The sequence below is a fragment of the Nannobrachium achirus genome (genome assembly GCF_963921795.1).
Source record: "Nannobrachium achirus genome assembly, chromosome: 18".
NCBI classification, from domain to species: Eukaryota; Metazoa; Chordata; class Actinopteri; order Myctophiformes; family Myctophidae; genus Nannobrachium; species Nannobrachium achirus.
This window is the reverse complement of record NC_137825.1, coordinates 29,838,747-29,910,835: the sequence shown is the minus strand read 5'-3', so window position 1 is coordinate 29,910,835 and position 72,089 is coordinate 29,838,747. Positions and strand designations below refer to the sequence as shown.

General features: G+C 43.2%; 4 protein-coding genes across 4 annotated transcripts in view; 2 read left to right on the top strand and 2 right to left on the bottom strand.

Annotated features, from left to right (window-relative positions):
- The window catches only part of wnt3 (wingless-type MMTV integration site family, member 3), a gene marked incomplete at both ends in the record, with an annotated part of 44,109 nt that extends 29,289 nt beyond the window's left edge, over positions 1–14,820 (top strand). Inside the window, 3 exons of the mRNA XM_080747843.1 lie at positions 5,481–5,722; positions 11,057–11,322; positions 14,341–14,820. Coding sequence (XP_080603969.1) covers positions 5,481–5,722; positions 11,057–11,322; positions 14,341–14,820 — 988 coding nt within the window. The remainder of the gene's footprint in view (positions 1–5,480; positions 5,723–11,056; positions 11,323–14,340) is intronic.
- Positions 14,821–21,256: 6,436 nt separating this feature from the next.
- Positions 21,257–53,827, bottom strand: LOC308303448 (vesicle-fusing ATPase). The gene is made up of 21 exons (XM_080747826.1): positions 53,739–53,827; positions 50,128–50,213; positions 49,853–49,949; positions 48,477–48,516; positions 45,996–46,162; positions 45,375–45,482; positions 44,528–44,603; positions 43,650–43,805; positions 39,105–39,304; positions 36,898–37,063; positions 36,470–36,544; positions 35,924–36,111; positions 33,875–33,970; positions 33,170–33,326; positions 31,922–32,055; positions 30,136–30,202; positions 28,644–28,723; positions 27,452–27,586; positions 26,820–26,933; positions 24,350–24,405; positions 21,257–22,392 (listed from the first exon to the last, which is right to left on the bottom strand). The coding sequence occupies exons 1-21, from the start codon at positions 53,748–53,750 to the stop codon at positions 22,362–22,364; spliced, it is 2,241 nt and encodes a 746-aa protein (XP_080603952.1). The 5' UTR covers positions 53,751–53,827; the 3' UTR covers positions 21,257–22,361.
- A 2,948-nt stretch (positions 53,828–56,775) lies between these two features.
- Positions 56,776–67,807, bottom strand: psmd11b (proteasome 26S subunit, non-ATPase 11b). The gene is made up of 13 exons (XM_080747872.1): positions 67,697–67,807; positions 66,236–66,337; positions 65,344–65,540; positions 61,825–61,882; positions 61,393–61,587; positions 59,510–59,654; positions 59,308–59,368; positions 59,059–59,121; positions 58,658–58,783; positions 57,911–57,946; positions 57,741–57,792; positions 57,482–57,624; positions 56,776–57,100 (listed from the first exon to the last, which is right to left on the bottom strand). The coding sequence occupies exons 1-12, from the start codon at positions 67,785–67,787 to the stop codon at positions 57,482–57,484; spliced, it is 1,269 nt and encodes a 422-aa protein (XP_080603998.1). The 5' UTR covers positions 67,788–67,807; the 3' UTR covers positions 56,776–57,100.
- A 3,210-nt stretch (positions 67,808–71,017) lies between these two features.
- On the top strand, positions 71,018–71,935 carry cdk5r1b (cyclin dependent kinase 5, regulatory subunit 1b (p35); the record flags this gene model as incomplete). The annotated part of the gene is made up of 1 exon (XM_080747836.1): positions 71,018–71,935. The coding sequence occupies exon 1, from the start codon at positions 71,027–71,029 to the stop codon at positions 71,933–71,935; it is 909 nt and encodes a 302-aa protein (XP_080603962.1). The 5' UTR covers positions 71,018–71,026.
- Between the last annotated feature and the right edge of the window lie 154 nt (positions 71,936–72,089).

Here is a 72,089-nt window from a genome sequence, read left to right as displayed (position 1 = left end):
ACTCTAGATGTGAGGGCTGCGTAGTGGCCCGAATCTCTAGTTTCAGAAATTCACAGTAGTCAATATTAAATGTATCTTTACAATACTTGTGCAGTTATATACTGTAGTTCAGTGGTCCTCAACCTTTTCAGGCCGTGACCCCCAAAATAATCATATTTTAACTGGGGAAGAGTTGAGGCATTACATTTTGTATAACACGGTTCTATTGTGAAAATTGTGACACAATAGAACCTACATGCTCACAAATTGTTGTGAGCATGTAGATCGGCTATTTTCACAATTTCCGCCTCAAATATCTGACAATTTGGCCAATGTTTAATTTGTCATGTTAGAGGCATTCAAAAGTCCTTAAATTGTCACTTTAGAAATGTGCAGATACCCTCTATACACTGAAACTTTGTTAGTTTGTTTACAGTTGAGTGAGAAAACAATGTTGCACATTAAGTTAATCATCTGGGGTCCCCCCAAAATAATTTGGGGGTCCCGACCCACAGGTTGAGAACCACTACTGTAGTTCACAGAGGTTATTATCCTGGATGATTGTGCAAGTGGCTCAGGAGGTAGAGCAGCCGTCTTGGAACTGGAAAGTTCCTGGTTCAATCAGCTCACCCTGGCTTCATGCTGAAGTGTCCTTGAGCATGCAGCACCCTGGCTGAAGAGTAGGGATGGGACGATATGAACATTTCATATCACGATTATTGTGACAAAAGAAATCGCGATTTACGATATTATCGCAATAATCAAAATCCATTATCCTGGGGCGAAACATTTGCCAAAAAATAGCCCATCTACAAGCTCACAATGTGTCGCGATGCGCTTGTGGCCTTGCATGATTGCATCCACTGTCTGTGTGGGATTATGTGGGTGCATGTACTGTAAGGCACATTGTAAACTGCTTTGGATAAAGGAATAGAAATGCAGACCATTTATAGAAAGACAGACTGTTTGGTTTCGTGCAGTCCGTCCGGTCCGCCCCATAGCTGAGATTAATGGGCAGTAGCCTCGCTAGCAGACAGTGTAATTATGCTACTTAGTCACTCAGTCACCACCAGACAGAGTGAAGTCAGCAACACTTGAACTCAGCAGTGGCATTTCTGGAGCGGGACTGGGAGATGAGCTAATATGACCGTCCTCGCATGGGTAAACACACGACAAGGACATGAATGGAGATTTATGACCAATCTCAAATTACTCGCCCCATGCATGGGAACATAAAATTAGGCAAAACAGCATCTTAAACAGGGATTACTTACTTGGATATGCGGTTGAGGATGCATGATGTATCCGATTGTTTTTAATGATTGTGGTTAGTTTGAAAAGAATTGTAAGTCTATACTTAAGAGTTTATGTAAAGGCACTGTCCTCGAGGCAGTGTGCAAGACAAGACCTTTTACCGAAACTCAACATTGTCAGCTGTTGATAAATCCATCTAATCTTCACTATGGAATTCAGCACCGTCTTAGGGCCGATGCATACTCCACTTTTTTCGGTTCGCGGAGTCGAACCTCTGAAGGGCAAGGAGAGAGAGGGGGAGAGAGAGAAAGGGACCCACTGGTCCGAAAATAAATACGAAACGGGTGGCAGTGTGCAAACGTGATTGACATAACGTGAGGTTGATTTCTTTATTTACGTGGTCCGAAATTCGCTTCTAAATTCGTCCGAACGCAACAGTGTGCAACGACCTTTAGGGTTGACAATATCTCCATGGAGATGTGCTGGTAGTGGTGGCGCAAAGCACTCACACTGTACTGTAGCTGTTCAATGCCCTCATCGTCATGATAGCCTTCAGCCACATCTCACCACGCAACTCTCGATACCTGGGAAGCCAGCTGTAACAATGCTCACCTGTGCTCCGAAAGCAAGATCAAACAGTAAAACGTGTCGGGGGCAGGAGGGTGGGGTGATGGTGGTGTAGGTGGGGGCTGATGGGGGCTGTAGAGAAAGCAAAAGTGCACATGAGCTGTGAACTATTTTCTTTTTTTCTTTTTCTGTGGGGGGATTTTTTTGCCTCTGACTTCAATAGCGCTGGCTTTTGTGTCGGGTGGGGCGCAGCACAGCACTCATCTGTCAGAGTCAGTGGCTGCCGTGGTAGGGTTGCGCCCCGCGGGGGGCCTGAGGTCATACTGAGTGGCGCTCTGATCTGATCAGCGCAGCGCGCAGCACCCCCCACTCCCCACCGTTGTCTTCTACATGGCCTCCAGCACTGTGCAGTCCGCAGGCTCAGATCTGCTCAGCTCACCGGCGGAGTGACGGCTCGACACTGGCAAGGCCTGCTCTCACCTTAGAAGTTAGAACAACAGATTGACACTTGCTCCTACAGTACCTTCTCTCTCTCTACCTCACACACACACACACACACACACACACGCACACACACGCACACGCACGCACGCACGCACGCACGCACACGCACACTCACACTCGCACGCATTATCTCATTCCCTCAAACAGTGGAATCTAGAATATGTGGTGAACACTTATACATCTACCCGAGAGCCCTCATCACTGAAGAATGTATGCCTTTACAATAGCATGTCAGTTTGTCTGTACAAGGGACTTAGGCTCTAGAGTAAATAAACATCAAATCGGAACACAGACGACCTTGATACGTGTTGCCTTTTTCTGGAAGGCAGCATGCAGTTCTGTTTGAGCCTGTCATGTCCCTAAGCGTGTTAAAACACGGTCATATAGCAAATATCCCCTCCTCCATCCCCTCTCGCCTTATTTCGGGAGAAAAAGTAGGCAATTAAAATTAATTACCTCAATGAAACTATAATGGTTTCTGGCATCACAGGTCGAACCTGGCTGTCTCATTGTGGTGATTAATCTCTGCTTATAGGCACATCTACGCCAGCCCTCTGGTAAGGAATGCCATCTTTTTTTTCTCTCCATGACCGGCAAACCCCAGCTGCACACGCCGTCATCCTTAAAACACAGACATCAGCTCTAGAGGAAAACCACAAATTGATGACAGGACGATGGGGGCACGTGTTCCGATGTGTTTTAGATGTGTACACAGGGGCTTTTCCCCCCTCACGGGCTAAGCAGACAGGTCCCCATGTGCTGCTATCTCTGAGATGATCAGGATCCGAGCACAGCAGACAAGAGGGAACACTTAGAAAAGTCAGTGCTAATAGGGCATATCCCTGCCCTGGAGTGGGGCTCCTAGCTTGCCTTCCCGTTGGGAGAAAGAATAAAAGCTCACAAACAGCGGCATACAGTATAAACTACACATAAGTCAATAAAACGGTAGAGTCAGCACACTGGCAGGGAGGAACGCACACACACGCACACATACACAATTAATGACTGAGTGAATCATAAGCAATACAAAATAAATTCCAACTGAAAGCATCAAAATACTTGGAGCCAGTCAGTGTGCATGTTTTCTGTACAGACGGTCGGCTCCCTTAGAGCAGGCTGCTTTTCACAGGGCCTCTTTGGCATATCACCACCAGTGCCATTGTGAAACTGAGTTCAGGGAGGGTGGCTTCGTCTGAGTGGTGGCGGAGTGTGTTCTTTCAAAGAACTGCCCTATAGAAGTGTCCTCTTCTAAGTACAGGCAGACGGAATAGTAAGGAGATACATTATTGTGGGCTCACTGAAAGCGGGCACACGTATGTTCTCCCAAATCTTTATCTATCAGAGTAAGTTTATTCTCCTCAAAACTTTGGCAGGAATGTATGTATGTATGTATGTAGGTGTCCCCAACCTACAGCCAATGGGGGACCAGCATTCCTGGTGATGTCAGCAGAGTTTGCTATATAAGAGCGTTCTTGGTAATGTCTTCATTAACAGCCTCTTGGCGTGCTCTGCTTGCGCACAAGTAGGCCATATGTGGCCTGCTTGAGCGTGAGGTGCAAGTTGGCACCTGCTTGTCTGCACTGTAGTGCCATTACCATTTTACGTCAGTAAAATGAAAGAGAGCATTGCCTGGGGCCGTGACACTTTTATACTATTATTTCTTGGCTTGGAGCGAGCCCACACTGTTTCGTAGGAACAGTATTTCTAGTGTTAAATGTAACCTTTATTTAATCGGGCAGGTCGGCTACATCCCTGATGTCATCAATATTAAGCCCATATCTGGGAATACCCATATATGGACATATTGTGTCAGTCTCATGTGGTCTGTCCCTTTTATGCCCATATATGGAGATCCCTGCTGTCATCAATATTAACTAAGCTCATATCTGGGAATGCCCATATATGGACGTATTGTGTCAGTCTCATGTGGTCTCGCCCTTAGGGCGTCTTCCTTGTTGTCAATAAGGACGACTTGTCAAGACGGCAGACGCAGGGCAGTGCTGTGTGACAAAGGAACTAAATGATGGTCTCCTGCTGTCACTCACCACTGCAGTGGTTCTCAACCTGTGGGTCGGGACCCCCAGGGGGGTCCCCAAAGTATTTTGTGGGGTCCCCAGATGATTAACTTAATGTGCAATGTTGTTTTCTCACTCAACAGTAAACAAACCAACATAAAGTTTAAGTGTATAGAGGGTTTCTGCACATTTCTAAAGTGACAATTTAAGGACTGTTTATACCTCTAAAATGACAAATTAAACATTGGCCAAATTGTCAAATATTAGAAGCAGAAATTGTGAAAATAGCCGATCTACATGCTCACAACGTCTCGCGTTGCGAGGCGTTGTGAGAATGTAGATCAGCTATTTTCACAATAGAACCGTGTTATACAAAATATAATGCCTCAACTCTTAGTGCTCGTCAGGGTGAGGGGTCCCCAGTTAAAATATTATTATTTTGGGGTCGCTGACTGAAAAGGTTGAGAACCACTGTACCACTGGCCCTTTCCATTTAGCCTCCAGAATACTTAAATAGCACCAAAAGTATAAGAAGAGACTAAGAGACTATTCATGGTCAGTGATACATTTACAGTATGCCTGTTTCCAGTGGTGGAAAAGGTACTAAAAGTATCAATACCACAACGTAGAAATACTCCATTACAAGTAAAAGCCCGGAATTTTAAATTTACTTGAGTAAAAGTACAAAAGTATTGGTATCAAAATGTACTTAAAGCACCAAAAGCAGAAAGTACTCTTATGCAGAATGTCCCATTTCAAATAGCAGATCTACAGGCACACAGCTTGTAGATTGGCTATTTTAAAAGGGCCTAAATGTATACAGGCTAAAGTGGTTAATGTATATTTTGTGATAATAATCAAAATCTACAATCTACTAACTAGTAACTAATGTTTTCCAAAAGAAAAAAGAAAAGAGTAAAAGTACAATATTTGAGATGTAGTGAGATGTAGTGGAGTTGAGGCTAAAGTATTTTTAAGAGGAAATACTCAAGTAATGTACAAATACCTCACAATTGAACTTAAGTACAGTACTTAAGTAAATAGTTACTTTACACCACTGACCGGAGTTATAAGAAGAGACTATTCAGGGTCTGTCATGCATTTGACAGTAGGTCTGTTTCAGCCTGGCTAAGTGAGCCTCTACTCTACCTTGCGTTGCAGGTCCTTGGCCCTGGGGCAGCAGTACTCGTCCCTGGGCTCCCAGCCCCTCCTGTGCGGCTCCATCCCTGGTCTGGTGCCCAAGCAGCTGCGCTTCTGCCGCAACTACATAGAGATCATGCCCAGTGTGGCCGAGGGCGTCAAGCTGGGCATCCAGGAGTGCCAGCACCAGTTCAGAGGCCGTCGCTGGAACTGCACCACCATCAAGGACAATCTGGCCATTTTTGGCCCTGTGCTGGATAAAGGTAGGTTCTTTATATGTCGTCACTGTTGGGTGGACCTTGTATGTCAAAAAACGTACCTTTCTTTTGTTATTATTTTTAAACTGACCTAAAGTGGCGAAAATAGCCGATCTGTGTGCTATTAGATCGGCTATTTCCGCTACTTTGTGCAACACTCATGTATGATGAAGCAGGGCTTTAATTTAGAAAAAACACATTAGATACGAGGTTTCTGCCTGACAGCTAGTGACGATATGTTGAGAAGATTAGCACAGATATAATGTGACAGATAGCTCTAGACAGACAAGACAGCCCTTTCCTTGGGCTTTTGCTGACTACCAGCGCAATTACAATAATATACACCTTTCCTGGCCACAGTGAGAAAAGAGTGCCGGTGCAAGCACTGACATATTATTCAGCTTTTACCAATCTTTACCTTTAACATCACATTTGTCTTTGGAGTCACAATCTTTTTGGGGGGGTTTCTAAAAAGAAGACAAACACTACAAGGAAAGAAGGTCAGTGCTGTAAATCTATCAAAAGTACAGCTGATACAGAGGTGTGTCAATCAGACACTGCGATGCTGGAGGATATTTGTTAACCATCTCAATGTCAACTGTGTCTTCTTCCCTATATGTATACCTAATACAAAAATACACAGAATACGATACACAGCGGCAACAGTAGCCGGGAGTGCACAGCTCGAGGCCCTGTGCAATCCCTTAGCATAAAGATGGGAGTTTGCGAGGGTTGCGAGTGTCTGATTGGAAATGAATTAGCCTCTGTGTGTCAGAGGGGAATGGGATCCGGGCAGAAATGGGCAGTGTGAGCCTCCTTGGCTCCTCAGTCAAATAAAAGGGAGAGGGGAGGCCAAATGAGATTACAGGCAATAGAAAAGGGCCGGGGGCTCCACTCATCCCCTACTGTGCATGAAGACCAGTGCGCGCCTCACATCGCCCGGCTCCCACGGACGCTCCATTCACACGCCCTTTTGACTCTGTCATGAAAACAGGCTGAAAGGGGATCTCTCCCCAACCTAGCACCAGGTCTGAACGTTGGGATAAGGAAGGCGAGAAGGAAGTAGGGATGGGACGATAATCGTTATCGTTTATCGTGATAAAAACACTCACAATAATCGTATTGTGGAGATTTACAGGATGAAAGGGGATCTCTCATCGTGAAATTGTCCTCCGTCTGGAAATAACGTACTTGATACAGTCTTTTTTCATTCTCTACCGAATCTCTCTGCCAAAGAACAGCCGATCTACAAGCTTGTAGATCGGCTATTCTTTGGCAAATGTTCCGCCCCAGCATAATGGATGTTGGGGATGTTTCGATTAATCGTGAATCGCAATTTCTTTGGTCACAATAATCGTGACATGACATTTTCATATCGTCCCAACCCTAGAAGGAGGAACAGAAAGGAAGAAAATACTGGACGGAGGGAAGAAAGTAAGGAAGAACTAACTGCTAGGGAGGGAGGCGCGCTGCGTGCGGACGGAGCTCAGATAAGGAGAGGGAGCCAGCTCCAGCCGCAGGCTCCCTCACCAGTGCGTCAGCTTTACCAGGGCATTGTTGGAGATGGTGGTGGCTGCCTGGGGAAGGCGGGGGGTTGAGGTCTGGTGGAGGTGGTGGTGGCAGTGGAGGATGGGGCTTGAGCTCAGGGTGTTGGCGGAGGGCTGACTGGTAGAGGAGGAGGATGAGGGGGTTTAGGGAGTTTAGGGAATGCCAGCTCCGGGCAGAGCGGGGCTGTGGGGGCGCGAGTCGCTGGATCCTTTGTGTGGGTAATACAGTGTGACACAAGGGAAACAAAGGCGGATTGATGGGCCCAGCAGGTAGCAGGAGCAGCGCTAGCCTTGGCTAACAGCCAGAGCTCCAGGGGCCCTCTGCTCACAGGCCCCTGTTGTGGACAGCCGAGTGGGGCTTGCCAGCACGAGCTGGGACGCCCCAACATTAGGTGTGTGCTGGGCCCTGGGTACTTTAACTGTTGAAGAATAGCAGATATACAAGCTCACAGCGTGGCACCGAGAAATGATGTGTATTTGGCCACAGACCCCATCTCAAAATATTTAGTTCCAGGGACCCCCCAAGAAGCAAAATGTTCGCTTAAAAAATATTTGCACACATTTTCATGACTTTTCAAAAATAGCAGATCTACAAGCTCGCAGCGCGGCTCGGTGCTGTGCTGTGAGCTTGTAGATCTGCTATTTTTCAATAGCTAAAGTATAAAATAACTAAGGCCCTCCACCTTGGGCCCTAGTAACTCAGTCCCACTTCCCCCCCCCCCCCCTCCCTCCCTTGTGACACCCCTGGGTGTGTGTGTGTGTGTGTGTGTGTGTGTGTGTGTGTGTGTGTGTGTGTGTGTGTGTGTGTGTGTGTGTGCAAATATGCATTCACTGGAGATTTGAGGTCTGTTTTGATACCATGGATGGACCACAGTTAATACACACTGATAGTAGGCTTCATCTAAAAAGCATGTGAATATATTTATATAATATGAAAACAGTTACAGAACAGCACACACGATTTATCACTAGCTGTGCTCCAAAGACTGTATTACATTTGATGATCCTAGAAGCACATCAGATCAGTCATCTGACCTTTCACTCCATGAACTATGTGTCTATGACCCTATTCAGATGAGCCAAACAATGAATCAGAGACTCCCGTTGCATGAGCGTCAGAAATCCAGACACTACATGCCCACTGTTACGTAGTCTTATTTTTTGGAGCTGTGTGGAACACAAGCTCCCTATACGTGGCCTTGTGTGTGGGTCTGTCTGTCTGTCTGTCTGTCTCCGTCCGTGTCTGTATGTAGCCTAAACTTCGGCGCGTAACTAGTGCCGCACCATTTACGCCACTCGCGCAATATATACATCAAAATGTGCGGCTCGGCCGGGAATGGTGTTCTATTACCTTTCGTTCCGATCCGCCTTACCATGCCGACGTAATCGGCAAAAAACGACGCTTAATTGTCCCCATTGACTTATAATGGGACAATGCAAGAAATCACTTTCAAGTATTTTTCTCTCGTAAACCATAGGAGCTACAGTTTCAAACCTTGGAGAGGAGATTCATAATGATTTTAAGAATGAATAGAAAAATAATTACATCACTCGGCCTCATGGTGGCGCTATAACGGCCCACTTTACGTTTTGCCCCGTAACTCTTGAACCGTAGATCGGAAAATTAAAATTCTTTTTTCCCTGGATTCCTTGGGTCAAGACGCATCTCCCCATATAGGCCACGCCCACACACACACACACACACACCTCCACTTCGAACAGAGGTTCGATTTTTTGTCTTACAGGCGCTTGACCTCTAGTCCAGGGGTCTTCAACAGGGGGTCCGGGACCCCTAGGGGGTCCTCAAAGTTACTACAGGGGGTCCTCCAAAAACGTTTTCTCCTTTTTTATATTAACGATTTGAACCCTAGAGCCCATATTCTGAGAACTTTATCCAAAAATAGCAGATCTACAAGCTCACAACGCCTCACGCTGCGAGGTGTTGTGATCTACACAGCTTGTAGATCGCTATTTTCGGCAAAGAGCTTTGGTGTAGAGGGGAAAAAGAGCAGACTAAGTACAGAGTGAAAGGTCAAGTTTTTTTAAGTAATGACGGTTCAAGTGGTTAAATATCTGAAAATTGACACAAATCCAAAACACACTGATGATGGTGCTGTTAAACAATGAAACTATATAGAATCTATGAACAGGTTGTGGAGCGACTGGGGTAGGGTGACCATATTTTCAGCCACTCAAACCGGGACGCAAAACACTGTTGCCTAAAACTGGGACCCTAAAAGCAATGCGCACGTTACCGCGCACGCGCGTGCCCATTCTCTAACGTTCGTGCACGCGAGGTTAGGTGAGCATGTTTTCATGAAAAGAACATGATAAATGTTTATGCAACCACTGAAAACAGCTACGATTATTTTAATTCTGGTGAAAACCGGGACAATTTTGCAGTGAATGTTGAAAACCGGGACATATTAGTGTTTTAGAGATATTTGTCGGGACACCGGGACACGCAGCTTGAAAACGGGACTGTCCCGGGTAAAACGGGACGTCTGGTCACCCTAGACTGGGGGTCCCTGCTTCATCTCTCTCTCAACTAAGGGGTCCTTGGCCTGAAAACGTTGAATACCCCTGCTCTAGTCATTTACTCTTAAAATTAGGGCAACTAGGGAGCACAGCTTGGGAGCACTACTCCACCACATGTTCTGAAACAGTAGTGGGACCCCTCCCTACAGGGATGTGTGTGTGTGTGTGTGTGTGTGTGTGTGTGTGTGTGTGTGTGTGTGTGTGTGTGTGTGTGTGTGTGTGTGTGTGTGTGTGTATTGGCATGCGTGCGTGTTCTGCATGTGTATAACAGAGGTGCTGAAGTGAAATGGGTGAGCCACGGTAAGTGTGCTGCGATTGTGAAACAATGGTGTCTGGTTACATAATAAGCTGTTGCATTCAAAGGTGGCGTAACTCTATCCCCCGAGCACATCAAACCCCCCACCACCCTCCCACCCCCCACACACACACACACAAACCACTCTCACACTCAAAACAGGCCGACGTATACTGCTAGGTTTCACCAGAAGGCCTTGGGCTCTGAACGGCGAGATGGAGGGAGGAGGAGGGTAACATTCCTGAAACACAATCCAGATGCAAAGCAGCACACCTCGAGGATGACAGGAGGTCACCGAGATCCCACCGAGCGCTAGGCCTCGCTGACACGGCCACAATGGACTCATGTCACTGCAGGGATTCTCCTATAGCAGTGTTTCTCAAACTTTCACATTTCAAGGTCTCCCCTCAACTCTGACGGGGTACAAAACGGGACCAAATGAACCCGTTGGGGTTCATTTGGTTCCATTTGTACACTGTCAGAGTTACAGACTTGTATGGGTCAATTTAGACCCCCATAAAGGAACCCACAGAGTTCCTGGAATCCACTTTGAGAACCACTGTCCTATAGCACTGTGTCACCTCACGGCTGACCACGATATGGGAAATGCACTGAGCAAGATTGATATAGTACTGTGACTAGAGTGGCAGGTGTTTCGATTGTTGGTTAGGTCATTTTGATCAGAACTCATTTCAATTGAATTTTAAGAGCAGGTTTGTTTAGGTGTCACTTAGAATCACACCTACAGTACAGTTACAGTGGCAAACTGTGTCATTAGCACTAATCTCTGCATCTATCCATAATGTTTAGGCACTGTATGTTTTTGCTAGAAGATGAAAAATTGTGTGAAAGGGTTTTTGCCCGAGGGCATCTCTTTCAATGTTGGCAGCAGTTTGCTTGTTTGTTTAACAAAAGACTGACATCTCTTTATCTGTCTCTCTCCTTCTCCTCTTTCTGTAGCAACCAGAGAGTCTGCATTCGTCCATGCCATAGCGTCGGCAGGGGTGGCATTTGCGGTGACACGTTCCTGCGCCGAGGGCACGTCAACCATGTGTGGCTGTGACTCCCACCATAAGGGCCCGCCCGGGGAGGGCTGGAAGTGGGGTGGCTGCAGCGAGGATGCCGAGTTCGGCGTGCTGGTATCCAGGGAGTTTGCCGATGCCAGAGAGAACCGCCCAGACGCTCGTTCAGCAATGAACCGGCACAACAATGAGGCAGGGCGCACGGTAAATACCATGGGCCATACGTGCGAGGCACTGTAGCTCCGTTGGATATAATCTTTCACAGAAGTTATCAGTGTACAGGTCTTTTAACCTATCATGGCATGGCCAGACTAATATCACTGTGTAGATATTAGTCTGGAACATCGGTGTGGAATAGGGGTCTTCAAAAGGGGGTCCGGGACCCCTAGGGGTAATCAGAGTTACTAGAGGGGGTCCGCCACATCTTTGTGTGATAGAAACCTTTTGTTCTATTTTCTTTATATTAACCATTTGAACCCTAGCATCAATATTCTGAGAACTTTAGCCAAAAATAGCAGATCTACAAGCTCACAACGCCTCGCAGTTGTAGATCGTCTATTTTCGGCTAAGAGGTTTCGTGTACAGGGGGAAAAAAGCAGACTAATTACAGAGTGAAAGGTCAAGCTTATTAAGTATTGACGGTTCAAGGGGTTAAATATCTGAAAACAAATTTACATGAACCCAAAATACACTGATGATTGTGCTGTGATTGTGCTGTCAAACAATGAAACTATATGAAATCTCTGAAAAGGTTGTGGGGGTCCTTGCTCCATCTCTCTCAGTCTCAACTAAGGGGTCCCTGGCCTGAAAACGTTGAAGAACCCTGGTGTGGAAGATTAATTTCCAAGGGCAGGTTACAAACGTCACAGCAAAGAAAATCCCACTTTGAATTGTGGGCTCTAACTGGTCACTCACAACTCTCACACTGAAATGTGACCAATCTGCCAAGGGCAATTATTACTTGCGCCAGCAGAGTGTGCAAGTACTGCATTCGGTTGTGTATCTGACACGTATCTGTTTGTGTTTACGCCCGTAGCCAATCAGGGACTAGCATTCCTGGTGACATCACCATCAACAGCCAATGTGGGACCAGCATTCTTGGTGATGTCATCATCAACAAGTGCAACCTGATATAAATAATAAGGAGCGCTCTAATGGTGCAGAAGTAGGCCATACGTGGCCACAAGTGCACAAAGGCACAAGTTGGCACCTCGACAGAGTGCAGTCTAGTTTTTTAGCTGTGGTTTACTTTTAACCGTGGACCCTAGTGCCAGTATTCTGGGCTGAACAAGCTCACAATGCATTGCGAGCTTGTAAATCGTCTATTTTTGGCAAAGAGATACAGAGGGAAAAAAGGAGCGTACCTACAGTAGTATACTAGTATAGAGCCCTGGGGTCTCCGGTCAACAAAGTACTGTATAAGGGTTTAAGCGGCAACACATCACATCGAGAAGAACACCCACATGGTTGACTGTGCGAGGTCGTCACGCGTTCCTCCGCGAATTTTGTGGTTCACAGCACTGTAATGCCTCACATTATTCAGTCAAGCTCAGCACATTATTACACAACAAATTAATGTAGGAAACACCCTATGCACACCCAGCCCTGCGGCCTAAGCAAAGGTTGAAAGCATGGGCGATGTACAGTGAACAATGACCCGACTGTTTTGGCAAAGGAATGGAATTATCCGGTAAACATTACTCCTTGACATTACCGATTGTGCTGTGTGACAGACAAGGATTTCGCCGTTTGACTTGCGCCCACATTTCTGTGAGTTTCCACCTGAAAAGTAGCACTTCACTTTGAATGACTGCGTAATTACTGATCTAAGCAACAGCCGCCCCCCACCACCCACCTTTCTCCCCCCCCCCCACACCTTCCCTTTCATGCCTTGCATCCCAATGAAAAATTCCCTGACAGACAAATAACCCGAGTGAGTTGAGGGGTGAAAAAAGAAGGGAATCAGTGCGGTCTTAAACCATCACTGGCTGCTGTCACCGCAGGGAGAAAATACCCAGTGTGGCGCAGCTTGCTGGGGGGCGACTGGGGGGATCACACGGCAACAACACAGGAGCAGCTGAGGAGACCACAGGAGCTGCACAACCAACAACCCACGTCACCCACAACACCCCTCTTCTCCTCTCTGACCTCCTCTCTTCTCCGTCTCTAGCATGATCTCAGCCACACCACCTGGCTCTCTCACGCTCCACTGTCTAAATCCCCTGGGGCTCCTGGGAGATCTGACCTGCCGACTGACTATGACGAGCTCCTGGAAGTGATGTCACAGTCAGACACCCCTCTCCACCAACTCTCTACCTCATCAACTCTGCCCCACCCCACCCTTGACATACTCTCTCTCATCTCATCGGTGGCACAAACACCTGCCTTCTGCCACGGCAGCTCGTTGGGATTTCCGCAGCTAAATGTAACAGGCAAATTCAAGCAGAACCAATTCCAAGAAAGGTAGACATTGCAGTGGAAGAGGATTCGTGGCGTGAGCCTGTGAAGTTCAGAGGCAATTAACAGCAGCAACCACAGGGCCTCTGCTTCTCTGCAGTGTTACTTGTGAACGGCAACCAGTGGGCGCATTTTTCTCCTAGGCCTGGCCGGGTGGTGGTGCGTTGTTCTTCTTGGCCTAGTCGGGTGGGTGTTTAGTGGTTTTGTTCGTCCACATTACCGAATTTCCTGTAAATCGCCAACCATGAAATTCAAACAGACCCTCACTCGGCACAGATTTGCTCGACTTCCCCTGTGGTGTTGAGCAGAATGGAGAACCAGATCAAAGGCAGAACACGGCTAAACGACTGGGTTTATACCGCCAGCCAGATCTCCATTTGTCCCATACACGACACATATAGGAAACTGTCTATAGGAACGTTCTCAAAGAAGTGCAAATCCACACTCGCTCGAATTTTTTGTATTTTTGGTAGGCCTATTAGACCAAGGTTTTCTGTAGATGATGTGGGCAGAGACCAGGAATACTTTCTCTCATCCACAACCAAAGCAATCAGTGCGAGATAAGAAAAGATTTGCATTTTGGAAATGTGTAAATCTGACTTACAACTGCAGATGTCATATGACTAGGGCTGGGTACCGAGTGACAAGGTTTTTTGGTATAACAGGTAAACTGGTGAGTTTATGGTACTGCAGGCACGGATGCCAAGCAGGGAATTCTTATCTCACTTGTAGTATTTCTAATCTGCCCCCATGTGCTTCTTTCAGACCATTCTGGACCACATGCACTTGCGGTGCAAATGCCACGGCCTGTCGGGCAGCTGCGAGGTGAAGACGTGCTGGTGGGCGCAGCCCGACTTCCGCATGCTGGGCGACTACCTGAAGGACAAGTACGACAGCGCCTCCGAGATGGTGGTGGAGAAGCACCGCGAGTCGCGCGGCTGGGTGGAGACGCTGCGAGCCAAGTACGCCTTCTTCAAGCACCCGACGGAGCGCGACCTGGTGTACTACGAGGGCTCGCCCAACTTCTGCGAGCCCAACCCGGAGACGGGCTCGTTTGGGACGCGCGACCGCGTCTGCAACGTGTCGTCCCACGGCATCGAGGGCTGCGACCTGCTGTGCTGCGGCCGCGGCCACAACACCCGGACTGAGAAGCGCAAGGAGAAGTGCCACTGCATCTTCCACTGGTGCTGCTACGTCAGCTGCCAGGAGTGTGTGCGCGTCTACGACGTCCACACGTGCAAGTGAGGACCGCGTGGCCGGGGTCAGACTAGACAGAAAGACGGACAGATAGACAAACTGCTGGACTAAAAGTGCTGCCCCCCCCCTGCCCCGCACCATAGATATACCTCCCCATCACAGATATATATACACACACTCCCACTCTGCGGTACACCTAGAGTACGCATACATACATGAGCAGACATCAGTGGGTAATAGCACTTCTGTCCTGGAACTATTTTCTTGCGTGGGTATTTGAATGAAAGTCCACCTTCCGCAGAATCTGCCTTCAGAACCATGTGTGACGACAAAGTGACAACCAGCAGGGTCTGTTCCCGTTAGAACAAGAAGCTTGAGTTGTTCCCCGATTCATCTTTCCATGCAGCATCGGGCCGTGAAACCCTCCCTCCCCCTCCCTCTCTTTATTTATTTCCCCCTTCTCCATGCCAAACGTGCAACGGTTGTGGGCACCTAACACTTTTTTTTTTTACCTTGTGAGAGTTATGCAGTAAATAAAGAAAAAATAGATGACTTTCAGACTTTTCATTTTGCTTTCGAGCGGACGTTCCTTTTTAACTAACAGTTCAACTTCCGTCGGGTCAGAGCTCGTCCCCGGAAGAAGAAGAAAAAAACAAAACACAGAACATACTGAAGAACATGTGTCGGCAGGCAGCCCCGGGAAGCCAACACTTCTAACTACTGAACTGAACTCAAAGCACGGGCCAGTGCTGGAAGCGTCATGACCCTGTCTTTGTACACTACTGAATTGAAGACCTCCCTTATGACACCCCTAAAGTCTGACTCATAGTTGGTTGTGCGCCAGTGTTGAGCACAACAGGACGCACAACCAAGTGTAAATCAGGTTTTACCCCCATTCCCCAAACCTTTGGTTTTACCACCCCGCCTCCTCACTTAACTGTACTGAATGAATAGCAACCAGTCAACTTTGAGATGCCTGGAAGATATATTTATCTATATGCTAGAGCCTGATTTTATTGCCCCTGCATTTCTGAAATATTAACGTTGGGCCGAGACTGGAGGTATGCAGGAGGGGACGTGTGCGAGAGCAAGCATGCTCATTCCCCCTTTGACTGACAACCCTGCAACTGTACGTATTTATGCACTATTTAGCAACACAGCATCGCAGGTGGTAAATATCTGGGTATTGTTTATGGGAGGAAAATTCTCCAAAACCTTAGCAGATCTGGTGATGAATGTGGAGATGTCTTTTGTGCGTGTGTGTGTGTGTGTGTGTGTGTGTGTGTGTGTGTGTGTGTGTGTGTGTGTGTGTGTGTGTGTGATCGACCCCATAATCTTAAAGTGCTCATTTTTCTTTTTATTAAGAGTATTTCAATTAAGAAATGGATCAGTGAAAAGTATATTCACGAACAAATGTTGAGGTTCAAACGATACATTCAAGATTTACATTTTAAGGACAGATGCGTCAAATTACTGTACCGTTTATTGGGAGATTATTATTAACATGTGGTGCAGTTAATTGAATCTTCTTAGGGATGGGACGATAATCATTATTATCGTTTATCGTGATAGATTGTGAAATTGTCCTCCGTCATACGCTGGGATCAGTTAACCTTTGATCCACCCTCTACAATTGGTAAAACACAACTGTACAATACACATACACAATACTTTTTTTCATTCTACCAAATTTCTTATTTTAATATAGTTTTTATTGGGGGTAAGTAGCAAAGTACAACACAGGTCAAAAAGTCAGTTTCCCCTTTTACATAGGAAACACAAGAAAAAACAGACAAAAAGACAAAGACAGACCAAAACAAAAAGACAAAAAAAACAGCCAAAGAGAGAACAATAAAAGTAAAAGTAGTTATTCTACCAAATTTCTTGACAAAAAATAGCCAATCTACAAGCTCGTAGATCGGCTATTTTTTAGCAAATGTTCTGCCCCAGAATATGAATGCAGGGGTTCAAGTGGTTGATAAAAGTGGCATTTTAAGAGTATTAGGCATATTTTGATTATCGCGATAATATCGTAAACCGCGATTATTTTGGTCACAACAATCGTGACATATCGTGACCATATCGTCCCATCCCTATCTGAGACACCTGTCTGAAGCAGATCTTCCCGATATCAGTAATACTGGAGGGACATGTGACGACGTGTGGAGACTACAGGGACCAGGGGGTGTTCCAAATCACGTCTTTTTAACGTGGCTTTTTAAGAAACCTGATTTATGAACTTGGGAGTCCCCTCGGTATAACCAAAACACTTGCTTCAATCTTTTGGTTTCTGAGCTATTAAGAGGCAAAGTTGTTTTACAGTACAGTTTATTGAAGGACTTAGATATGACCTTTTTATTATATAACATGGACCGTAGCCCAGTTGCTAACAAATCGTGTTAGCAACTGGGCTGCAGTCCAGATTATAGCAGCAGTCGCTTATTAGAAGCAGACGTTACTTGGCATTTAATGCCAGTAATGTCTGCTTCTAATAAGTGACAGTGGTACAAGTGCTTTCTGGTTGGCCCTAAAGTACTCCCAGTTCGTGGTAAGACCAGATTATGTTTCTTAAAAACTCGAACAAACCCTTTAATTAGGTTTCTGAGAACCTTGGTGAGAAACAAAAGAGAAGGCAAGTTGGGAAACCTATTGGTGGAGAGCCACGATTTATGTGTGCAAGATGTGAATGGTGTGTGCTTCTGATGGCTGCCAGTGACACACAGTGACAGTGTGTGTGGTCGAGGGAGGAAGGGGGGGGGGGGGGGGGGGAACGATGGATTGATGGATGGATAGATGGCAGGCTGGCTCTTCACAATGGTGGAACAAACAGCGAGAGGTTTCCACACAACATGTTCTGACAGTCCCGACTCCTTCCTATTAATTATATTCAACAACAAAACTACAAGTTACCCACACTAGTGTATAGGCTCTCCTCCTCTGTGACATAGCTTAGCAACTCCGTCACCTACACCGTACTAAAAAGCCCTCCCTACCTTGGGCCTTCCTTTCCTTTCTCTACCTACCCACCCCACCCCCTGCTATATCCAAAGTTTTGTACAAAGGTTTCAAAGTGAATAATTCCCTTTTTATTTTATAATCTGAAATGTTATGTTTTTATAAATATTATTTATTATACAATGTATATATCTGTATGACTGAACTAAGATTATATATTTGAAGAACAATGTTTGAGTGTCTCATGCTTTTGCTTTGTTTAAACACAGGTACTTTATTTGAAATCACTGCAGGCTTGTTTTTGTTGTTTGGTTTTTTGGAGGGGGCATCAGTTAAGCAGATCTATGAGACCTGCACTTGGCAGACTCATGTATACCTTAGATGTTGCACATAACACTTATGAGCTCCTTTCTTTAAATTGAAGTTATGGTGTTCCAAACTGTGATAGAAAAGTGCTCCTTGCATAATAAATAGAAATCATGCCATACAACCTCATCAAAATGTCTCCATCATCCCTAGACGCAGACGAGGTCACATCCAAATGAGCTCTATATTTAAACCTAATTAAGCCTACCTCATTGTACGATGAACAGAGAAAATAGCCGATCTACAAGCTCACAATTCCAAAAAATAGGGATGCCAGGGGTTAATGTGGTTAACATTTGACAACATATTACTCTTAATAGGACAGATGCTACAGTCAAAGTGAAGTGCTTTAGTACTGAAGTAATCATCCATTTTAAGATCTTTACTTGTACAGCAGCTATATTTTAGAAGACATAATTGTCTGCATCTTGGAAATATTAAGCAGCGCCCATGAGGTTAGCATTTTCGTTCAAGATGATTACGGTGCATTATAGTTACCTCATTCATGTATGACACACATGGATATTCCCACTTCAATATCAGCTGGTGAGCACAACCATCAACAGATGTTGTTGTGACCAATGCCTAGCATCCATACAGCACATCAGTTATTTTCAAACTAGTGCCCTAGGCACGTCAATGGGCAAATTCTCAAGGCACACGTTTTACTATTTAGAGCAAAAATAACTGTTATGCAAGCTCGCAAGTTGAGGTTGTGGATTTGTCATCTTTGCCATTTTGGAAAATGTGTGTTAAAAAAAATGAAAAAAGTTTACCTGCTGAACGTTGATATTGGTTAAAATATATTTGGTTTATAGCGGTTCATAGACAAGATTGTGTGCACATCTCAAGCCTATATTCAGGCCAGGTGCTGGACATCAAGGTATCAGATAATGGAAGGAGAAGAACGCCCGCACACTGTTTATATGCTCCAAAAAACTTACTTTTATCATAGGCAACTGCAACGTTTCGACTTTACGTCTTCATCAGGCAAAAGTTTATAGTGGTTAACACTTTTATTTAGGGTATTGATTGGGAAATGATAATCCCATGGGAAATGATAATCCCAAGGCACACCGTCTTGGGAACACCCACAGTGCATACAGTACCAGATAGACAACAGTCTTTCAAATGTCAGGGATCATAAGTAAGGTGGGTAGCTTTAGAGTCAAATCAATTCAGATCCCTGTACTGTATAAAACCAGCTGAGAATGACACTGGCCTAGTGTATAGCTCATACATTAATTAGTGTATAGCTCATACATTAGTGTATAGCTCATACATTAGTGTATAGCTCATACATTAGGCCTGTTTTAGATTGTTCTCTCACGGTGTACAGAGATTGCTCAACACAGGAACTATAGAGAGGATTTGCCATGAAACCACAAAGTAAAAGGGATATGCTTACATTGAAAGATAAACCCATACCAAATCCCCTATAAGCTCATATTTACTAGGAGTAGGGTTTAGATACAGTACAGGGAATTATTTATTTACATGTTACCTATACAGTATTTTTATGGCATAGCTCTTTAAGTCTATGAGTCGGTCTATAAGTCTGTGTGTGAGTCTGGGCTAATCTTGCTAACAGCTGGGCCGATCAGCATCACATTTCTTGTGCACGCTATCAGTAGGCCAAGGAAGTACCTCCACACATCCCCATATTGTGCATAATAACATAATTAACAGAAAAGTGACGTTTTTGTAAACATTTTGACTGATGTTATCTGGGTTGTAAGGCTGGATATATTGGACAATAATAATGTTGACATCACAATATGTAATATAAATAGTAAGATGGAATTCATTCCCAGGGGATTCCTCGCAACTCGCATCAGTGCAACCACACGTGCAATTTCCCAGAATTGCACCTTTCTAGTTTATTAGTAGATTCAAATTTCCCATTGACTTTAATGTGTGAATTCATTTTGCTAAGAGATATCTTGAATAGTTTAATTTATATGAATGTATTAGTGATGTCAAATTTCCCATTGTCTTAATGGGAAGAAAATGACAACCAAAGGTTTGGCACACTACTCCTCCAACAGTTTTTGGGGGCACAAACTAAAGCCATATATCAAATCGACCGGCTTTATTGGGAATGGTGTGCTTCCATTTAGCTAAGAGATATGTTTAAATGTTTATTAGTGTGGTTGCCCTAGCAGGGCAACCACACTATAGTACTTGTCCGACTTTATTCCATCCATCCATCTTTCTTTCCCCCCCCCCCCCTAGATAAACGTTTTTTTGCCGCGCTACTCCTCCCAGTTTTGGTGGCATGCACCACCAACCAACAAGTGCAACCTGATACATATCAGGTCACATAACCACTAATCTCTCAAGAACGGAACAAAACAGAGAGGGCGCTGTATTTCCATTTTCTTGGACGGTGGTTAGCTAGATCGCATAACCACATACCCACATACAGACAGCACGCATCACCCTAATTGCGCGTTCTGCTGGTCGCATTTGTCGTTTTCTTTGGAATTTGACGCAAATTACCAGACATATTTGGCTATGAGTGCACAAAGCGCAAGTTGGCACCTCGACAGTCCATTATGGAAGTGAATGGCAGTCAATTTTGGCCGAAACCTTTACCAAACATGGCGTGGCCATATGAAGTCTGAGATCGAAATGGAAGCCACGACAATAGACTACGTCTTGTTACAACTACATCTGTGCTCAAGGCATTTAAAATAGACATAGAACCACTTATTAAGCAACATGACCACTTTAATTAATTGTGCCAACAAGGGTATTAAGTGAGTAAGCAAAGGCGCAAGTTGGCACCTCGACAGAGTGCAGTCTAGTTTTTAAAATGAAATTAGGCAGAGATATTAGGCAGAGTATTATACATTTATAATTGTGTTAAAGGGACTTTTTTCCTATCGATTACTCACCCCATGGAGACTCTAATTATGTTCGTTTTTGTCGCATTCCTAAGCCAATAATTTGAGGAGACTCTTCGTGTCGCCATAGGGAACAAAGCAGGCTCTTTGTGTCTCCATAGGGAACCACTGCTGGTCATCAAGTTATTGGCTTAGGAATGCGACAAAAACTAAATGATATCCCTGGGGTGAGTAAACGTCACTCGCAAAAAAGTATATATTAAGTAAAACAAATGTAAAACTATTAATTTTCCATCATTCTTCAAAATACAAAGTACAATGTTTTCTTCTTTATTATTATAATAATCTTTTACAGTACAGTTTTCAACAGCATGCCAAGGCACAAAAGTCAACTCCAGTCCAGATATCCTTCACAGAAACCAACAGTAACATGGTGTGAGGTGGATTCCCTTCTGAAAAAAGAAAATGAGTGAACACTTATTAAATTAAATATACCACAATTTGCATTCTCATTAGTATCATTAATTTAGCAATTAAGAAAGTCTCACAGGCACAGCACACCTAGGTAATAAGACCAACCGTGCGTGGATGTGCAAGAGTCTTGGAATGATTATTGAGACCAAGTGCGCACTAATATCATCAAATATAACAGCATGCGTGCATGTTGTACGCCACTCTATTCTGCTTTTATACATAAAAGAAAACATGGGGGAGTGCTCAGAGCAGCACATGTACATTACAAAAAAAATAAAAAATACAATATACAATGAGACTAGAAACAGTGCTTAGTTCTCTCAATATACTGTATAATACAAATATTTAAAAAAAAGTACACCTGTGGAGTATTCATGTAACTTTGACAGTGTAAGAAAATAACCTGTACTGGTCCGTTGTTACACTCTCAGAGTTAAACTAACACTCCTGATGTTAGTGTGTCCAGTCCACATAGTGTTGTAGAAGTAGTAGAATTGGTCACAGACACATGCGGTACAGAGAGCAGACTCAGGGGTGGGTAGGGTACATAAGAGAGATGGAATCTCTCTTTCTCACAGGCATCCGCACCTTGGCAACGGAGGTGAGAAGACAAGTCAAGGTGAGAAGAGACGGGAATGCGATGGAGAAGCATTCCCGCAAAGCGCATCCAATAGCTGCCCCGTTTTTAGGACAATGCCACATGCTAGTTCTATAGCGCCACACTCTCTGAGACCGTTTTCTCTGTGAGGTGTGTTGTTATTTTTATGGGATTGCAATGGTTGCCCATCATGTCTAATAATGACCATCTTCTAATTGTAAGTCCTTTGGTGGCTGAATTGTCCGATCCTGGATGCATGGTTGCAGCCCGGGTATGTTCTAGTTGTATTTATGGAGGTGGGTAGCAAGCAAGCTGCCTCTGCTTTGCAATGCGGCTCCATCTTGGGTCTAGATCCCCAAAAGCTTATCAGAACCCAGCCTGAGGGAAACAATGAGAAGAAATATATACTGTAGGCCTACTGTGTATAATGTACATCATCATCCAAAACTTGTAATCTATATCCAATTGGATCAGATTTGGACTTTGGATAGTTCAATACAAACAGGATTGGGATCACTTTGATATGCAATTGGATCAGGAAATCAAATCCAAGCTTTAATCTAGATCGAATCTTCAAAACAAAGTTCTTTAGACATCAACCCAAGCCATTAGGCAAGGGGCTACACTCTCACGCCAGATAACTCTTCCACGATCTTCAATTGCTATAGTCCATAACTCTGCCTCATTTCTGCTAAGCAGAAAAACTATAGAGGGTATGCTATGCACGTGACATCATCATACCCGAAAGTTATGCGGTCAAAAAACTACTTTCTGGCCTCGACAACCCATACATCCAAACAGAAAAGTCCTATTTGGTTCCATTGAACAAAGTTAAACAACGTTGCCACTCACTTTGCCACTCGCTTTGCCATTAACTTTATGAATGCGAATACCCTCTATATAGGCATTGCGTCATTTGGTTTGAAGGCTTCCATAGGACTTATTTATAGTCCTTGTATATTTACTCTTCCAATGGACTGTTTGTGAGCTGTCCAGATAGACTAGGCGAGGGCTGATGCAGCCATGCCCGAGGTTGCATAATGTGGGCAGCTTGTAGATCTGATATTTCTGGTGCAAGACACAATGCAAAACCAAGTATAGGCCTAAATCAAGTATAACTGCTCCCCAGGTGTACACTGTAACTGGCAGCCACTGCTCCTAATAGTTAGGAAGGGTAAATGTAGAGGTCAAATTCCATATGTGGAAATGTACTATATCAAGCAAATATCACAACAAATTATTATTCACACAAATCACACATTAGAACATTATTTCTCAAACCTTTTAAAAGTCTTTAATATAAAACGATTGTATATGGCAGCACCCACTTTGAGAAACCCTGTATTAGAATATCACTTGAGACTTCTGATATTCCCTGTACCTAAGTAATTATCTGATATTAAATGTACTTAATTTAAAGTCCAAGTAAATATTGTTTGGATGACCATTTGCCGGTGAGGATGAATTCCCTCATTGCAGACAAAGACAACATTCCAGCCCATACGAATGCCCATGGCAAGGCATTAGGGGATCTGATGTAATTGCACATTTAACTCATAGACTGCCCCCTCACGATTTTCCCAAGTTATTCCTGTTGTTAGACGCCGCCACGCCTGAGTTTCCCGAGTTGGGGCTGTTTTTGCATAACATTTTATCTACTAGGCATGATCGCGAAATTGCATGTTTGATCCCCATACCAACCCCATCTTTCAGACATGGCAGCCATGTTTGTTTACATTTGAAGAAAACATAATGGCTACTATCTCATGAATGCCTGAACAGATTTCCAAGCGGATTCTTTTGTTTGAAAGCTGTGAACGGTGTGCACACACGTGGTGCATAATCTGTGTATGGGCGTGCATGATCCGTGTACTATGGATTACATGGCAGTATATGGAGACTTTGGTAGTTCAGCCTGAAAATGTCAATTTTTAATCACTTGTTCATAATAGTGGGTACGGCACTGGGTACTCTGAGAATGGGTACAACAACTACAAAGGGGTTTGCAGGTGGGGCATGCATTCCCAACTTGCTCCGAGTGGGCCTGTGGAGGGGTTGTTTACCACAGTTATAAACGGTACAGCGAGTACTCTGACAACAGGTACGGATATTGCATAACTGGGTGGGGAATGCATCCTCAACTTGCATCGTTCTCGACTTGCGTGGTCCCCGAGTAGTGGGATTAATTTAAATAAATATGAGTATGTAATTATTGTTGTTATCTGCACAGCTCTACATTGAGGCCAAGCGCTTCACACTCACAAGGTGAGTGGAGTTAATGATGCATGGGGGTACGAGCTCCATCAATAACCAGATATGGAAGGTAGGTACTTACGCTCCTTCATCTCTCAACAAGCTCAGGAACTTGCTAACTCTATATTCAGCATCCATCTGAAAGACAAAAAAAGGCACAGCAGTTGTTTTTAACAATATAAAAATGGATGTTCACAGGACAGAAGCAGCTAGAGGAAGTAGAAACATCTCAGTAATTTGACGTTGTGGCGTTCCGGGTTCTTGGAGTTCACACTTCAGTCTGAAGACACGGGGAGTGGGGGGGGGGGGGGGGGGGGGGGGGTAGGGGGTGTGCTTAAGGAGGAGGAGAAGGGAAGTGAAATTAATGGCAGCCTATGCAATAACTTATGTCGGGAATCGCCTGTGGCCGCTGGAGTTAAGACATGAGAGCAGTCAAGAACCGTTGGAATGAGAGGAAAAAAGATAAAACAAGGAGTGTGAAGAGAGAGAGGGAGATGTGTGTGTGTGTGTGTGTGTGTGTGTGTGTGTGTGTGTGTGTGTGTGTGTGTGTGTGTGTGTGTGTGTAGTCAGAGCTGAGCGGCTGGCGTGCAGCATGTCTCGGCAGACACTTGGTTCATACTTCTTGAGGCTGACGACAGGGGGGTGGGGGTGGGGGGGCATGGGTGATGAACATGGCTGCATTAGCGCATACCACAGCAATTACATATCACGCAGCCTCAACAAACAGGCCGTACACATCGTCAACACGCCACAGACACACAGCGCTGCGTGATTAACACCAGCCAGCCACCACCAGACGCATGGCGCTCGGCTCCTTTTGCTGTGGCTGCATTTGTGCCGTCCCTGTCATCAGTGAGTATTTCAACGTTCACAGTCACAGCGACGGGAAGCACGGAAGCATCTTTGTACCCTCGTATGTACAGTAGATGTTTGACCACGGCCCATCTGACCCAAACCGTGAAAGTTGAAACCTTTTAACCGGTCAAAGGGGAATACCTTCTCATGAGCTACCAAAGCTGAAGCCAAAACTTGCAAATAATATGTGAATGATAAATCGCCGACCACAGAATCACTAAACATATTTTTGGATCCGAGCACGACCAAAACCCCAGCGATTAAGTGAGCAATAACAGCCCAATCCGGTCAACTGGATGTTGTTGTGTTTGGCCATGAATGTCAGGTTCTAGATGCTATGCTATGCTGTCTACACTACGGTATACAGATCAATACATAAAGCATCTCTGCAAACATGCTGGAGAGCAGTAGCAGTCACACAGCTTTGATCCTGATTCTATCGTAGCAACAGCTTTGCTTTACCTTTTGACACCAACCATATCTGTCTACCATTATACCGTAGCAATCTTGAGGCAATTAAAATATATTGAGCTGGACTATAGTGTGTAGAAACATTAACGGTCCATGGGAAGGCTGTTCTCATGAGTAACTTCCCTGCTATTTACAGCTCTGGGGGTGGGGGAGCCGTGGCGATAATGGTTTCTCTGAGCTATGAATGTATTGGACCATGATCCACTCCACAAATCATGGCCAAAGCCACACTGTTTTTCATTCCAGCTAATTGATGACAGTTTGTTGTGACTGAGTTAGAATCTGTTGACTGGCGAGAATGCTGGACCAGATGTCTAGAAAGAGGAAGGGCAGGCTGGCTGCTTGGCTGACTGTCAGACCTCAGATACTATAGTAGCTCAAATACATTTCATGGGTGTGTACGGTTCTTTGTGAATGCAGGTTGTTTGGCTGCAGCACAATACAAAAAGCAAACAAAAAACTAAACAATCAATTACACATGTTTAGCAAAAATAATATATTGAGATATATTTCTGCTGGGATATTGTAAACTAAAACAAACCTCTCTGAAATGAATTCCATTTGACCTCAACTACTGTTTGTATATTGCAACCACTGGATATTGTCAGAAAATTAAGAGTTTGTTGAAAACACAGTGAAGTTTTTGCGCATACACAAGAGATCTGCGCTGATTGGTCACTTCTATCGTCACCTAAACCAACGTCATCTCACAAACAAGATGACTTTGTTTTCCTACTGCCAGGTTTTCCAGATGTTCTGAATAAGACCATGAATGTTGTGAACATTTCTTTACCTCAGCGTTGTTGTTTGAATCACATACGTAGGAAAACATTTAGATTAATTTCTTTCTACACAGAAAGCAGGAAAGCTGGGAGGGAGACAGTATATAAGAAGACTGCTACAGCATTCAATCCTAGGTCATGTAAAGGCCACATATGGCTGCAGAGATAAGGGTCTTAACCCCTTACACCATGAACAAGCACTTGAATAGATTATTGTCCTTAGGCCTCACTTTGCTGCCAACTACTGGGTGCACAGCCTATCTACAACACCCAACAAGTTGGCTCGGCTGTCACTACAGTACACAGCCAATTCCGGAATGTTAATTCAACTCTGACAATGAACGAGTCCATATTTATACTCTCATAGTTGAATTAACACTCCATAGTTTACTGTGTAACACCATGTGGGTGTGTGTCTTTCGCTCTCTTTTTTCTTTTTTTTACCTGTACAGCCATTTCGATGAGCATGAGAAGTTTTTTAATTCCAATCCACAGCCTCTGGCCCTTGACAGCCTTGGCAATGCAGGCCCTCTCCTTCTCCTGGAAGCTGCCCAGCAGCTGTAGGGAGCAGAGACACACAAGAGACAGGAACATGTTTAGCAAAATGTTAGTGAGAGCCAAATAATGCCTGGTTTATGCATGGTGTGTGGCTGCATAATCTACTGTGAGTGAGTGAGTGTGAGAGAGAGAGAGAGAGAGAGAGAGAGAGAGAGAGAGAGAGATAGAGAGAGAGAGAGAGAAGGGCTTTTCAGACAGGGAGTGACACAACGCCTGTGTTCTCACTTGGATCTGCGCGGTACAGACACACAATCACTCCGCGAGTAAACGACAGGCGATCTACGGCGCTGCTTCAGCTGCGTCGAGTCATTGTCCTGCGCGTCACGTAGAAAAAGCTGACAACAATCCAGCTGGTGTGGCGGCCGGGCGTATGCGTGAAACTAGCGCGAATGCGCCAGTTTATCAGGAGTGTGCCCGCTTGTCGACCCGCCCATCAGATTGCCCGCACCTACCTACCTATCTCAGTGTCCATGTGTACTGTATGTGACTGTAGTGTGTGTGTGCATGGGTCACCTCACCTCCAGGGCTTCTACCAGCTGCTCTCCACTGTTGATGTTGGGTATGTGGATGGTGGTGCTGAAGGCATCCAGCATCTCCATCTCCTGCAGGACGTCTTTACGACTGGTGGTACCAATGATAAGCAGCTTACGACCCTGGAGGAAACACACACACACACGTTCAATATGTGATGACTCAATGTTGCTGTGTTTTACCTGTGGCTGTGACTGGTCAAGTTGGAAAGTTGGAAACACGTGTCATTCAATACGGTTCCCACCATTCACCAATGTACCATAAAGTGCTTTCATTTAATGAACTCAGACTTCAGAATAAAACAGAAAGACAGCAACAGAGCGTGAGAGAGAGAGCGAGAAAGAGAGTTGAAACAGTCAACAATGTGGAAGAAGGAAAATAAGAATTATCTTGACATTGAATTTTAAGAGACACTGGGTGAGTTCTTGGAGCAACGGCTGCAGTCCTTAGAGGAGAAAGTTGCCAGAAGAGAAGAGAAGAGAAGAGGCAGAGGAGAGGCAGAGAGGAGTGAGGGGGATTATGGCGTCCGGTTGCCCCCCCATGGCGCGGGGGGTTGTGCTGCTGCATGCAGATGAGGTGCCACACAGGCGGTGGTGCTGCCAGGTCCCGGCTCTCTCACAGAGCCCATTCTCCTGCTGGTCCCCCTGGCCTCCCCCGGCCCCGGGCACCCTGCTGGGTCCAGCGCTTTACAACCTCAGAGGAGCACTGCAGCCAGGCATTCAACACCCCCCCCACCCCACAGTACAACAACAGGACCCCGCGCCACTTCTCATGCACGTACAGCCATATAGTGGGCTATGCTCTCATTCACAAAACACTGGTGACAACAGAACAGGGTTAAAAACAGACTCTCATACATACATACACACACAGAAACACACACACGCACGCACACACACGCATAGGAGAAATGGGTCTCTCCACCACCACCATTCAAGTCGGAGCACAACGGGGCTACACCAAAACACTGGCTAATAAGCGTACACTCACATACACAGTCACACACACACATGCCAGCCAGCAGCCTAAGAGCCCCTTACAGCTCCTGGGAATAGGCTTTGCTCCGGAGATCAGGGAGGTCTGCTGCCCTCTTTCTGCCTCCGCTGGAACAGCAACGTCACAGTGATTACAGCAGACATGAGGGAGATATAATTTAAAAGGATCGTTTGCTGGATTTACCTTTGGAGGAGGTTTCTTCAGCAGAACCAGCAGGGCTTGCAGGACCAGGTTGGAGAAACGAGGGCCGATCGGCACGTAGTCTGAAAAATACAAAGATGTTGAACATTTGAGGATTTTTTGGTTGATTGAATACGACATTGACATACGGAAGTACAGTAAAAAAAAAAAAAAAAAATAGTCAACAAGACATACAATACATTCAATACATCAGAAACAACACCAGTAGCATCAAAACTATATATTTACAGAAAAAAGGGGTGCGGGCAGGGTGCTCCTTCTGTGGGGCTCGTTAAATTTGAGGACAGCCATGTTTTAGGTCACTGTTAAGTGTGGAAAGAGAATCGAGACGTTTGATAGCTGTTTCGGTGGCAGTATTGTAGAATGCATTTTTTATTGACTGTATAGCTTCAGATTAACAAATTGTCTGAAAAGAAGACATTTAACTGTAAAATCAATTTAATAATTGAATAATACAGTTTCCCCTTCTGTAATTCTAAATCTGTGATCAGCACTGCTTGCTTCCTTGTTGACATAGGCATTGACACGTATTAAGTGCACATTTTCTCGTTTCTATGCTTTACCAGCATGTGTGTTTTTAACTGACATTGATATGAAGCATCCGTAGAGCAAAATAATAAGACGTTAGTTTCTAAATAAAGATGGAGCCCTCTCCTCGGTCATATTTCCACAGCAGCGTAGCGCTATTGCTAGTTGCATATAGGGGAAACAGTGACACCAGGGGTTCGAGAAACTTTGTGCTTCTTAACTCATCTGGTGCCGATCCCGAACTAGTTCGGCTTTATTTCAATCCAATACAATCTTTTTTTTATTAATTCACTTACCCCGAGCTGCTTGTAGAGTCGTGGGTGGTCCTGGCTCGCTAGCCGCTAGCCAGCTAGCCATTCTACTCTGTCCGGCGATATATTCCATTAAAAATGGTTTAAAATACATTTTTGAGCTCCCCAATGTTCACCCGATGTTCGGCGCCGCTTCCGATGAGTACACGAGTGTGCCGATCCCGAAGTAGTTCGGCTTTATTTAATTAAATGAATAAAATGATAAGAGGCCTTCTGAAGCCTGGCTTGATTTTTGTAGCTACTAGCCGAAAGCTAACAACGTCCCGGCCGGCCGTAATTTGCGAACGCAATCGCCAATCTCCGCCTAATCCAATGAAAGGCCGCATCTTTAAAGGCTTATATCTATTTTTTGTGTTTTAGGAAAGCGGCGCGAGGTTTATTTACAGCGAAATCGCCCAAAAATGATCTTTTAGATGACAAAATGGGAATAGCCATTCTGTTAGCATCTTCATCCGGGACATTTCCATGCCGTGCAGGAACGTGAGCACGTCAGGTCCTGGAAGCTGAAGTCCTGGAAGCTAAAGCGCTCGCCTATGAGAGATGCGCTGGCATTCCTTGGCCCCTAGAGGGCGCTGGCGCTCAAAGAGTTAAGAGTAGTGTGTTTACTGAATGAAAAAAAAAAACAAGGGCCTTACCCAGCAATCGCTCAATGTCATCCACCACAACGCAGCTCAGCTGGGACTTGTAAGCATCTTCAAATATCTGTCACGGACAGAGGAGACATAAATACAGAAAAAACATTGGGGAATGTGCATGTGTGGTAAGCATCCATCTGCATGATCATAAACTACTAAAACCATTGTTCTGTGATTAAACTGGGTGTCACCTAAATAGCAGTTTGGGAATTTGGTCTTTATACAGGCTTCCTGCAAATTACGTACATGAGTTTTTTCTTAGACATTTTTCTTGACCAAACTGAAATATTCTAGCTGTTCAATAGAACGTAGGCCGAGCAACTGTCAATCTGCAGCTGAATACTTTGCTGTCCCTTCAATAAATGTCACAATATGTGAAATAACAATCAGGATGAAACAATTCTTCCATAAGCACTATGCAACATCACACTTGTTCTTCAAGGCAATGAAAAAATGAATAGACCCGTTTGCTAAGCTACGCCAACCTATGTTAGATAAACTGACAGCCATCGATGCCATTAATATTTCAACAAATCAAATACAGGCAAACGTTTATCAGTCCCAAGAAAGTGGCATCTACCTCATCTCATATCAATCATTACCATCTGACAGGAGTGCTTGTGTACTGCACTGTAATTAAAGGACAACTTTGTTTTTTTACAACAAGGGTTCATATTTTAGATTGTAATTAGAGAAAAGAAAAAGTGAGTGTGAAAATGTTTTCATTTGCTTCGTTCTATTGTTTTATCGCGTTTACCGTGCTAAAATGTGGGGCATGCGTACGCATGGGGGCATGCGTACAAGTGGCTAAATATGTCTTTTTTAGACACAATAAGCCAGCAGTTTCTTTATTGCTATTTACAGTAACACTTCTAGGCCCCATAAGTCACATCCAACCATGAAAGGTTGCGTTGTATCTTGGGAATGGGCTTGTACGCATGTCCCCAACCACTGAAATAAGAATCTCTAAAACAATAGAAAGAAGTAAATGAAATCAATTTAACACTCATCATTTATATTCTTTAATTACATCTAAAATATGAACCCTTGTTGTAAAAAAACTAAAGTTGTCCTTTAACTCATACCCTGCCAAAAATTTTACTATGGACCTCCCTGCCAGACGTCTTCTGGACGTCTTTTTTTTAAAAATAATAAAAAATAAAAAAATTGGACCTCCAACAGTGTACTAGCCATGATCGCGATCGCGAAATTGCATGTTTAACCCCCATACAACCCCATCTTTCAAACATGGCAGCCATGTTTGTTTACATTTGAAGAAAACATAAGGGCTGCCTTCTCCTGAATGCCTGAACGGATTTCCAAGCAGATTTTTTGTTTGAACGCTGTGAAAAGCAAGCACATGCATAGTGCATGATCTGTGCACGAATGTGTGCACCAGCGTGCACACTATTTTTTTAACCCTTTGTTGGCGAACCGGCAATATAAGAGGTCCCACTTTAAATATGGCACTGAAGAAGTTAAGACAAATAGGAGCAGCTAATAAATAGACAAACAAATTAATAACGAATGGTACGTTGCTCCATGATTCTGCTGTGTTGAACTCGAACTGACCGACCCCAACTCTCCTTTTTGAAATCACACACTGCATCACAAATATACATCTGTGACTAAACATGCTTAAGAATATAATAAAGAGTTAATTAATTTGAGTCCAACATCATAAGGGTTCATTCTACACTCTCAGTTCAATTAAGAGAGGATTTTACTATGTGAGTAAGTAAATATGACGATATAAGTATATAACCATCAGGCACCAGGGCATCACCTTTTTGATGGCCTGACATTTGGCAATCTCTGAGTGTCCTATCATCTTGTCTGGAGAGCAGATCTTGATGAAAGGGAACTGTGAGTCTTCAGAGATCTTGGCGGCCAGGGCTGTTTTCCCACTATTAGGAGGACCTAGTAGAAACACAAGGTAAACATGTACAGTAATTCTATGATAAGGTTTATGGCATATAAAGAGATGGTGGAAAAGCAGCTGTACAGGTTTCTATTTACAACCCATGTAGTTTTGAGCTATTTTAGGTGTCCAGTATATATTGTACATTTCATTTGGATGTATTAAGACTGTCAAAGCTGATATTAAGGAGATAAAGCACATTCATTTTAACCACTATTTTTTTTGACACACGATTAACGCAGTGTGGTGTTCTCTGGTGTAGCCGTTAACCGTGGTCCACTCCAAACGCTGAGGTAAAAGTGTTGTTGTAGTTTAAACATAGGGTGCCATCGAAAAAACTCATAGCTGTCCCTTACAGTACATATTCATTCAGAGTCGGGCAGCGCTGTTTGTGCATCGTCTCCCTCATCCAACAGTAACAAACATCTCCCAAGTAAAGTCTGACTTAGACTTTGTCGTATGACGTGTTGCATTCCAAAAATAGCTGATCTGCAAGCTCACAACACGTCACATCCATGACACGTTGTGAGCTTGCAGATAGTGTATTGCCATCACAATAAAAGTGTCAGTGTCGATCCCAGCTCTAGTGTGTGTGTGTGAGAGAGGGACACAAATTTTAAACACATTGATTTGTGTTTAATCATTACTGCAATGTTACAGTTGGTAAATCAATATGCCAAATCTGTTATTTGTTGGGCTTTTGTTACTTGAAGAAGATTCTGGACAGTATTTGTCATTGTTCTAATAATAATGACCATGTACTGTATTTGCATAAAGCAGGCATAATTTGTCTACTCCCATGTTGATAAGAGTATTTAAAAATATCTGTTTACAGTAGATTTATAACGGATAGAAAATATGCGATTGATTTGCGATTAATCATGATTAACTATGGACTGACAGCCCTAGTATGTATTTATGTATCAGTTTAGACTCCCATCGGGGACAGGCTTCAGACGTGCCTCCTCAGGAGACTTGGAGTGTGAGTGTGTGCGTGTGCGTGTGCGTGTGCGTGTGCGTGTGTGTGTGTGTGTGTGTGTGTGTGTGTGTGTGTGTGTGTGTGTGTGTGTGTGTGCGTGCGTGCGTGTGTCTGTGTGCGTGTGTGTTCCCTACCCTCCAGCAGCACTGAGACCAGTGGTGTGCGGTCGCTGTTCTTGGTCTGCTGCACCAGCAGCACTCCGTCGTCCAGCACTGCAGACACTGGGTCTCCCCATCGGATGATTCCATTCATGATGTAACTGACATAATCCTCCTGGTTGGTACCGAATGCCTGGAGCCACATACGTTACATAGCTCAGTGATTCCTCACCTTTTTCATTTCTAGGACCACCAATTAGATATATTTGATATAATTGTTTTCTTAATCACTCGGATTCCCAATCTGCACGGTAAAGTCCTCAGTGTTTATTTGAGAGTGTATATTTGTACGGTTGGCAACCGTACAATTGGAACCAAATCAATGGAACCTTTACGGTTTCCATTACGTACACCCTCAGAGTTTCTGACCCAAAAGGGTACATTTGAACATTTTGGTCCTCAAACCTGGCGTTGAGAAACAGTGCAGTAGATAAAGGCCCAATAGGCATTGAACGTTTTTATATACAAAAGAAAAAAAGGAGAAAAAAAAGAAAAACGAAAAGACATTCAACCCTAGTATGGAATAAATTTAAGGGTTGGTATCATTGGTACCATACCAAGTTTTTGTTTATATTTTAATTGGTATTTTTAAAGGCATGTCATGTGATCTACTTGCGTAGCCTTGGTGATCTACTGGTAGATCGCGATCTACCTTTTGGGCACCTCTGCTGTAGTACTTACAGGTTTGATGTCGTTGTTCAGTGAAGTCAGGAAGTCGTTTCTATCCACTTGCAGCTTCTCTGCCTTCTCCATGTCCACCTCCACTGTGGTAGTTGCCTACAAAACACAAACACACACATATAGAATGAGCAACTGAAGACATAGCTGTAGACTGGGCCCGATCAACTGGCAGCTCATAGGACAGGCCCAAAAGCAACCTCAAGAGTGGCCCAGCAAGCTTGAGGCTATTTCATTTTTTTTAAAGATGAATATACTGTAAACGCATGAAAGACACATGGAATACCAAACATGGATAATCTGACATGGATAAAGATAGTTGTACCTGAGGTCATGACGGCTAGCCTACAGTTAGCGTTAATAATCTTATGTTCTTTAATAAGAAAACTACTCGACTAAAAACATTCCGAGAGTGAGTGAGACCCATTTCAATCCAGAAATCCTTTATTGGATTTTAGATTTTTGATGGCTGGCAGTGTTTCTATCATTCATAAAATGATCGTATTCATTGTGCAGAATGTTGATAGCAACAGAGGCAGATACAACCTTTTCCCCACACTAAAATCGGATGTGACGTTTGTGAGCGTTCCTGTCCATCAGTGGATCTGTCCTTAATGTCGTTTTTTACACATGAACTCAAAGCAACTCTCATTGCTCACTGACATCACTGACAAGTATTGACGGTGGTTAAATATCTGAAAACACAAATTGACATGAATCCAAAATACACTGATGATCGTGCTGTCAAACGATTAAACAACTGTATATGGAATCTATGAAGAGGGACCCCCAGTCCCTGCTTCATCTCTCTCTCAACTAACGTTGAAGACCGCTGCTGTACGTCATAAACACGTCACATGAAGTCTGAGATCCACATGAAAGCCACACTGTTATTAGACATCTTGTTTTATTTCTATACCTAAAATACAGGCTGTTGAAATGACTGGCCCAGCTACATTTTCTGGTTTTAAAATGTGGCCCAACTGAATGAGTAATGACCCGTCAGTAGATGAACTCTTTGAACTCCTCTTCCATTCAACAGAATGTCAATGTGACAGAAAGGACCAGAGGAGAGAGAAGGAACGCTCTGTAAAGCCTGTGTCGGTCACATGTCAACACCCTCTAATATGGGCTCTTCGCTTGCGTGTTGTAGGGTCTGTGCGCGCACATGTGTGTGTGTGTGTGTGTGTGTGTGTGTGTGTGTGTGTGTGGTCAGAACACTTAAGAAATGACCACCTCCCCACTGCCTATGTGGATTCTAACCTACACACCTGATAAATCACTTATATGGAGACACACACACACACACACACACACACACACACACACACACACACACACACACACACACACACACACACACACACACACACACACACACACACACACACACACACACACACACACACACACACACACACACACACACACACACACACACACACACACACACGCACCTGTGCTCTCTATAGACACATGCACACCCCGGAGGCAAAAACATATTTTCTCTTCTTGTTTTACCGAATGGGTTCCCAGATTGGTTAAAATGCACTCTATACAGTTTTGTGTATAACAGGTGGGGGAGCCTCAACCTCCGGGACCAGATATACTACAGGGGGTCCTCCAAATCGTTGTGTGATAGGAACTCTTTTTTTCCCCCCTTTCTTATATTAACCACTTGAACCCTAGCGTCCATATTCTGAGAACTTTAGCCAAAAATAGCAGATCTACAAGCTCACAACGCCTCGCGCTTGGAGGCGTTGTGAGCTTGTAGATCGGCTATTTTTGGCAAAGAGCTTTGGAGAGGGAATAGAGCAGTCTAAGTACAGTGAAAGGTCAAGTTAATTAACTATTGACCGTTAAATATCAAGTTAAATAACTATTGACCGTTAAATATCTGAAAACACAAAACTATATCTATGAACAGATTGTGGGGGTCCCTGCTTCATCTCTCTCTCTTTCAACTAAGGGGTCCTTGGCCTGAAAACATTGAAGACCCCTGGCCTACACACAGTAAAGTCAAAATGTGAACCTTTCATTTGACAGTCTGACCTTGATGTGTCTGTTCATGGCCGTGGACTGGGCAGCCCTGACCAGACCCTCCAGCTCAGCGCCGCTGAAGTTCTTGGTCTCCGTGGCCAGCTCCTGGATGTTCACGTCGCTCGCCAGCAGGTTGTGCGAGCGCATCTTGGTTGTATGGATGTTGAGGATCTGGAGGCGTCCCTTCTCATCTGGCAGGCCTGGGAGGAAGTGTTAAAGGAAAACGCTTTACAATGTTTGTGTGGTGGTGTTTTTTTTGCGCAAGATGCCCTAGAAGGGATTCTAGGGAGGGGAGAGGAAATTATGATTTCAAACTGACATAAGACACACGACCATCACAATAACACGAAGCATTTTTATCGGTGTGTCTTTGAATTGTATCAATCTGACTGCAATACAATGTATTTAAGCAATCCCTTTCACTCTGCCTAGAGGAGCCACATTTCGCATTTGAAAATATCGATCGTAATGATATTGGTCTACAGTAGGTATTTTATAATATGACACAATGTGAGCATACTGCTGGTAAGGAACCTGCAATGTCCCTCAACTTCATACCTATCTCCATCTTCACCTCCAGCCGACCAGGTCTCAGTAGTGCATCGTCTATCAGGTCAGGTCTGTTGGTCATTCCTGGTGGACACAAGGAGAATGATCAGGAAGGAAACTTCAGAAGGAAGGAAACGTCAGATAAATCATCAGGTATGATAGCTGCTTTCCCCAAACTCAGATACTACAAAATGTTCTACATTAATTTCCAAATGGTTAAATTGAACACTATATATACATTAAAACACACACACACACACACACACACACACACACACACACACACACACACACACACACACACACACACACACACACACACACACACACACACACACACACACACACACACACACACACACACACACACACACACACACACACACACACACACACACACACACACACACAGTATACAGTACTGTATGTATAATTACCAATGACCAGGATGTTGTTGAGCTGCTCCACTCCATCTATCTTGGAGAGCAGCTGGTTGACCACAGTGTCATGGACCCCCGTACTGCCGGCCATGCTGCCACGCTGCTTGCAGATGGCATCAATCTCATCAAAGATGATGATGTGAAGGCCGCTGTTGGCGCCCAGCTACGACACACAGAGAGGAGTGGAAGAAAAGTCAACAATTAAGACTTACGTTTTCTTTTGTAACCATGGTTCTCTGATGATATGAGTGAGGTGTCTCACTGTGGGAAACGCTCCCTGTATTCTCCTCAGAAGCACTATGTCACCTGTCCTGACACAGGATGCATCAGCTGCAACTGCTCACTCCCTTATTATATAAGGCAGTGGTCTCCTCATTCAATAAAAGCACTCCTATTATAGATCATCATAGATACCTATTTCCTCCCGTGAGAGAAATTCTGTATTTTCAATGTGCTGATTCGCTGCCCACAAGGAGCACTGAGCAATTAGGGGTTAAGGGTCTTGCTCAAGGATACACATCGACATTGCTATCCTGGCCTGGAATCGAACCTGGGACAACCAGGGGCTCTGGTTCCCCAGGTGGACTCCCTAACCATTCAGCTATGCCGCCCTCTTCTGCAGTTCACGCCACTGACTAAAGTAAGTGGCGTTTCCCTATTAGAAGAAGTCCCTGTCAATGTCATTATTGTAAAAAATTATCAACATTTAACAGTATAGCTCACAAGCTCAGAACTTGTCGAACCAGGAGCTATTTGCTCTAGTGCTCTAGAACAGTGTGCCACCCTCAACAGGGGTGTAAAGAAAGATGGAAAGATCGAGAGAGAGTGGTGGGAAGTTATCTGTCCATCTATGGCCCTGTCTGTCTGTAGAGCTAGCATTTAAAACAGAGGTGAACCTGGCCTCATTACTTGCTGGACGTGCGGACAAGGAGGGGAGGTGAGACAGTGGTGGTCGGGTTTGGAGGGTGGGACGCTTGCGACGAGTTTGCACATTTTGTCTTAAACCGAAAATAGCTGATCTACAAACTCACAAAGCATCACAGTGCGAGACACCAGAGTGCACCCATGTATGAATCAGGCGTCACTCTTCACCACCTAATGAGAGGCCAGGCTATCTTTGACCTATGCTCGGATCCCCCCCCCCCCCACACACACAGGCAACTGCGCATTTTGTTATGTGTGCCGGTATGTCTGTGTGCATGCACGTTTATATGCTTGCGTGCACACACACACAGACTTACACCTGTGCATGCACATTAGCATGCACGACGACACAAAAACCAGAACTTTACCTCAAGTTATTATAACCACGTCTGGCTAAAGGGCAGATCTCTCCACTCCTGCCGAAATTAGCCTTGTCTGTTTGGATAGAGGCGATGCTTATCAGGGATACACACAGGCGGAGTGGGAGCATATTGACCAGTGCTAGGAACGGGCTGTGAACAAACTCCTACCTTGCTTTGACTTTTCATCTGATATGTTCATAATTGCCAAAGTTCAATAAAGTCACAGGACTGTACCTACTGCCTAATGTATCTGGAAAGAAAAAAACACTGTAGAACATATCGCTCGTCACTCACTCAATAACTGTGTGTGGTGCATAAGGATTTTCCCTGTAATTTGTATGTACTGTAGTTGTGGTAGAATAGGAATTTCTCGTCTTTTTCTTGTTCCATTTTGGTTTCATCTGGCTCTGATTTGGCTTCTTGAACAGGTGGCAGCACTTACACAAATCTCATTCTATTTGACGATGACAATAGTAGACGTTTTATACAATTACATAAAAATGGCGCCTAAGTAGTGCTTTTTAATTTTACATATTCTCAGCGGTGGTGGTCGTATTGCTGTGGGGGACATAATCATTGTTGAATGAAATGTGAGAGAGAGTGTGTGTGTGTGTGTGTGTGTGTGTGTGTGTGTGTGTGTGTGTGTGTGTGTGTGTGTGTGTGTGTGTGTGTGTGGTCGGCAGTGGTCCCGCACAGAAGTGTTCTTGTAAAAAAAACTGTCCACCCGCTGAGATCAATGCAAAAAAGTTGTCTTTCATTTAAGACATCTGTTTCCAACAGTCCTTAAGTGCAAAAGGTTTAAAAACCAGCAAACGCTAAAGTCCTCGACTATCATCAATGCTGCTTGTGTGTTTGTGTGTGTGTTTGTGCGTGCGTGCGTGCGTGCGTGCGTGCGTGCGTGCATGTGTCAGGTCTCACCCTCTTCTGTTCATCCTCTGCATCTGCAAACAGTTTTCTGACGTTGGCCTCGGACTCTCCCACGTATTTGTTTAGGATCTCAGGCCCGTTGACGATCTTGGGCTCGCGGGCGTTGAGCATCTTGCCTATCTGGCGTGCCATCAGCGTCTTACCACAGCCTGGGGGTCCATACAACAGGATCCCCTTGACGTGCTTACAGCCTGGAGATGACATTCACAGCCAAGGCTATAAAACTGAACAGGAACCTCTCTTTATTAACTCATCGACTGCTCTATCACGAGTTCCCGAGTTATTCCCGTTGTTTGCCGCCGCCACACCAGAGTTTCCAGAGATTTTGGCCGTTCATTTTTTCTAAAATATCTACTAGGCATGATCGCGTTCGCGAAATTGCATGTTTCACCCCCATAGCAAACCCATTTTTTTGTTTGAAAGCTGTGAACGCTGTGCACACACGCGGTGCATGATCAATGCATGGGCATACATTATTATTATTATTGTTATTATGGGTGAATTAGGCAGTTTGGCACTTTGGCAGCCATTTTTAGGGCAGAGTAAGTGTCAAGACTTTTCTAAATGGAAGCCAACAAGAACCCAATGTTACCACACAGGATCCACAGGAGAACGGAGCTCTTTGTGTACGTAAAAAGCCTAACTAGAAAAGGATTGAATTAAAAAGTAACATAGGGTAATACGTTTAGGATCAAATATTCTCCTCAGGGGGGGCCAACTGTGTTGTGCTGTGTGTGTGGTGTGCTTTGTAATTCAGGGTTCCCACGGTCATGAAATTCCTGGAAATATTTTTAAATTAGAAAAATATTTTTCCAGTACTGGAAAAGTTTTGGAATTTATCAAGGGTCCTGGAGGGTCCTGGAAAAAATAGCTATGCATTGTCTTTGGTTATTGATTTTGTTAATACCTCTGAAATGACAAATTAAACATGGGCCAAATTGTCAAATATTAGAGGCAGAAATTGTGAAAATAGCCGATCTACATCTACATGCTCACAACGCCTCTCATTGCGAGGCGTTGTGAGCATGTAAATCTGCTATTTTCACAATAGAACCGTGTTATACAAAATTCCTCAACTCTTAGTGCTCGTCAGGTGCCAGGTCCCCAGTTAAAACATTATTATTTCGAGGGTCACGGCCTGAAAAGGTTGCGAACCACTGGCATACACTACCTGTCTTTGGGCATTGCGCGTAGGAGTAAGCGACCTGTTATTGAGCTGAATTATTGTTATATAGTCCTGGAAATTGGGTTAAAAATTCTGGAAAGGTTTTGGAAATGAATTGGTAAAAATGTGTGGGAACCCTGGTAATTGAACAAGCTCATATCACCTCAGAGACAGAGGACGGGATCACCTGACACCACCTGAACCCTTTCTTCGTTCATTCATTCCTTCCTCGTAAACATGACAAACTCTCCAAATGGGGAGTAAACTGGTTCCAACAGCCCTCATTAGCAGCGAGCCATCACTTCCCCAACAAATTCCTGCTCCATAAAGAGCACGTCTGGAGAATGACAAGAGTGCTCACACAGTGCTTCAGTCCAGCAGGTCTGGACAGCATGGCTCCTTTAATGGCTTATTGCACCTGTTTAATGACATTTAGCCTAGACTAATTGCGAGAGGCCTCAGATAACCATCTGAGCTGCCATTTGGGGCAGCAGAAGGGGGAGGCAGCCAGGATGACAGGTGGGGGAGTGAGAGAGACGGCGAGGTGGGGGTGGGGGGGTCTACGCAGGTAGAGTGGTGGGTGGAGGTGGGTTAGAGGATAGAAGGATCGGCCTTGTGCTTGCTTCACCTTTATAGGAGCAAAGGGCAGACAAGGTGAGAGTGCAAAGCACCCGTCACTCTCTCTCTCTCACACACTGACACACACACACACACACACACACACACACACACACACACACACACACACACACACACACACACACACACACACACACACACACACACACACACACACACACACACACACACACACACACACACACACACACACACACACACACACACACACACTCTTGATCTCTCACTCTCTCCAAACCGTTCACACAAAAGCTCACTCAAATAGCAATCAACCTTTATTTTACTGTAGAGCTGAAAACGCAGTGAGGACAATAAGGAGGGATACATGTGAAAAGATAATAGAAATAATAAAAAAGCAGCTAAGATTTTCACACACCTCTGTCCTGTGTAAGATTTTGTCTGTCAACACTGCACTCTCTCGTCTCGTCACTGGCCAGTTACAACCTTTAGCTGGCTCCTCTATCAGGAATCACCATCTCATTACAGAGTAGCCAGCTGGACACTGCCAGGGGCCAGCTCTCTCTCTCACACTCACACACACACACACACACACACACACACACACACACACACACACACACACACACACACAAAAGGCCAGCTCACACACTCACACTGCACAGCCACACACACACATCAAATGCCACTTCATACCGTCACTGCTGGATGCTACAGGCTGCAAGGTGCGTAAATGGAGTAAAGAGATGTTTATACCAGGTTTTGCTGATGCATAAGTGACTTTGGGAAGGTTCACGCACACACAGGTGCACGTGCACACACGCACGCACACACACACACACACACACACACACACACACACACACACACACACACACACACACACGGTGAAAGGTGCGTGTATGGTGCGTTTAATTGATTCATTGATGGCTGTAGGGATGGTTCAACCCATAGCAGAAGGAGGAGGAGGGGGGACGACCGTGTCATAAGTCATCTGCTGACAGCTGATGAACACAAAGACCTCAGGGAGGACACTGTATCTGTTCACAGTCAGCAGTGGTGTAAAGTAACATTTACTGAAGTACTGTACTTAAGTACAATTTTGAGGTATTTGTACTTAACTAAAGTATTTCCAATTTCCAATACTTTTACTTCTACTCCGCTACATCTCAGATCCAAACGTTGTACTTTTAACTGCACTAGATTTATTTGAAAACTTTAGTAGTTACGAGTTTAATTTTTAGATTTTGATTATTATTACAAAATATACATTAGCCACTTCAGCCCTATATAACTTCGGCCATTGGAAAATAGCCGATCTACAAGCTCACAATGCATGGATTCATGGTCTTGCGCAGCTTTCAACGCTCAGGCGTTTGAAAGTAGGGATGTCCCGATACCACTTTTTTGCTGACCGAGTACAAGTACGAGTACTTCATTTTGAGTGCTCGCCGATACCGAGTACCGATACGAGTACAATTAATAATACAAAATGTCTTTAAATTACGTTTTTTTTTTTTTTTTTTTTTTTATCAGATGTTCCTCACTTCTGGCTGTATATAACACATTAAATTGCATTGCTTTCCCAGAACATGGCACAACTGCCACACATTTCACTTTTTTTTTTCAGGTTTAGCCCATGGAAATTCCTGTACTGTGCATGATCTTCTAGATCTGCTATGCTCAAACATTTTGTATTTTTACTTTTGATACTTTAAGAGAGAGAGAGAAAGGCGAAGTGGCGGAACACACAGGGTACTCGGGCGCTTTGTGAGCAGTATCGGACGAGTACCGATACCGCAAAATAGGCCGGTATCGGGGCGAGTACCGATACCACGAGTACCGATACCGCATCCCTAGTTTGAAGCACAGTTTTTTTCCTCTGTCCAATTGGGTGAGTAGAAGGCAGACCGTCCCAAGACTCAGGAAGTAACAAGTGGTTGTAGCTACGTGTGTCATTGGTTATTGGGAGGAGGAAAGAAAACAGTAAAAATCTGTCGGCTGAGCACAAAAAGAGTTTTATCAGCCGCCAGCGATACTTTGGTGTGACCATGCCCTAACAGAGTATCTACATTACAATATTGATACTTTTACTTAAGTAAAACATTTGAGTACCTTTTCCACCACTGACTGTCAGTAGTTTACCCTTGGGTTCCGCTGAATCAAACAATGTCGGCTTTCTCAAATGGTATTATTCAAAGTTGTGTGTGTCGTAATATTGATTTAGGGTTTCGGGCACCAGATGAGCACTCCATCGACTCCTGTTTATTTCATCTGGTTCCAGAAGGTCTGATTGACTGATTGGTTTTGGCAGCTCATACTAATCCCCTCTAACGCTCACTTGTCAACCCGCTCCAGTCCAAAACTAGGTGCGTGCTGAAACACAAGCTTACAGGAATACGAGGCAGCCTGCTTCAGCTGTGGCCTGTGGGAGTCTTGTTGGGGGTGACATGTGTCTACAAAACTGCCATTTAGAATAACAGCAACCGTCAAAGTGCCCAAGAGCAAGGCACTTGACATCCCATCAGCTCCAATGGTCAGTGCCCGGCAGTTGAAGCCTGAACTAACCAGCTTTCAGGTGTGTGTACTGGATTGAAGCAGGACATTGCTGCATTCAAGCTCTGTCAACTTCTCCTGTATAAATAAATGAACTGTGTTTGAATCCCGCTCTGGTCCCATTTCATAGTGTCACCTGGCCTCCTCCCCACATTGCCGTATCTATTCACTGTACTCTTTGTATAAAGCATGGCATGGCCTTAAAACAGACAGCTCACCCATCTGCTCCACAATATCCGGAGGGAACACTCTGGAGGCAAAGGCTCGGCGGAAGATATCAGAGAATTCCTTGTCGAGGCCTCCGATTCCCATTCGCTCAAAGTTCCAGTCTGGGTTGATGATGGACTGACGAGATTCCCTGGTCTTAGCCTTCCCTGGACACACACACACACACACACAGAGACACACACACACACACAAAAACAATAGAAAATACAAATAAAAAGAGTCGGATGTCGATGTCAAGTCAATGTCAAACGGAACGATGAAATACATGCTTTATTTTCTGTTTTTCTGTTCTGCATTTTAGGCATTCAGTTTTTCTCTTTTATAAGAAAAGATATTGTGCAATTACATACGAAATGGTTTCATGATTAAAACAAAACATGTTACAAAACATCCATGTCAAGTGGACAGTATATACTTATGTACTGTAGTGTATACAGCTATACTATGACATGAAGATAAGTGAAGCCTAAGCTAAATGTAGTTGCATGCTGCCCCCTTGTGGTTATATTATGAAAAACCCAGTCAGCAGAAGGAATTGTGGAAGTTGATGAACTTTAGCATTGCTATTGCCTTGCACTGTGAAAACACTGTCCTTGCTGCATTAAGCGGTTGCCAGGCCTAATGGTTTTACAAATGCTCTCCATCCCAGATTTTCATCATTCCGTGGAGGAGGCTCATCCTGTCAGAGCTGTCACGATTACAAATTTAAGTTGACGATTATTTCATCATTATTCGCTGCTGTCCTTCCGACTCTGTGTTCTAATCTCAGAAAAGTATTTTTGCACATGAATAACTATAACAGAGGTAATTTCATCTCCTGACGTGTGAATATCCAATCGTGAAGTGGTGTGTTCGCCTGGACACTCACCAACCAGGTTTAGAGATGAGCTCTCAGCCTTCTCGAAAACCACCTGGCTGTTGCCCAGCAACAAACCAATTTCAATCTGAAACAGACAACAAACATGGATGAGAACTGGAAATTATAGTTTATAACAAGTAAGACAATAGTAAATAATGATCAAATGAAAACTAGGAGGCTTAACCACAATAAACAATGAAAAGTAATCCTTCACTATCAAAGTTCGCATTCTGGCATTTTCTGTTGCATCCGATTATAATTGCATATAAAGATGGTTCTCCTTCTTTCACCTTTGGTTAATGTACTGTAGCCTTGGCCAGGAAGAGTTGATGTCTTCAGGCAGTAACCATCGACCATCAGGTTTTTCGACCCTGGCCCTAGGGCTACACCCTACAATGGCAGGTCGGCAGTGGTGGCCAAATCAATGCCCATCTCCTCCTCCTGGCCAAGGCTAAACTCCTCACTCCTGCTCTATAACCAACAAGAGGCTCCTCTGGGGAGGCAAGTCCCTCCTGAGGTCTTGAGGTGCAACAGGTGCGTAAATTATACTGAATTCAATAATAGCAAGGTACTGTTATGTCATTTCAGCCCATTTCCTTGAGGACTGCTAATTACTTCCGTACTATAAATAGGCCTGACTGTGTGTGTGTGTGTGTGTGTGTGTGTGCGTGCGTGCGTGCGTGCGTGCGTGCGTGCGTGCGTGCGTGTGCACACATCATGGGAGGATCTGGTCTCCTGGTACCTTATGTGTACAAGGTATGTGTGTATCATGGGAGGAGGAGCGAAGTCTCCAAGCACCTTGTGGTCACAAGGTGTATGTGTACGTCATGGGAGGAGTGGAGTAGTCTCCTGGTACCTTGTTTTTCTTGCTAGAGGCATTCATTTCCTTGAGGATGTTGGGGTCAAGTGCCTCGATGTCCTTTATCAGCAAGCCAAACAGCTTATCACAGAAACTAAACACGAACTAAAATAAACAGAACAAGTATAAACAACAAAAGCATAAAGAGATAAAGAGTAGCAGGGATTACAGTAATCCATTTAAGTGCCACACAATGCACACAATCTGTAAATCTGGGATCATCCGAATTGAAGCATTTTTAACATAGTATAACAAACAGCAGAATAATAAATGCATTTGCCTCAGATACACTTAGACATGCAATGAATATAAATTGGTGTTTGGATAACTTTAGAAATGCAACTACAAAAGGGTACAATAACATCCATCCTCTGAGAGAATTCACAAGTTAATAACCGTAGAACCGTAGACATTTACATTTCTAACATGAACAAATCTCTCCCAGATGAGACAAAAACATTGTTCTGAATCCTTGACATCAAAGAGATACATATCTTTGAGCTTATTTACTGAATGTGAATGGAAGGCAGGCTGTATGGACTCTAGTAGGATGAAGGTTTGATCTTGAAAAGCCATCAAGATGTTTAAGTGGTAGACTTAGTTCCCACTACCCAGTACCTGCTGGCCAGTGCTGAAGGCCTGGTTATTGAAGTGCTGTATGAATTCAGCTGCCATCTTGTCGGAGTCATAGGGGTTGCTGTCTATGCTCTTCTTCTGCAGGAAGTCGACCTCCACTGTCATGGTGCCCACGCACTGTCTGGACTTGTCAAACTTGTAGTTTGTCACTGCAAAGTGGAATATCGACAATGAATAGCGAATTTGTTCTAGTTATAGGCTAAAGCCTCTATCATGGTCCAAAGTGAAGAGCTATCACCTCACTGTGGTGTAGTTTTCTAGCTATCACCTAAAAATGTATAACAAAGCCTAGGTGATAGCTAGAAAACTAAACAGCGGTGAGGTGATAGCTCTTCACCTTGGACTATGATAGAGGCTTAAGGCAACAGCAATCCTCCTCTACTTGGTTCATTTCTGGACTTTAACTGGCTCCACGCCACCAGAAAAACAGCCACAACAAAACAGAGTATACTGAACTAGTTATCCATTGAAATGCGTGTCCAGTACCATGTTTCTCAGTTTACCATGCTTCAGGAACCTCTGAAAAAACTAAAGTTTCAACATTTACTTTTACCGTGGCAAATGAATTTGCACCCATATTCTACACCACAGTGTTAAGCATCTGCTCGCCTGGTTAAAAATTATATATACATACTGTATATACAACTTGAACAAAAGGTTTGAGTGCAGGTGCATCACATACAATCTCTCTCTATAAAATGGCTTGCCAATCTCCTCATTATCTATAACAGTGGTTCTCAACCTTTTCAGGCCGCGACCCCCAAAAGAATCATATTTGAACAGGGTACCCCCACCACCCTGACGAGCACTAAGGTTCTATTGTGAAAATAGCAGATCAACATGCTCACAACGCCTCGCAACGTGAGCCGTTGTGAGCATGTAGATCAGCTATTTTCACAATTTCTGCCTCTTATATTTGACAATTTGGCCAATGTTTAATTTGTCATTTTAGAGGTATTAAAAAGTTTATTTACTGTTGAGTGAGAAAACAATGGTGCACATTAAGTTAATCATCTGGGGACCCCCCAAAATAATCTGGGGACCCCCCTGGGGGTCCTGACCCACAAGTTGAGAACCACTGATCTATAACATCTCTGGTGCATTTATTGTATGTTTTAATAAAAACATGTTGCACACCTTGACCTGATCTCATTAGTACATTTGGCATGGCATTCCAAAGAACTGGTTGTCACCTCAGTCTATAATTACTGATCACTTCCACGGTCTGCTACTCCAGGTGTTGAAATTATTTCAAATAACACTGCTAACTAAAATGTATCTCTAATTGTGTTATGTATAAACAAGTGGAGTTGGCGGTGGGGCTTTTCATGCCAAGAGACAGAAGCTGGCTGCAGAGTTTGATTAGAGGAGCTCCTCTAAAAGCCTGTCTGTCTTTGTACACTGTGCTCCGTGTTCAGAAACCAATGATTCAGACTCAACGTCTATTATGGAAATGAGCCATTAGTGTCTCACGGCAGTCTGGCTTTGTTTTATGTTCTGACACTCATATGCAATGCTGAGAACAGCACAAATGATAACTGAAACAGCGATCTGTTAATCGGCATGCACATTCAGCTGGATATTCAAATTAGAAGCATATTTCAGTCTTCATGAACGATGATTTACATTACCATGAAGACATATTCCAGATCACGTGTACATTTTTATCCCTTTTTGCCTTGACATTATATAGTAGGGTGGTGGTGGTGGTGATGAGGTGCTAAGTGTATATGAATGAAAAGGTTTTCTCTTCCCCTGGCCAATCTTTAAGAAACATCCATAATTATACCTTTTGACCCACTGCTGGTTCAAGTGTGTACACTCCACCCCCGCAACATGTAAGTAATGGCTAACACCCCCACACGAGTGGGTCATTAATAACCTGCAGGATCGCCAAACCTGTAGTCAACACTGCAGAGAGAGAGAGATAACATCTAGCAACAGATATGAACAAGCCATCTGGACACCTGGTCGGTGGGGTACGACTAATTCACCGCTAATGTTTCCTCCGTAAGTGAGATAAACCCTGTGGCTTTTGAAGTAGCATGCCTGCATGACTTCTTCTACAAGTGATGAAGTCTGGGCTGTGTTATGTTTGCAGGCTAATACTGTGTTGTACATGGCATTAGCCTGGGAAACCAGACGAATTAGCTAGAGCTAAAAAAAAAAGAAAGATACCTCTAAATGACACAGGTGAAGATGGGAGCAACAGAGAATAGAGGTGTCATTCTTCATTGAACTCAACTTCGATTTTAACTGAGGAATCACCTCAGTTTGGTTGGCAGTAAAATGAGTATGAAAGTGTCCTATCAATAAGGATTTTTTTCAGTGGATAAGTGATAGGAAGAAGGTTCTGACTTCGGATGGATTAATTTGGAGCATGTAGGCACCTTTACATCACCCTGCCTACCACTGAAAACAGTAGCTTGAGGGACAACAGATTCACGGCTCCACGTCTCTTACCTTCAACCTCCTGACCAATGGACAGGCCGGCCCATTTTCTCTGGAACACAAAACAACAAGCAATTAAATTCAACCACACAGGCTTCTGTTTCTCTTTGTAATGAGTTCTAACTATGAATAGATATGGGCAACAGGGATACTAATGCTATTTTTTGCCATCTGGTTACCCAGCAACAAGGTACTGGCAGGAACACAGCTAATGTATTTTATAAAATGACATCAACCAAAAGAGTTTTTCCACAAACACAGTAGTGTAACGTTCCTCTGTAGCATGGTCTTATTTCACAACATATCTGATATGGCATGTTGAACACTTTACTGTTGGGCTATATTAATAATAATACAATATTGTGATATATCTGACTAAATATAAATAATATGATTTTTACATAAAATGATCATGTAATGTAGATATGACAGCAAAACAGGTTGTCAAATACATAATTAATTTCTTGATCATTATAAGTCCTTTTTTGACCATTTCACACTCAGCTAGAACAATCTGCAGTATTAGGTAAAAGAAAATGAAAGATTATCGCAGTAATGTAATGCATCCTTTAAGGACACGAAAAGACAACATTTAAGCTCTATCATGATATATTTAAAAAGAAATCCCAGACAATATCTAGTCTCATATCACAATATCAATATTATATCAACATATCGCAGAGCTCGACATGTTTGAGAGTACTTATAAATGTGGCACCACTTGTGCCTGGTAATTCAAATAATCAACCATTATTTAATGATACCAAAGTTACCTTGTACCTAAAAGTGTGTACAAGCTGTTGTAAAATAAGACCTTTGTGAGGAGGTTACTGTAGTACCTGTGTGGCGCCGAGGCTGTCAAGTTTAATAGACGGAGGAGCAACGGGCAGAGAGGAAAAAGGCCAAAGAGGAAAAAGCAGTGACAGACAGATTGACACAGTGAGAGAAATGTGCATGCAGATTGCAGACTGGCTCTCACAGAAAACACAATCCAGGCAGTACAGAAAGCGTCAAATAGAAAGTTCAAATATTCTTATCAAGGTTATAAACAGATGAACAACATATGTGCTAAAATCAGATGGGCTGTATACACAACAATGTGGTGTTTTTAACTAAACCGTTCACAGTTAAAAACAAGGAACACCACCTAGGAATACTTTAACAAATCTATTGAGTCAGTTAGGGATCAGGAACAAACTCAGAACACAAATAACATAACACAGCCAAATCCTGAATGTCAATTTAACCCCTACAGGTCCTAGTTAAATTAAAACAGGATTTTGCTAGTAGTATTAGTACTCGCCTTTTGCGCCTCAATATTGTCAAACACGTTTCTTTGTATAGGATACAAACAGATGCTATGAGATAAGTGGTGTGTGACAGGGTACCTGGGGCAGGCTGAAGGCGATGGTTCCTGGGACGACACTGGTGTGCGTCTTCACCGTGAACACATACTTGTGGGTCATGTTGCGCACCGTCACATGTCTGCATTGATGGAGTTTCGATTAAAAAACACAAACACAGGCATGCACACACACACGTACACAAACCCATGCTGAGCTGCACCTTTGAGCATGTGACAAAACTACTGAAGTGGTCAATTACGAAACAAATAAAATTTATCTGACAGAGAACACACACACTTTTTTAGAATGGCACTTACTGGTCAAACTGTGGATCCTTCTCACTCACAACGGCACAGTTGGTTAGTGACAGCTCGTCTGTGGGGCATCGCGCCGCTTGCATAGTCTGGAACGAAATGGCAGTGAGAAAACAGTTAACCCTGACCTTGATTGATTCCCACTGGGGGCCGCCTGGTGCATGTATGTGGTTTGTATGTTCTCCCCATGTTCATCAAAACATTTGTGTTAGGAACATACTGTACTCCTGCCAGGGTCCTTGACCAAGACAATAGTCTGGCATTAGAGTAGGAGTTGGTCCTCAGGCTGACTAAGCTTGTCTTTAAACAAGAATTAGTTGGGTAAATAGGAAATTCAGTGGGAGAGACCTTGAGAATAACATTGAGCTTCATTTTGAGCCACTCTGACGAATTTGCTGATTTAATTAGATAAAATGCTTAATTAAATACTGATGATCCAATGCAAAGATGATTAGTTGTCTTTTAGTGTGCACAACCAGTTACTTTGAGTTCTGCGATTAGCCTACTTTATGGTGGAACGCACACATTGTGATCAGTACTAATAATAATACAGGTCACTGCAAGAGCCAATGTTTCTGCCCTATCCAACATTAAGTACACTTTTCAGAGTGTACAAGCCAAACAGGTCAACTGCAAAGCCTTTGACTTTTGAGCTTAATATGTTTGGAAATAAAATAATTTCTAGCTGCAATAGCTTTTGCTATCGGTGCCACCGGTGGGGGATGGGGAGGAACTAGAAAAAAAGGGGTAGAGGTCAGACAGAAATCAAAAGAAGTGGGGCAGTTAGGGAGACGACATGAAAGAGGAGAAAGTCATCAAGAATCAATGTTCACCCAAATCCACACTGCACACTTCCAAATGAATGTTTTGAAGGATTAGACCCATTGATTAAACATTGCTGGGAGTTTAAGACAAATTGAACAGAGTTGTGAAGGGGGAAAACAAAGGCACAAATAACTAATACTGTACTTGCCAGATGCAATTTGTCAAAAGGTTACTCAAAATGTGTTGTGCATACTCGGAATGATTCAAGTTGGGGATGCATGCACCACCCAATACTGCAATAGCAATACCCATTGTACTTGTACATTCTCAAAGTACCCAGTGAGGTCAAAGTTCAGCCAATCAGTGATGCCGATGGGTCGGGCTGACCAATCAGGGAAGCAGATGTCTACACCGTACGCGATAATGGAATCCGTAGGAGACGGGGCTGAATAAATTAGAAGGCGCGGCTTGTGATTGGCTGGAGCGGAGGTTGGGAGCGCTCGGCTGTGTTCACTTGGACCGCACAGGTGAATGTTAACCTGGTGAAATGCTAACCTGCCGACGCTGGTGAGTAGCTAACCTGCCGGCACAGGTGAATGTTAACCTCTATGCCTAAACCTAACCTCAGTAACCCTGATGCTGGTGAGTAGCTAACCTGCCGACACTGGTGAACTGAAAACAAGCGCTCCTTCCCCCACCGTCTCCTACGGATAATAGCACACCGTACACCCAAACACCAAGATGCGGTGAGTCCTCCACAGACCCGCGGACAGACAGATAGATATTTTTTTAATTTTTTTGTCATGCATGGGTAAGGGTCCGCACACACACAAGAGAACACTTGCTTGCAAGCAAGCATGCACGAACACAGATCCACAGATCCAGCAGTATCACCTGGCTAGTGGCTACTATTTCCTATAAATTGTCACAGATGACAGTACAGAGCTGAACAGAGGGAAGTGAGAGGTAACTGTGGTGATTCAGTAAGCAGCTCTACGCATGCAGTCTGCAGGGACACCATTATCCCTCTCTGTGGGCGGCACTGGGAATTACTGAATTTCTCAAGGTTGCAAGTCTCTCTTACTGCTTAGCTATACTGAGAATTATTCTCTTGCGTTTGGGGGCTAGTGGCGCCACAGATAAAATACAGTCTATAAGCCTTACAGGGCTGTGTCTTATAACCTCATTCATTCATGTCAATCATGTGATGGGTTCAGAGTTCCCTTTGCCTCTGTGTGCAATTCAATTGCATCCTCCCTCTCCACTTAACCATGGCCCTGTGAGGTTTGATCCTGCTGTAAAATCACATCGCTGAATGAAGATCTTCACTGGGCTGAATAATTGATTATTGCCAAATTGCCAGTTTAACTAATTGTTAAGAATGAGTACAAATAAATAAATAAAATATATTAAATATAATATAAGGTAATTTTCTCCATTGACTTTAATTAAAAATTAAACTTTTCCCAAATATGGAGATGACTGACATCATAGATGTCTGACGTCATAGACCACATGAGACTGACACCGTACAGTGTATGTCCATACATGGGCATTCCAAGATATGGGCTTAATATTGATGACATCAGGGATCTCCATATATGGGCATAAAAGGGACAAGGCCGGCATGGTTAGCAGTGCTCAAATATGGACAAGGACTGACTGACAGATACAGTAGTTAGTTAGTTATTTCTAAGAGGGATAGAAAAGGTCTAATAATTCTAATAAAGCAAACAAAAAGAATGTCACTTGTTAGGCAATATGGGACAAATATCAAAGCAATACCAATGGGTTATTACATATTGACAGTACCTATCCAGGGCATTCCAACTGATCTCTGCTGTTGTGTCTCACCGATACCGGTTGTTCCGGTTAAGGTCAGACACTGAGAGGCAGTTTTTATAGTAAATGGAAATGAGAAATATGGCCTGTAACAATATGGCAAAAATAAACAAAATGTTTGGCAATAACATAACGCCATCAGGAGTTACACACTCATTCCCTGTTTAAAGCATAATGGTGTAATGGTGAATGCTGTTTCAAGTGGTTTACATAACATTCTTTGAATTCTCCCCAACATAATCAGCTCAAATGTGGTCCAAACGTAGTCCACAAATAGTGTACCATAGAATCATAGTAGGCTAATCATGATGGCATGGTACAATATGATGACAATATTGCTTCTGGTTTGGTCAAGCATATTTAATTAACCTTCATTTGGGGGAATTTCTTTTTTTCCACACAAGCTTTTTTTCTGTGGATCATTCTTGTATTAATAATACAGTTACATTCTTATCTATTCCTTGCTAGTCAAAAAGAGGTCTTATTTGGGACTACACGTTCATACAAGTTCATTCACATAAGTAAATGTAATGAACTACTTTACACCACTGGAAACCAACAACTAGGCATTATGGTAATAACATTTCAGTCATAAGACAGCCCATCCGTCTTCCGGGTTTATATGACGTAGGACTGCCACACAAGCTGTGTGTGTGCTAGTATCTGTGAAAGAGAGACTGTGTATATGTATATAACATGTATATAACGACAAAATGTGACATAGCTCTGCCTCTGTTTACACAATGCTGTACCCCCTCGGCCCTCCCCCTCCAACTGTATACATGTTGCCCATTTTCATCTGTTTTTTGACACTTGCTTTGGCAATGTAAACATATGTTTCCTCTTGTCAATAAAGCTCACTTTGAATTGACAGTGGGTAAAAACTACCAGTTCCTTCAAACGTTGCGTTACGTTACGTTGTGTTCTGTTCTGTGTCCACACTAAGAGTGGCTGTGCAGTTATTAAAGTGCTCATAGGAAAACGTATTTCGGTTAAGATAAACTCACCCGGCCGGCCATCTTGGTAGGTTCACACACTGGATATATTCAAGAACAATAATAGCATAAACGTTGCGCTACAGGCTACATTCGCCAACACACACTACTGCTACTGCTGTGCTGAGTGCAGGAGTCAGGAATCTGATGGTAGTGCGTACACACGGTGGAGGGCGGGATCGACGTAAATGACATAATCACGTACGCACTGCGTGGAAAAAGACCAGAAGGAGAAAGCCGACTGGGCACTTTTTGAGTAGAAGGAAGAGTGAGAGTGGCAGGATATCCTGGTAGTGGGAGGAGCCGGTGACTGCACTGCTAGTGTGGGACCCTATGGTGGGATTCACTGGAACCCCAATGCAAACAAGCCTATAACAGCTTTCTTGTGGTCTTTATCCTTTTCAGTTGACCTTGTATCAGTGAACTGTACTGTCCCGTTAGGCTGTAACTTACTGTACCTTTTCATTTGCAAACTTCTAATAAAGTATTCAATCAATCAATCAACAGCATTTCCAGCAGTAGTGTGGACTCAACACCAGACCAGACCAGTCCAGTCAAAGTTTAGATACTCCAGGTCAATTATTATAGGCTATATTAGTAGGCCTAGTAGTAGTCAATACTAGTCATATTTTGACTTGCATCCTGGAGTACTTGTGGTACATACTTTTAAAAATGCAAAATTATTGAAAAGTACAATTTAGGATTCACAATTGAAGTGTAACAAATATCAATAACAGTTAACATTTTAAAATATAGCAGATCTACAAGCTCACAACGCATTACAAATGCCATATGTTGTGAACTTGTAGGTCTGCTATTTTCACCATAGGCTATTTGAAATAGGCCTAGGGCTTAAAGGTCAACTCATAAATGTACCTTTCCCCTTCCTAGAAAATTTGTGGAGTGAAAAGTACAATATGTCTTTGAAATGTAGTGGCGTGAAAGTCATAATCGTACCTAAATCCTATCTGCAGTCTGTCTCTGCCAGAACCCAGTATTGGGATACCCTAATTATAATATTGCTGCATTGAATTACATTATATACTCACTGTATAGGCTAATTTGATGTTTGATAATGTTTTTTTCCGTCACATTATATATGGAATCACGTCAAACCGATTTAATGACAAATATGGCAGTAGGCATTTACTTTCAATACAATATGCAAGATCATTTTCAATGAGCATTCCAACGACAAGAAACTTGGAAAAAACCTTTTATTTGAACTCATCTGAACATCAGATAGCTTTACTCGTTAACTGTTGGTCATCAAGAACCATTGTACATTTGATACTGGTGTGTTTAGAAATCCAAAAACAAGCAACTATATTTTATTCTGTAACTGTCCAAGGGGGCTATATTACAAACATGTAGATTATGAGAATGACAGTAAAGATTGAATCTGAGGTGTCAAGGGTATCAGTCTTTATTTTAACACAGGAACAGTAAAAAGAGGCTGTAAACACAAATATCAAACAGGGCCTCCAACACACTTCTCTTGATGGCAGAGGATTTGAGTTTTCCAAACTGCAATTTGTATTCCCCCCTAAAGGTTCCACCTCTGAAAACTGGCAGGGGAGGTGTTCACTCACTGTACACCTTTTGGTTTGGTTAAGTGAAAGTGATAGCAAGACATGACTGTGCTTCTTAAAGCCTCATTTACACATTGTGTACAGTGCTGGTGCACCAAAAACAGCAGATCCATTTTCAGCACGCAACACTGTTGTACAAGAGCATAAATTGGGTATTATACATCACGATTCTCTGGGGACAAATCAAGTGTCTGCAATGTATGGCACTTGTCTGAGCAGCAGACAGTAAAGTAGATGTGAAACAATATCAAACAATATCTGAATGTTCAGAAAACACTTAAGTGTGGTTTTCTAAAACACATTGAGATGGAATCGATGGTTACAGGCTTACAATGACCCATGTATATAAAAAAGCTCATCTGAAACCATTTTCTTTAAACTAATTTAATGCCTTTTTCCCCACTAGGGATTGTTTCAGTTAAACCCAACAGGAACATCCTAACTGATTTTTTTTTCTTTTTTGTTAAAGATTTGAACTGCACACACCAAAGGTGATCTGTAGTTAGAAATCTTTCTTACTGCATCCTTCAGTAAACAGGCACATTTCCTCCCCTTTACCATATTGTATATTTTAGTTTTCCAATTTAATATCAACGTCTCTTAAGATCCAAACTTGGACAACTCAAAATGCATCTCCAAAGTCCTAAAACACCATAGAGAAAATAACCATTCCGTTTCTGGACTAGATCACCCCAATTAGTAATTTTTGTTTTGTTTTTGCAAGAGCCAAGACAAAGTTAAAATACAAAATATTTATTTTGAAAATGACTTTATAAATGAAAAAAAGAAAAAAACAAAACCATACAAATTGTTTGGTTACTAGCATACCACACTAGTGCTAGAAACTAACCTTGGATAATTGCTCACTTGGGGATAAGACGGAGGCTCAGAGGCAATGAGTCCCACTTACGCACCCCTAAATTATATTGCACCCAAATACTGAGGCAAACCGAAGCGTAAACAAAGCCGAGATGGGGCACTAGTGGTGTGACATGCCATCCAATCTGCTCTATGTACTTACACGAGACAAGGGACAAAAAAAAAAGGTCAATCAAATGTTACGTTGTTAAATGTACAAACAGAAACGCAAACCAAATAAAGTGAATTTGACAGCTGTTTGAAATACAATGAGGACTGATGGTTGGCATCATATGGTGAACATTTACATTGAGAGCTAGAGGGAGCTCTTTGACCAATAATTGCATTTCCAGAGTTTCCCAAGGAGTATTAAATGTTATCCCACCTGACAAAAGAAAAAACAAAACAAAAATCTAACTGAACCATGTGCTTCTGAAAGATATGAACCGGAGGTGGAGTTAGCGAGCCTCGTGCCTGCGTGTAAGGCAGAGGAGCTCCAGAGGTTAACGGTGAACCTTTGAGGTTGCAGTGAAGTCAGCTTTAAGGCTTTGTAAGCCCGGCATGTATTCTAGAGGCAATAGAAACATGTATACTTTCACTTGTTTTTTTGTTGTTTTTTTTATTAAGGTTGTACAATATTCCCTGAAGGCCTGCTCTGGCCGCTGAGTGTTACAGAATCCTGATGGATATCAAAAAAGAAAAGTGAGGGGAAATAAGAGACAAGATGATAAGTGATGAAGCTGTCCATTGACGGAGAGAAGGGGGCAGGGGGGGCTTTCATGGGGGAAATGGGTATCCGGTTTGTTGCAGTTTGTGGGACTTTTTACTTGTGGTTCTCTCTTGTCCCCTTCTTAAAATGTTACACACGTTGGTCTCACACACACACACATTTCCTCCACGGCACTGCTGTGCTCACCATTTGTTCTGAGGGCAGAAAAACAGAAAGCGTGTTGAGGGTTCAAGTGATGAAGCAATATGGGTTGACGTAAAAGAGGCCAGATTATAGGATAGCACACAGATTCATTAAGAATATACCAATGGCTTTCACGTCTATGGTGGGATGGGCAGCCAGGCAAAAAGATATCAAACACATGCAGGATAATGGTCGTACGTAGTTGCAGCTGAAGCACACACTAGCAACCCCATTAATTTGTGAAACAAATACTGTTCCATTTATTTCTATATCTAAATCCATCAAATCTTAAACTATTTTAAAAACGGGCTGTAATTTGTGAAGCCTTGTAAGCAATGTTCACGTGAATACATAATCTGTTGGGTGAACGTGCTTTGTGTGATAAGTCATACCTATGTTAGTTTCTTGGCTTTGTTGTAGAGCGAATCCACCACTTTGCTCATGTTCTGAATTGTCTCCAGAGCTGCTTCATAAGTCTTGTCAACAGGTGGCTCTTCAAATATGATCAAGACACCCTCGCCTTGGTCCAGGATCCCTATCAAAGAGTAATTTGAGATTGTTCGAAATGTTGAGGTAAATCTATGGCTGGAGTGCAATTTGAAATATACATTACAGGAACTCTATTATTATGGAGCAAACAATTAAACCAACCGTGGAACTTCGTATCCAGGATCATCTGTGACAATTTCCTTTCCACGTCACCCTATAAACCAAACACACCAACTGATTACACGCATCACTGATCATATACTACTGTATATAGCAGTACTGCTTTGTAGAGTGAAATACTCAATACACAACAGATGAGAAGAACATCGTACCTTTGACAGTTTTATGATACTTGATATGTGTTCAATCTGAAAGAGAAAGAGTGGGGAAATTAGACACTGCACATTGCGTGGCTTTTCAGAATATGAACTCTGCTGGTTCAGCATACATTAAATTAGGTATTGGTTATGCGTACACAAACTGATCCCTCTGGTAAAGGCTGTCAACTTCTAAAGTGATTTGAGGTTCAATGTCTCATTCAAGGAAACTTGCGCCATGGGCTTTGAGTTATGGAGACCTTTTTGGTCACAGGATGATTGTATGAACCACCAAGAAACTGTCTGACTGGTAGAAAGGGTAGAATACTCAACTTTTTTCACATTGCCATTTGCCAATAGAGAAACAAATATTTTAAATAAATAAATGAAAACAGGTGAGATGTCAATATAGGAATCAAAATGTATACATTCCATTTTTTTACCATGCACCTAGCATGGTAAAAGAAATGTAATGGGGAGGAAAAAACTGTTACAATACCATACCAGAGCTCGCTTTGAAAAACAGAACGAGCGTGTCACACTGCTAGTCTTGTACAAGTTACAATTACAATATATATTATTTTTAATTACATTTATATTTGATAATGTCATTAAAAATATATATTTCTCTCTCTCTTTTCCCAATTAGTCTTAAACGGATGGTGAATTTATTTCTAGTGTAAACGGTTAATTGTTTAAATGTCCCATCCCTAATATGCATGGCGTGGTTCCGAGTTAAGTTAGCACTGAGAGGCTCCTTACCTGGACTCTGGAGAAGGGTTCAATCACCCTGATAAGATTCTGTTCCAGCAAGTTGTCGTACAGCGTGGCGAGGTGTGTTTTAATGATGGGGTCATCCTTCAACTCTGCTCTATACTCCGTTAGGGCCTGGGAGACACAAACACACACATGTCTAAGTACCATAGAGACACAATTTGGTTTGAAAAACAGGATATAGAACAGAAAGACATTTCACAATTCTATGCCATGTTAGAAATGACTGACTAACAACCTTTTCTGATCACTGTGGTTTGAACACATGAACACATGAAGCCAAACTTCCCAATGGAAATAAAGGATGGCAGCACAAAAAGGTCACATCAGCTTATACTGAACATATGCAACATTAGAGAAGGAAAAAGCACGTGGAAAGAGGCTCTTACCTTTTCAAAGTCTGCTAATGATCTGTTCTTGCAGGCTTGGGCGACACATTTCATTGCATCTGTCTGGAGATAGAGGGAAAAAATGGCACCGGTATGAAGACAGCTAAAGTGACCATGTTATTGACAAATACAATTGGGGGCAAATAAAGATTGCCTTGCGATAGCTACAGACATAACCAAATTCAAACATTTGAAAGACTTCTACTTTCATATGACTTCGTATAGATCAGAGTTCTAACAAGTCCATACCTGTCGGCCAGCGTGCCGCAGAGCTAGTTTACCACTGATCAGAGCTTGTACTTCCTCTGGTCTGTAACACAACACAAGCCAAGTCAGAGAAAGGACTCCTCTACTCAAAACTAAAGGTTGGGTTATGTTATAAGAGCCAACATCTGTGCCCCAAATATGTAGGTAACTTAAGCGACACACTGATCCGAGTTTATCTACTTACAAGTTGAGCACTATCTTGCAGAGGAGCATGTATTTGAGCGCTGTGATGGCCTTGGGATGGTCAACAGAGTCATAGCCCTCAAATGCTTCAAAGAAGTAGGAATAGGCCGTCTTCCAGTCCTTCTCTTCCGCAGCGTGGCAGATCCCTGCAACAGCAGGAGCAAAGAAGACATTTGGGGATACTGAGGTGCAGCAGAATATTAGAGTGGAATTAATCAAAATTTCTGTCAGGTTCACCTCCAGAAGTATAAACAGTACAGGGTTTCAGGCAAGAAAATACATAAAGAGACAGAAGCATTTATAAGCTGCTTGCTGCATGATTCTGGTATTTACTCGTTTAATAAATCATTTGTAATGGGAGGTGAGTGAGCAGGAAGGGAGCCATTAGCTTGGTATTGCCAGACTGATCACGTGGGATTACTCCAGTGTTAAACCCCCAAAAAATCCCAATGCTGAAATGTATTTTCAGACCATATCCGAATATGTGATCTTTGAAACATGGCGCGTGCAGCGCACACCAATATTTTAGTTCAGTTGTATTCTATGCTAGTCTGGCCAATTCAAATACTCATTATAATTACAAATTATAACTGCTTTTTAGTTTGGAGATCACTTGACTAGCATTTTGACATCATTCCTCGCTACACCTCCCCCTTATTTATTTTTTATTTTTTTTTGTAGATCTGCACCGATCTCAGAAATAGCCCCTATGGAATCTGAAGACCCCTGGATTACTCACATGTTCTCCAACATATCGTGGGTGTCATGTGAGTGATCGGACGCCAGGCTAGGGAGCCGCAGGACAGACGATAAGTTTGGCGAAACTATCGCGGAAGGGATGCAGTCGTGCTCAATCATCTCATACCCAACCTTTAAGTTGAAGAGTCTTAAAGTCGTTTCTATATGACTCACTCAAAAAACACTTAAAGAATGATCACTGGCAGGCCGCCTTCACCAGTAGCTTACATGCAGGACAGCGTCTATTTACAGTGCATCATTCCATGTTGCGATGTGGTTCATATCTTGCATGTTCATAATGAATTCTTGTAGTATAACAAAAAATATATGATCATGGGTCGTCACTTTTTGATAGGTGACCAACGAGGTGTTACGGTACTTCATTTGCTCCATTTGGGTCAGTGCATTTGAAACTATTAATAATTAGTGTGGCTGCTATAGGCAACACACTATTGTATTGGGTCTGAGAATTATTCACTGCAGCTAAGTGAACCTGTCAAACCACTAGTGGTCTGAGACACCTCCTCAGCACTCCTACATACGCCAATCACATCAGGGTCCCTGTTCTCTAGCTCGATGACACACGTTGTGCATACAAAAGCTGGTCATCTTTTTATGTCTTCCTGGAAAACTGCTATATCTTTAGTCGCTTCTTCAGAGAGATTCTTCTCCTGATGCAAACATGTAGGTGCCTTGAGAGCGGTTCTGAGGTTGTGATAAACACTCCTGTCTAATTGGACATTATATTGTCCAATCAGAGATCAGAAAAAGGTTAACAACGAAGTATATATTGTGATGTCAAGCGAAGCATGACCAATCGTGTCTAATTGGACATTACAAAGTCTGTGCAGTTCAGCCGTACAACCCGCCTAACATTACAGAAAGTTTACAAAACACAGGATCACTTTGCTTGGAAGAAATCGGACCGAATACAATAGTGTGTGCTGCCTATGGCAATCACACTAATAAAAAGTAAACATATTCTGTATCATTAAACTTAAATTGCATTTGGAATTCACTAATAAAAAGTAAACATATTCCGTATCATTAAACTTAAATTGCATTTGGAATCCACCGCAGCTAAACAATACACTAATCAACTGTGCCTCCTACATGACCTAGGAGGTGTGGTGTTGAGCATCTCACCTGACTGCATGTCCAGGGCGGCCTGGAGCTTGGGGGGACAGTAGATTGCGTTGGCGGTGGTCCTGGCGGAGGTGAGGGCTGCGCGAGCCTTGGGCAGGTTACTGAGGGCGTGGTACGTCTTGCTCTCTAGCAACTGCACCTCTACCAGCAGAGCTTTGTCATCCATTTTCTTCAGCTCCTGGAGGAGCTGTGACTCTGGAGGTACAGTAGGAGGTGGTGGTGGTGGGAGGAGGAGAGGAGAAGACCAAAACCAAGAGAGAAACAACTTAATTCATTTCACACATTTTAACTGTGGCAATAACACATGAAAAGGCTTTGTTGTGGCTTTTGAAGCATATGGTATATAAGTACGGTATAGGCCTTTAAAGTGGTAGACAGATGCTGCAGTGACGTTGAAAACAGACTATCCAAAGAGTTGGAGAAGTCACTCACCAAGTGCCAAGGCCTCCTGGTATCTTTTGGTGTCAAAATAGAGTGAGATCAGTCGAGCCTTAGGGGAGAGAAGAGGACTGTGTGTTAGACATGCTGAGAGCTGCGATGCCATGAGATTAAGTCAACAAGACAGACAGGCATGTATCAATCAATGGATTATCTAAAGATATATCAACAGGTTCAGCACTGTGCCAGGCAAGTGGGCTGAGAGATGACAGCAAGACAGTGGCAGACTGGTAAACTCCATTATCACTTCAACAAAGAATAATATTTTTAAAGTGAAATTGAATTAATAAATGCCCAACTCTCACGCTCCAAACACATTTAGGTCTAATAGCACAATGCTTGTGTACCCTAGCTGACTCAAGTATGGTACACTGAGCACCTTTATACATTAACTACATTCTACCATTGCTATTAGCTAATAGTACCACCATGTTATACATGTCAGATAACATTCTTTTAAAGGTGAGTCGAATTAAGTCTGACAGAGCTCAGCCAATCCCCAAAAAGAGATTGGTGCTCTCAGAAAGGACAATGTTAAATACAGTTCTATATGCTACTTCTGACACACTGAACTTAAAGTAAAATTTGATTTATGCTTTTTATAAAATGCAAAACATACAAAGACTAACATTTTAACAGTGTATTTTTCAAAATAAACCATTGACGGAATTTGACAGTTTGTCAAAACTTCTTCTTTGTATGTTTGTTTGCACCTTATTAAAAGCATAAATCAAGTGTTCCAGTGTAGCCGATAGAATCTTTGATGAACCCTCAGGTGGCACAGGGTTCAAGTACCTGCCCACCACCGTGGAGTCTAGGGCTTTGAATTCACCGTTGTGCATCCAGTTTGGCTAAGCATCGATACGAACAAAGCTGCCCGTGTTTGGGGGAGGGAAGCTGGGTCAGGAAAGGAGGGTGGCACTTTGTCAGTGCACATACTACTGTACTATTGGACTGTTGTGGTCAGTGGGGGCTGCTGAACGAGACGAGTAGGTGGCTACGTCCTCCGGGTGCAACCCAGAAATGTGTGGGTAGGAATTAATTCTTGACATAACTAAATTGGAAGAAAGAAATAATTGGCCACTCTAAATACATAACTAATATCGAGGAAGATCTGTTCTCGACTTGGCAGAAGATGAAAATATGGGTTGACAAATCTCCAAAATGTTTCCAGTCAATTTGTATTAAATTATCTGCACATAAGACTTGACACTAGGGCTGCAACAACTAATCGATTAAATCGATAAAAATCGATAATTAAATTCGTTGCCAACGAATTTAATTATCGATTTTTATCGCCAACTAATCGCGCGACGTTTAATGCAGCGTACAGGCTGCCTGCTGCCAGCTAACAGCCTGCTTAAGGCTGCAACACTGCAAGCACTGGGACCTGTACTCATCCGCGCATGCGCCTTGCGCCACAGCGACGTACACAACATAACAGCCGGCAAACATGGCGGCGTCCAGCTCTGCTTTGTCGCGCGACCGTCCTAAAACGTCCAAAACCTGGGAACATTTCACCTTAGACAAAGTGAAGCAAAAAATAACCTGCAAGATTTGCAAGTTAGACTTTGCGTGGCATGGAAGCACAACCACTATGCACGAGCATCTAAAGAGGCGACACGTTGGAGCCCTACAGGATGAAGCCGACTCACCTCGGTAAGTAGACTTGTGTGTGCGCTCGTAATACAAACAGACCACGCTTTCTTGGCTTTTTAACCGTTAAAATGAATTCTCCTCGCCGTGGTTTCTTTTTACCTTTTATGCAATGCCCGGGTCCCGATTATTAATAGCCCCGTAGTCTCGTATTTGCGTTTTACAGACATGAACACTAAACGGGAACAATTCGCTTAGCAAGTTGCTGATCCGGTCTGTAGCGGAAACACTACTGCTTGCTTGTATTTGTGCGTGCATTTACCGGATGCAGTAGGCGGGCCCTAGACCGGATCCGATCATTCAACAGTAAATGGAAACCAAGCATTTACCTTGCCACTCGGGTAGCCTATATTAAATACCAAGGCATCACGTCTTCAAAACAAAACTGGATTCCAGAGATTTTCAACTCATGTAAATGTTAGCCTCAATGGGGGGTATTTATATGCAAATGCTGTGGCCAATAGCATTTTAATACTAAACAATGGGATCTAATGGTTATGTAAAGGTGGTTGGGGGAGCAGAAATAAAATAATTTAAACCTTTTTTTGGAAGATAAACTAATGTTGTATATTACAACCGTGGGTTCTACAGGGGTAATGATTCGTTTAGAGAACGTTTAGGTAAACTAAAGTGTGAATGTCTGAATACAATAATACAATATTTGAGTTATATGGAAATGTGTTACAATTTAGCTTGACTAATGTCTTTCTTTTTGAGTATTTTTTTTTTATTGCTGCTACATAGTTTAAATAAAAAGCAATATGTTGCTGTTAATATTTAGTTTACAGAAAATGAGACATTGGCATAATGTCAGCACTCAGCAGCACTTTATTTTATTTACGAACAGCACCTTGCCTGCTGACTGAGTTAGCTTTATTTTTATACCGGCACCCTTTTATTGAATACAAGTTGTTTGTTTGCTAATAAATATTTTTGAAAGGAAGAATTTGTTCATTTTATATTTGCTGTTACTTAAAGTTGTACCATGTAACTTTTTTTATAAAACAAATCTTAAAATGGTCCTAGCTGTTAAATCGCTAAAGTTTTAGAACCCCCACTCCGTTATTTTCAGCTTCTAAAGCCTTCTCTTTATATGTTTTCTATGATCCTGGCCGTGGACCGGTTTTCGCGCAAAAATTGCGTCATCACACTACCGGCCAATCACAGCGAGGGTTATACACTGCCGGCCAATCACAGCGCAGAACATACACTGCCGGGCTCTCTGGTGGGTTTAGGAAACACGCCTTCAGGAAGTACACTGCAGTGTTTACACTGGAGGAGTCTAGCATGTAACTCTCTAACCGCTGCTCGTAGAAGGACACGGGAGACCTCATTGAAAGCGTCTCGGCGAGGCGAGGCGGACGCGGTGGTCTGACGGCCCGGTCCAACGGACGAAAAAAGCAAACGCGACCGCGGTTTGCTATACTGCTACAGACCACCAGTTGAGCAACTTACACAGTATGGCTTTAAAACATGCCTAAAACAACCTTAAGCTAAGTTGTAAAGTTAATTTGCCAAAAGTGCTGTTTATCCGATTAATCGATTAATCGTATAATCGTCCAACTAACCGATTATGAAAATAATCGTTACTTGCAGCCCTACTTGACACACAATGATTTAACAGATGAAACCGGTAAAATTGCTGTAGTAATCTTTCCCGGGTAAAGGTTGCATTACTCCAAGTGTTTCTGACATGCTGTGGTTTGGCTTACAGGCAGCCCTTCTGGACTCCTTCGCAGTGATTGATTGACCCAAATTTCAATTGAGACGCCTCTAAGACAGCAAATATTGTACACTGTGGTTACACAATTACATCCAAATTTTGCAATAAAGTCAGGTGTTTCGCAGCGTCCTTGCCTCAAGAGCCTGTCTGAGGAAGGTCCTCTTCTCGTCCTTGGCCCACTCAATGCACTCGAGACACAGCTCGACTTCTTGCCCCGTTGCTGCCTCCATATCCAGAAAGAGGTCTAGTAGAATACGGACCAGTCTGGCTGCCTTTGCCTTGCTGATGGAGATGAGGAATGGCCTGACAAACTTGAGCAGACCACCCAGCTCTGAAGGACAATGCAACAGAAAATAAGATGAACAAGAATAAATCACATTAGGTTAAAAAAAAAACATATTTAAACTTCAAATTGATGTTGAACTTTAGTAGAAGTCAACCTTGGGTTGTACAGCTACCTAGACTGATATAATGGACATGATCTATATCCAAATACTTTAGTTTATCAGCTGCTCACGTGCTTCATGAGTGAGTAATGAGGGATCTATTGTTTTTTCTTTGTCCCTTCACTCTCATTGCATGGCAAAACAGGTTTCAAATACTTTTTAATATAACACATTTGAAATAAACAGACTGCTTTTTAATACTGACAGAATCAACTTTGTCTGCGCTTTGATTTTGAGACCAGTCTCATCATGCAAAACTAAAAATATGATAATCCTTGTTCCCAATCAAAGCATGAAAAACAACCTTTCTACTGTATTTCATGGCCAGGTAGTTTTACAGTAAGAAAAACTAATGAATAAGATTTTATTTCATCAAGTGACATTTCAAGCAACACAGGCTCTTCTAGACTTTTGTGCTCAAAATATTGCTGTTAAATAAAATCCTTGTAACAGATTATATCAGCAATCTGTTATGTGGATCTTCTACAGGTACTTTTACAATAAGTTCAAAATCACTTTCATACGTAGAATGTGTAATGTTGCAAATGAAGACATGAATGAAGTAAATTAAACACTTTACCTGCAGCCTGCCCTGTCTTGGCCAAGAGTGTCCCAAGCTCCAGGATGCTCTGTTCTTTAACCCTGACAGCTTCCTCATCATTTTCTTGAACATCTCTCCTCACTGTTGAAGCAAATGGCACAAGTAACTAACCAGGTCTGACAAGAGTGCTGTCATACTTCTCTGGTTCATGTTTCCATACCAATCAGGCATTGACAGACACTAAGGGTTGCCACCTGCCCTTGGCAGGTAAATCAAACTTTCAGGCAGGTGGAGTTTGCATTCAGGTAAGGGCTCATTTGAGAGGGGACGCAACAGTCTACGAACAACACGAGATATCTGTTTAAACACCTGAATGTGGCCAGATTCTGTGGAATGTAAAATAAAAGAACTGTTTATCTATAATGCGCAGTTTTCACTGTGCAAGTGTTAACCCATAGTCATATTCATATGGAGTTATGACATTTATCTCAGCCCCATTAAGTAAAAAACAAAAAAATCTTTACTTTTCAGGCAAGTGGGCATGACCTTTGGGCAAGTAGAACATGACCTGTACTTGCCTGATGGCGGGCAAGTGCCTGAGACCTTAGTGTCAACCCCTGAATGGATTTGATTGAATACTTTATTACAAGTTTATTACAAGCATAGGAACAGCACAGCACAGAACAATTCAGATAAGGTCTACTAATATTTAAACCCATGAAAGCACAATGGCTTGTTTACATTGGGGTCCTTTTGTACTCAATTCATAGTGACATTACTTGTGTAATTTCTCAATGACCTGTTGTAGTGTGTGTGTGTGTGTGTGTGTGTGTGTGTGTGTGTGTGTGTGTGTGTGTGTGTGTGTGTGTGTGTTTGTGTCACTGTGAATCATGTTTAGCTAGTCAGCTAGTGGGGCTAGTGTGACAGGGCAATTTAAGGACAGCAACACAGTGGAATTCTGTGGTTAGCAGGCTGCAATAACAATGTCACGCTTTGACCACAATAAGCGTTGACCCTCTCCTTCACACCCACTGGGTACCTTTAACAAGCTACACCTCCTGTCACTTTGCTTTCAGAGGAGGTTATTATTGTGCTGGATTAGTCATTAGTCCAGATCTTCTGACATGCTAGCCATGCCGGCTACAGTAGCGTCATGCTACCATGCAACACACAAACAAACACGGCTCACGTCAGGTGTGATTAATTATGTCGATAATTGCCGCTGATAACACAGCAAAACGAGAACTGACGGGTTAGTTTAGGACCGACAGAGCGCTGTTACATTACAAACAGGCGTGTCATTGTCAGGCCTTGTGTTAGCATCCATTGCTAACTAGCTATGGAGCTATACCAGTTATGCCAGCGTTCAGCAGTGAGTCAGCAACGACCCGGCTCTCACCGGCTAACAGGCTAGCTGTCTGCACACACTGGGCTGCTACAACACAGCCAAACACAGCCGTTCTAAAGAAACACGTATATACACAACCATTCAGCACGTACCTATTGAATGGAGGATGTCGATAGAAGCGTTGCTATCCGTGCTAATGAGAGACTGGGCTCTCTGAAACTCAACCACTGCCGCAGCCGCCATCTTCCCTATTCAAATGCTGCCTGACTGTGTGAGGAAAAAAAACAAAAAAACCTCCACGTTACGTACGTAGAGGCCGTCACCTCGCTGTGTCCCTCCGACAACAAGAGGATGCTGGGAAATGTAGTCAGGTTCGTCAATCGAGCCGAGGCTCACGCTCGTCCGTTTAAATTCAATTACATTCAGTGGTGGAAAAAGTACTCAAATGTTTTTACTTGAGTAAAAGTGTCAATACCGAAATATATAGGGAAGAAGTGGTTAACTGTGTATTTTGTAATAATAAAAATCTACAAATAACTAAAGTTGTAAAATATATGTAATGTAGGCCTACAATGTTTTCCTATACTGGAGTAGAAGTAAAAGTACTGAAAAATTGGAAATACTCCAGTAAAGTAAAGGCCTACCTCAAAATTGTACTCAAGCACAGTACTTGAGTAAACATACTTTACTACTTACTTTACACCACTGCTCCACACACATTACAGCGTGTTTGCCATTAAAGAAATGATAACCCGTCGATAATTGATTAATTGATAATCAGCTGCCAATCATTTAGACTAATTATGTATCCAGCAATTTTAGGATGTCATGTCATGATTGCAAGTGAAGTTGGAACCATTATTTAATTAGATATTACAATCCGGCTAATATAAATATGAGCCTATATCAATTATTTGTCCAATAGGTTACGTTACAATGATTAGCCCAGCCTACCAATTTACAAAAAGAAAAAGACAAAGACAATTAAACCTCAGTTTCCATGTAGACCTATTAGTCGACTAGCCTACTGTTGTTATTGTTGTTGTCACAATAGGGTGCATATTTTTCCACTTAATTTCATTACAGGTAACCTTTCCCAAATTAACTCAATTGAATTCAAATGTATTTGTTTGACGTGTAGGCCTATAGTATGGCGGACTTTATTGCCAGGCCTGATGGTGAAAAATGAATGTCTAAATTGGCTCCATATTAATTTTGCAATCTCACAAGAAGAAAGATGATATCACAACATAAGCTCGGCTGCCCTGCTATATCGTCGTTGTTTTTAAGACATGGATGAGAGCTCTGCCTGAGTTCAGTGGGTTTAAAGGATCCTATGGCTGTGATTGGGTGGAGCGGCAGAAAAACAGCACCATGGACAGAGCACGGAGCGACGCCCAGTGGTGAAAAAATGAATCGCATTTTGTACTTAGGTAAAAGTATCAATACTGCAATTTAGAAATACTCCGTCAAGTAAAAGTCCGGAATTCAAAATGTAGCCTACTTGAGTAAAAGTATGAAAGTGTGGTCATCAAATACACTTAACAGTAGGCCTACAAAGTGTTTGAAAATAGCAGATCTACAAGCTCACAGTCACGATGCGTTGCATATATGCGACTCGTTGTGAGCCTGTAGGTCGTCTATTTTCAAATAGCCAAGGTATAAAATAGCATTATAGGGCTAAAGTGGTGTATGTATGTTTTATAATAATAAAATGTATATCTGAAAAGTAGACTAACTGTAACTAAAGCTTTCAAATAATTGTAGTGGAGTGGAGAAGTAAAATTATTGGAAATTGTAATTACTCTACAAATAACTCAAAATGGTACAGTAGGCTACTTAAGTAAATGTACTTAGTTACTTTACACCACTAGCGGCGCCCCACCACAGCCTTTGCGTCAAGTGTCCTCCTCTCCCAGTTCTACAGCATCTCCACCAACCAGTCTGTGTATAGGCTACCAAACACACCCGCATCCTCGGCTCAGCATCCATTCCACAGTTGCCTACCGTTGCCTGTGCACCCAGCACACCAGGCGTGCACATCTCAAGATATATCCGGCTTGATTTAAAACGCCCTTTCTTTCTATTGGATTGGATTGCTTTTTATTTTTTATTTTATTTTTTTAGTTTTACGGTCTGCATCCACATTTACCCGTGCAGGATGGTTTGAGGAGGCTTTCACCTTGATTTGCGCCTGATAAGGACATACAGGCTGGGATCCCAGACATATAGAGCATTGCTGCAGTGCAATTATTTTCTCATCGAGCGGAAGATAGACATCAGGTAAGCGTCCTTGTCTATCTTGATTCCCTTACCATTCCTCCTGAAATTGTACTGCTGCGTTGAAATGTGAGGCAAGCATGGAAGATTCGAAGCATAATTGGATGAAATGGCAATGTAGGCTTAAGATGTAGGCTATGTTGACTTGATTGTCTAAAGGCTATAAGCAAGCTATATTGTAAGAGAAAGAAAGAAAGAAAGAAAGAAAGAAAGAAAGAAAGAAAGAAAGAAAGAGCCTTAAGGATGTAGCCTAATATATATTTTTACAATTATGAGGCCACCGCCTATTATGGTCGGCACTCGGCAGCATCTTCACTGCGACGCAGAGACTCGCAGTTTCAGCACCACGGAGAGCGTAAGCTAGTCTAGTCCACACTGTTACCGCAGCACGCTGGCAAGGGATATTAGGCTACTGATACTATAATGAGCTCGTAAAAAATCGATAGCCTAGTATGTAGGCTATGTAAAGATACATTCCTATTACATTTGCCCAAGGTTTTTTTTTACTCGTTTGCGAAATCATTTATTAGGCTTAGTTATTTAGGGTGATGGCATGAAGGACCAAGCTCGGCTGGCTTACACAATCCTGCGCAAGTGCGCATATCCGTCATATATATGCATTGTTTTTCCTTTATCTGTCCATGAGTACAGCAATAAGGAAGACAATTTTCTAATAGTAGTTTGTATTAGATTAGAATTATATGATCGAGACTCATCATGGACTCATCATTTGCTGCCTGTACAGGCAGCAAAATGCGACCTTCACTTACTGTATGGTGTGTTTACATTTCAACTATAGGCTTCCATTTTATTCAAGAGGGGTGTGCTCCCCTATCTTTGACTCTGACAGTTGGAGGACATTGATCATAAAATCCATAGCTCTCAACATGTTAATGAATTTAATGTGTTGAATTAACAAGATTTGTAATCATATCAAGTTTTGTTGCCTAATAGGTTCATGTACAATCCTAAATCGTGTTTGTTTCTCAATCATATGTTTTTATTCTCTTTGTACATATAATACAGAGTCATTTACAGGAGAAACCCGCCCTGGTTGTAGATGTCTGAGAGTGACGACAGACTTTAGCGCGGGTCTCCCAGCTCCCAGAAGCCTTGAGGCATTGAGACCCTCAGGATCTCCCCTGCCAGACGCATTCCTGACCTTGCACGGATAAACCGCCTGGGCGCATCCAGTATTCACCATGGGAACCGTGCTGTCTTTGTCGCCTAGCTACCGGAAGGCGGCCCTCTTTGAGGATGGGCCGGCCACGGTGGGCCACTACACGGCCGTTCAGAACAGCAAGAATGCCAAAGACAAGAACCTGAAGCGCCACTCGCTCATCAATGTGCTGCCGTGGAAGCGCATCGTGGCCGTATCGGCCAAAAAGAAAGGTTCCAAGAAGGTGCAGCCCAATGGCAACTACCAGAACAACGTCACCCACCTCAATAATGAGAACCTGAAGAAGTCACAGTCCTGTGCCAACCTCTCCACTTTCACCCAGGACCAGAGCACCCCAGCACTCACCAAGAGTTCCAAAGACACTGTGTCGTCTGTCAAGAAGGTACCGTTGGCCAACTCCAATGTGACCCCTGGGACCCCCAAGAGGGTGATCGTCCAGGCTTCCACCAGCGAGCTGCTGCGCTGCCTCGGGGAGTTCCTGTGCCGCCGCTGCTACAGACTGAAGCATCTGTCACCTACCGACCCGGTGCTGTGGCTGCGCAGTGTGGACCGCTCCCTGCTGCTGCAGGGCTGGCAGGACCAGGGCTTCATCACGCCCGCCAACGTGGTCTTCGTCTACATGCTGTGCCGCGACGTGGTGTCGTCTGAGGTTGCCACCGAACATGAGCTGCAGGCCGTGCTGCTCACCTGCCTCTACCTGTCCTACTCCTACATGGGCAACGAGATCTCGTACCCACTAAAGCCCTTCCTGGTGGAAAGCTCCAAGGAGACCTTCTGGGACCGTTGCTTGTCCATCATCAACCTGATGAGCGCCAAGATGCTCCAGATCAACTCGGACCCACATTACTTCACCCAGGTGTTCGCAGACCTGAAGAACGAGAGCCAGAAAGAGGAGGAGAGGAGCCGCCTGCTCATTGGTCTGGACCGGTGAGGGGACACTGGGGGTGGGGGAGGTGAGGGACCACAGGGGAGGCGGGGAATACTCCAGTCTGGCATTTCAAAGGTTATTGGTAATTTCATCCATTTATTATTTATTGTTGTTATGAAGGCAGCAAAACCATTCTGAAGTATACTTGACATTTACA

What these genes read in the sequence shown, in the direction of transcription:
- psmd11b (XM_080747872.1), bottom strand. Translation starts at nt 67,787, where the DNA reads ATGGCGGCTGCGGCAGTGGTTGAGTTTCAGAGAGCCCAGTCTCTCATT. An exon ending in CGCCCTGGACATGCAGTCAG is followed by an intron (nt 59,655 to 61,392) that starts GTGAGATGCTCA and finishes CTGCTGTTGCAG; the next exon opens with GGATCTGCCACGCTGCGGAA. An exon ending in TGCGGCACGCTGGCCGACAG is followed by an intron (nt 59,122 to 59,307) that starts GTATGGACTTGT and finishes CTCTATCTCCAG; the next exon opens with ACAGATGCAATGAAATGTGT.
- LOC308303448 (XM_080747826.1), bottom strand. An exon ending in GGAGGTGAAGATGGAGATAG is followed by an intron (nt 36,112 to 36,469) that starts GTATGAAGTTGA and finishes ACTTCCTCCCAG; the next exon opens with GCCTGCCAGATGAGAAGGGA. An exon ending in AGCTGGTAGAAGCCCTGGAG is followed by an intron (nt 26,934 to 27,451) that starts GTGAGGTGACCC and finishes TGCTCCCTACAG; the next exon opens with CTGCTGGGCAGCTTCCAGGA.